This window comes from Triticum aestivum, chromosome 6D, assembly GCF_018294505.1.
Source record: "Triticum aestivum cultivar Chinese Spring chromosome 6D, IWGSC CS RefSeq v2.1, whole genome shotgun sequence".
NCBI lineage: Eukaryota > Viridiplantae > Streptophyta > Magnoliopsida > Poales > Poaceae > Triticum > Triticum aestivum.
In genome coordinates, this window is record NC_057811.1 from 202,519,856 (window position 1) to 202,591,944 (window position 72,089).

Consider the following 72,089-nt stretch of genomic DNA (forward strand, 5'->3'; position numbering starts at 1 on the left):
TCACTCCTTGACAGTAACTCTGAGCGATCTGCTTATTCCCGGGGGACTTGATGATCATAGATTTTTCCAAGGGAAGTATCGGAAAACCATGTTGCAAAACAAAACTCTTCGAAATGAACGAGTGAGAAGCTCCAGAATCAAACAAAACCGTGGCAGGTACTGTGTTGACAGGGAACGTACCGAGCACGATGTCTGGGGCATTCTGCGCTTCTTCCCTGGTCACATGGTTCAGGTGACCCTTCCTGTGATTGTTGTTGGGATTGAAATTGTTGCGCATGGGGCCTGGATTGTTTCCACCATTGTTCGGCTTGGGGGCCGAGTTCCTTGGCTTTGGGCACTGTTTGGCATAGTGCCCTTCTTCACCACATGTATAGCAAGTGACCCCTGGACGGTAGGTGAAGTCCTTGTCCCTGGAATGAAACTTTCTGGTTGGCCTTAGATCAGTAGTCGTGGATTTTCTCGCTTCATTCCTCGGAACCTCAGTCTTGCTTCGACTATTGCGAGCAAGAGTCGTCTTGACCCTCTTTCGCTTACGGATATCTTCCAGACTGTGGCGCTCATTCTCCAAGGTAATGGCCTTGTCAACCAGAGTTTTAAAATCCGGGAACGTGTGTACGACCAGTTGGCATCTTAATGCTGGCGCCAGGCCGTCCAGAAATTTCTCCATCCTTTTGTTCTCAGTCATATGTTCATCGTAGGCATAACGAGATAGCTGGGTAAACTGACCGTTGTATTCTGTCACTGACATGCCTCTTTGCTTGAGGTCATCAAATTCTCTTTTCTTGATTTTTATGATCCTCCTGGGGATGTGTGCCCCACGAAAGCCTTCCTTAAACTCCTCCCAGGTGATGTTGTGTTCACTGGGATGCATGTGTAGGAAGTTCTCCCACCATGCTGCAGCTGCTCCAGTGAGGTAGTGGGGTGCATAAAGCACCTTCTCATGATCAGAACATTGAGCAATAATCAACTTTCTTTCGATGTCACGAAGCCAGTCATCGGCTTCAAGTGGCCTATCAGTGTGAGCAAACATTGAAGGGCGAGTCTTCTGTAATTCAGACAACTTGGAGTGTGGTTGATATGGCTCACGGTGGTTTCCCATATTGATGACGTGATTCATCATCTCTTGGTGCTGTTGCTGGCTTTGTTCGAAGAGGCGGCACACTTGGGATCAGGCTGCTTCGCTGTCCTGTTGACTAGACTATCCCTGAGTGAAGTTGTTGCTGGTCTGTGTTCCATAAACTTCTTCTGGTTGATTGGGCATGGAACGAGTCCACGGATGAGACATTTTCCACTCTGGGGTATTATTTTGCAAAACTCATGAGAAGAACTGTGTGGCACAAGGAAAATCTTGCAAAGACAAAATTTTAAAAGACCTCAAGATTTTTCAAGAACATAAACGATTTCGCACGGAGAAGGACTGCTTAGCACACATCTTACACGCGAAACGGAAACATACGATACAGCACTCAGGACGTGCGTACACATTCCTGACATGTTATTTAGACTAGGATACTCCTCCGAAATGCAGCGCACACAACTACTACAAACTTAAGTACATAAAACATAACATACATGCAGGCGCAACGCGCGGCTACTAAGCGCACTCAGTCGGAGATGGTGAAGATGTCCTTTCCCTTGCCGAGGGTAAGACCCAGCGGTGCAGGAGACTCAACCTCGACCTCCTCCCTAGTAGGCTCCAGGCGCATAGCACTGCGCTGAGGTGATGGCGCGGGAGCGACAGACGGCCGTGCGGGTGCGGCAGGCGGTGCAACTCTGACTGGAGTAGGAGCGATGACTCGGTCGAACTCCTCAGTGGTAGGCAGACGGCGAGTAGTGGCCAAAATGGCCGGTGAATAAGATGCCGAGGACGAGACGAATGTCAGTGGCGGTGCCATGTGGAGAAGCTCCTTCCTGCTGGCAGGACCGCCCCGAACTAGGTCCATGCGGGCAGCCACAAGATCGTCCACGAGGTTGTCGAAAGATTCCTCCAGAGCTTTGAGGTACTCGACAAGCATCTCGATAGCTTCGTCCCGCTCTCCCCTATGGCAGGCGAATGCATAGTGACAAGTATATGCCACATGGCATGGGAGGTAGCAGTAGCGACGAGTCTTCATCATAGGAAGGATGTCCCGAAGGCGAGCTATCGCCTCACGGGCGGCCATCTGCATGGCATGCCTCTCCGTAGGCATGGCTCTTCCCACAAAACGGAAGTGGCGAGACGCAGAACGTCCTCCCTTGAATTGCACGACGGCTTGGTGCATAGACACGTCGTCGTTGAGCTTGTGCTGGTAAAGCGTGAACTCCGGACGAGTCGCTGGCCTGATCGCGAGCTTGGTGATGGAGACGAGGAGTTTGACAAACCCCTCGGGCACATTAGTGAACACCCGAGTCTCGCAGTCGTTGCCAGCCATCTACAAAAGTAGGCAAAAATTCTGAGTAGTCAATCATAAATTTATGATGACCAACAGAAAATAGCTACGTTTGCAAAATGCTGAAAAAGCACCAAAGACGCTAATAACCGATTAGCGATCGCACCTAGTGGCTTCCTACAGTCAGCCTGGCTCTGATACCAAGCTTGTCATGACCGGTTTTCCAATAAAAATATTTATTGAGAAATCGATCCCTTTTACGGACCAGTAGAGAATAATCCCTCTTACTGGTAGACAAAATCTTGATCACAGAAGAAAAATACCAGGAGTACTAGATATAATACAAGGTTGAGCGGAGACTGCTCAACAATTTATTACAAACATGCCAATAATACATAAAGGCGGATAGGGTGGCATAATTGCTATCTCACGATAAAGGCGGTGGTGGAAAAAAATATCACAGCGAAGTGGGTGACATGACTCCTGAGTCTAACAACTCTTCGAGCGTCGGAGTGAGGTTCGAGGATACTTATTGTGGGTGGCAGAAGCGTATATAAAACAAGGGACCAATATCCAGGATCGCACGGGACTGACTGGGAATCCTCTAGGCGTCGGACTCACTATCAAACTCTTCATCCATGAGATCGCCTTCGTCAACATCTGGCCGAATCAACAAGCCAGGTGAGTACTATGAAAGTACTCGCAAGACAGTTCGGACTTAAGATATAACAAATGTAAACAAGATGCATATGAACAGATTAACAAGTGCACTCAGACAATGACATAATAATGCATGGGAAATAAAAGAGAAGTCGGGCGGTAGTCCTCCCGAAATCACAAAGAAATACTAAGGGCCAATCGAGTGTCTGAAAGACTCCTCGGAAGGGTAAAAATGCACTAACATTGCCGCAGTCGGGCGTCAAGGCGACACCACACAAAGGGCTTATAATAGAATATACGGGACAGTGCGTGCCACAGTCGGACGTCTGAAGCGACATCGCATAAAGGGCTTATATTGAAAGTAAAAGACAAGAGTGCCACAGTCGGACGTCTGAGCGACATCACATAAAGGGCTTATATTAAAAGTAAATAACGGACATGCCACAGTCGGACGTCTGAGCGACATCACATAAAGAGCTTATATTCAAAATTAAATAACAACAGTGCCACAGTCGGACGTCTGAGCGACATCACATAAAGGGCTTATATTTCACAACTTAATAATTTAGCAGCTCATGAATTTAATACCACAACAAGGAAATATTCAGATATGTGATAAAGGTTAGTCCATCCACAGGAATAACAATTCAAACGATTATACCACTCAAGCTTGTTCACCAGGGATTTACCACGAGGACTGACATAGATATGGATATACTGACCATGGTCCTTGATCACGGACACGATGACTCGGAAGGATTTGACTCTGCAGAGTTTGTACTTTAACCACAGCCAACGGATTTCAGTAGTCACGAGGACTAGTTCCGTTTACGGTGTTTTAGGAGAAACACATCAATCCAATACACACCCATTCAACATTCCGATGCCAGGAATCACCCTCGGCAACGTTCAAGAAAAACCGTGAGACGGGGAGGCTACAACCTCGCGTAGCATGGGATCAAATTTATATACGCGCGCTCTAAGGGGTGCCCCCTCTCGGTCCCAACCGGAAACACCCATGCCCCCTGACCGGATGACTGGCTTTAATCCAGGGCCATGGAACCCTCATCCCGGCCCCTCTATTTGGTGTGTACACGGAAAGAGGTTAACAACTTACTAAACCGTATTCTTGGCAGAAAACATGTGGCAGCACGAAAGGGGAAGAACGGTAACGTGACTCAGTCCACGTTAACGTCGGAGTTTAACGGATGACGTAAGGCTGGCATGCTACAACAATACCACCTTACTGCCTTTCATGTCACCACATGACTAGGCCATCTCTCATCAGAGATCACAGTAACTAGGCATGCAACGAGATACTCACCGATGCTCATATGCCATGCACAAACCATTCAAGCAAACATGCAAAACACCTATCATATCAAAGGTTCAAACATGCTTGCCTGGTTCGGAGAAGTCGGAGTCTAGCTCGGCGAAGTTCGCGGCTCCGTCACCTCTCCCGGAACCTACGGTATAGCGAAAACGTACACTAACGTGAAAATCAACGCGTGCATAAAAATTGTTCCAAAATTTTTCCAAATAAATACTATAAAAAACTAGACAAAAATACAAGACTGACAGAAAAAGAATCAATCAAAAATCATCTTTTATTAAAAAGTTATAAGGGTTTTAGTCCAGGGACTAATCTATGATGAAACAGAAAAGATCCAGGGACTTAACTGAGAAAACAGAAAATGGTTCGGAAAGAAATGCGCCAGCCCGAAGGGAAAGCGCATTTGCCTGAAGGCGCCAACAGAAAACGGTTCGAGGGGGAGAGAGAAGAGTGGCTGACGGGTGGGTCCACACGTCAGGTTTAAAAACGGCCAACGGAGCTCACCGGCGCCCGAAGGCTGCGGTGGTCGCCGGCGTCGAACCATGGCGAGACAGAGAGATCGGAGGGTACCAAGAGGTTCAGCGTGTTCTTCCGCGTCGGTGGGTGGTGGACTTGGTCGTCGGAGAGCACCACGTCAACGGCGACACTTTCTCCGGCGGACGGTGGTTCGGGCGGTGGTGGAGAACTCCGGTGGGTGCTGCAAACTCCAAATTGAAGCGCGGGTTAGGAGAGTGGATGCACTAGAAGGCTACTGGCAAGAGTTGAGGGGTAGAGGTGCACGCACGGGAGCGAATCGAGCTGGGCCCCGTGGCAGGTCGAGGCGGCCGGAGTTGGGGAAGAAGGCTCCCTCGTGGCTCTACCAGTGGCTTCGCGTGGTATTGGTGGTGCCTAGGGGTGGTGTGAGTTCGAGTTCGAGCTCGGGGCCTCTATTTATAGACGATCCGAGGGGGTAGCCGTGAACGGGATTTCGCCGGCGAGCAATTACGGCGAGGCAGAGGTTGGATAGGGAGTTTAAGTGGCCAGGCAGCATCAGGGAGGTTCACTGGTGCCGTTCCACCACTAAACATCGGTCGGGCAAGGCGTAATGCGCCGAGCCTCGACGGGGCAGCCGTACGGGCACGACGGCGGCAGAGAGTGCGCTCTGCTCCTAGCAGTTCACGACGAAGGATGGCAGCGCGCACGGGTAAGTGGAGGGTCACGCGGCGGCCTCGGGTGGCTTGGGCGGCGCTGGGCGGCGCCGTCCACGCTGCGCCTCTCTCTCGCTGCCGCAAAGCCGCCGCTGCCGTCGCTCACGGGGTGGCGCACCCCCGCCTGCTCGTCGCCGACGCCCGCTAGCCTCCAGACGATCGTGCGGCGCAGGGGATAAGAAGGAGAGAACAGGGAGCAAGGCGCCACCGTGGTACTGGCGAGATTGAGAACAGTTTCTGAAGAAAACGACAGTGTTCCTGAAACTGTTAACTGAACTTGACTGAACATTATAGAAACAGTGCCGGTCAGGTGTTCGACGAAATGATTTGGCATGAAGAAATTTTTTTCTAGAGCTGGGACTTGGTGAGGTGACCTCTCATTGCACCCAGAGGCTGCTTGAATTTTCTCAGATTTTCAGGAGAAGAATTCAAATGAATTTCATCAAATTTGGCAAATCTGGTCCAAACTTGCAGCAAGCACAATTTGAAATATTTGAACTGGAGACCAGTGGATCTTCATGGATCCTGGTTGAGGGCTCTAAGGACTAGCTAGGGAGACTTGTTTGGAGGCCAAACTCAAAGTAGAAATGGTAGTTCCTTTGAAAACCTCCAAGAGCTAGAGTAGAGGGCAGAAATTATTTTTGAGAGGAAATAAATGGAAACAAATATAAGGAGAGGTCCAACTTGCTGGATTTGAAGAATAACTTGACACAAAGATGGGGAATGGCTATGGGAGGGGATTTCCACTTGGGTCATGGAAAGAGGGATTTTGAAAAGAGGGAGAAGATCACTCCAAATGCCATAGGATTATTTAAAAGGTTTTCAAAAATATTTTTCCAAATGAAAAACCCTTGAGCCCACATGGGATGAAAAACCTCCAAGACCAACAATCAAGTCTAGGGTGAATCCAAAACAAAACACTTGTCATAAGAGGAAATATTTTGAGAGGGAAAGTTCTTTTGGAAGAAAAATTTAAATACCCTCAAATCAAATAAAAGATTTTGATAAAACCAAAAATAAAAATTTTGGGTGTCACATATTCCGAAGTGGAGAGCGTGATGAATCACCGTCGATTAAAAGAGGCTATGCGTGCTCCGGCCTTTTCTGAACAAGAGTTTGCCGCACTGAGTTCGGTGGATGCATATAGTCGAGCCGCTCGATATGGACCTGCCGGAGTCATTCAGCTGTTCTCCATGGATATACGGGTTAAATTTGATGCAATTTTTATGGTCATAAGCTAGTAGCCCCCGAGACTTGAAACGGTGAAGCAAACCGATTTAAGGATCGATAATTTTTGCATGTTCTGAAAGAAAAGAAGACTATGCTAGCCCAGGAGCTTAACACAAACCAGACGCAACTGAATGCCGTCACCGCCGAACTAGCGGAATTGAAAAAGATCGCAACATGCGCATCTGGGGAGAAAAAACTTGAGGAGGAAAAGGACAAACAGTCCGAAGAGATAGAGAGCTTGAAGGCTCAGCTATCGGCCATTCAGAAGGAAAATGAAAAACTGAAGGGCGGCATGTTCGGTATGTCTTTCCCTCTTATTTAGAACCACCATAGGTGATCATGTTTTGTCCGTAATGTGGAATATCATGACTTTGTTGCTGCAGTTCTGTTAGCTGGTCGGCAGTAAGAGGAAGTATCCGGATTCCAAGGAGACATGCTAACGGAGTTGTCCGCCATGCATGCTCGGGCCCGGAAAGCCATGAGGAGTATGGTGAAGGCGTTATGGCCATCTTATACCCCTCCAGGAAGTATGGAGGGCCTGGCAAACCTGTTCAAAGGTGCCCGGCGCCGATCCGAGCTATGGAAGACGTCTGCCTACCGTGAAGGCACACGAGAAGCCTGGGCCATGGTGAAGACACGCTTCACTAAACTGGACCCGAATCATATGGCCCGAGTAGGACCACAGGGACCAGATGGAAAGGAAATCCCTTTAAATTTGGTCTATGATCAAGTAATGATCGCTGCAAAATATTCGCAGGAAGACTGCAGATTAGAAAGCCATATAGACGGAATAGAGAAGGAATAGGTTTTTGACTTAATGTATCAATTTACATTTATGATCAACCTTTGGTTTGACCCGAACATGTGAAATAATTTTGTCATCGCACGCTTTTGGCTTTAACCTCCGGACCAAAATGGTGGAGTGTTTCCGGATACTTAAGACAAAAGGAAGTATTTATCCCGAAACCAGGCAACCCAGTCATTGTGCTCGAAGAGACAAAAAAATCGAGTTCGGGATGTGTGTTATATTATGTATGTAAGAAACATCTTCCAAGGAAAATAGTTTCGTTAAGGGTTCCTTTCCTTGGGTCGGCATATTATGATTATACGTGCCAGGGTGTGTGGTCCGTAATACGGAAAAACTATCTCGCAGTGCTTGAAATAGTTGCAATACGGCAACAATCTGTCGTTTTAGTGCCGGCCAATTATTTCCTTAAGAACGCTAGCTTTCGGCTTCACCCGTCTGAGGTACATGTCCAGATAACCCGGTTGTAACAATCGCAGAGGTGCTCCCTTTATGCCCTAGCCGAGCAATCGGGAACGTAGGGCATAAGCACAGGAGCAAGGCAACTCAGCTTGGCAAAAACTTAAGTCATAGAGGTGCATATAATGGAAAAAGGATGTATATCCGCAAACGACCCATATATTGTGAGCTCTAGGCTTGGTATAATAATGAGCTTCTACTCACAGAAGCCCCCAGTCATGGTGGGGTGTGTACATTTAAGGATGTGTACCCATCAAGTGTTCGGCTTATCCGAGCAGACCAAGGGAAACGAATAAAAAGGAAAAAAATGAAAAAATTGAAGAGGAGACAAAAGACCGAATAAGAAGCATGGCCGAACTTATGCGTAGAATCTTCGGAGCCGGGTAGTGTTCCAAGGATTCGGCTCTAAGAGATTATCCGATGCATTGCGAAGGCGGTAGGCTCCTCCAGTGACAAATTCATCTATAATGAAGGGACCTTCCAATTTTGGTTTGAGTTTGTTCTTTTTCTTCCCTTGGAGGCGTAAAATGAGCTCACCGATGTTATAAGTCTTTGCCCGCACTTCTATGATTTGGTATCTCTGAGCTTGTTGTTGATAGAATGCGGAACGGGCTTTTGCGACATCATGCTCCTCCTCCAGGCAATCTAAATCATCCTGCCAATCGAGCTCGGCCTCTCTCTCTTCATACATGCACACTCGAGGTGAGTCATGCATAATGTCGCAGGGCAAGACAGCCTCTGCGCCGTACTCCATGAAGAACGGTGTGTATCTGGTCGTGCGATTAGGCATGGTCCGCAACCCCCAGAGTACGGAATCGAGTTTCTCGACCCAGTGTTTATCCGACTCCTTTAGAGATCGCACTAGTCTGGGTTTGAAGCCGCTCATTATCAGGCCATTAGCCCGTTTGACCTGACCGTTTGTTTGAGGGTGATATACGAAGGCGTAATCGAGCTTGATGCCCAAGTTAGAACACCAATTTTTCACCTCATTGGCTATGAAGTTAGAGCCGTTTTTAGTAATAATGATGTGCGGGACACCATAACGGTGTACGACACCGGATATAAAGTCTCTCACCGGTCCGGCCTCAGCCGTTTTTACTGGTTTGGCCTCTATCCACTTAGTGAATTTATACACTATAACCAGTAAATATTTCTTCTTATGGCTTCCCCCTTTAAGGGGTCCGACCATGTCTAGCCCCCAGACCATGAAGGACCAGGTAATGGGGATTGTTCTTAGGGTGATTGGCAAAGAGCTGGCATCCGACACTGCGCCGTACAAGGGCCTGTGCATCTGCTCGGGCCGTGGGCCAGAAGAAACCTGTATGGAAGGCTCTGCTTACGAGGGCCCAAGCTGAAGCGTGATGCCCGCCGAGGCCGGCATGTATTTCGGCCAAGAGTTGTCGCCCCTCCTCTTCAGAGATACATATTTGAAGAACTCCAGTAGTGCTTTTCCTATAGAGTTCCCTTCGTGAACTTTGTAGGCTTTGGAACGTCGAACTATGCGACGGTCCTTGTTCTGGTCATCAGGGAGCTCCTGCCTATTAAGGTAGGCTAAGAAGGACTCGGTCCATGGAGCGATTACCGCCATGATTATATGGGTAGAAGGCGTTGGTTCGGTGCGTGAGCCCCCGATGATATTTGAATTGTGTTCGGCATCCGGGGGTGTGATCGGCGCCAGACTAGTAGGGCCGCTCTCGTCCTGCCATACCACGGATGGCTTGAAAAGCTGTTCCACAAAGGTGTAGGTAGGACGGGGTCGCGTTTAGCGCCCATTCGAGCAAGGATGTTTACTGTCTCGAGCCACATGATGAAACTCGAGCCCCTCAAACCGAGCTGATATTTTGAGTACGGCGTTGCGGCAGGCCGCCATCTTTGGATCTTTTGCATCGAATTCTCCATTTACTTGAGATATCACAAGGTTCGAAACCCCACACATCTCGAGTCATTGTATGCCCATATAAACGGCCATCCAGAGACCATGCAGTGGTGCCTCATATTCGGATGCGTTATTGGAGTCCGTATACATGATTTGTAATACATAAAGGACCGTGTCCCCTGTTGGGGATGTTAGGATGACACCAGCCGCCAATCCGGCTAACATTTTCGAGCCGTCGAAGTACATCACCCAGTTGGAGTATGTTCTGTACTCTTTAGGGACTTTGCCTTCTGTCCATTCGGTGACAAAGTCGGCCAACACCTGAGTTTTAATAGCTCGGCGTGGCTTGTATGTTATTTCAAATGGTAAGAGCTCGATAGCCCATTTGGCAATGCGGCCGATGGCGGCTCGATAGTTTGTGATGTCGTTGAGTGGTGCTTTGGAAGCCACTGTGATCGAGCACTCTTGAAAGTAGTGGCGCAACTTCTGAGATGCCATGAAGACTGCATACGCTATCTTTTGATAGTGCGGGTATCGGGATTTGCATGGTGTAAGGACCGCCGATACATAGTATTCTGGTTTTTGGAGTGTGAATTTGTGTCCCTCTTCCTCTTGTTCGACGACGAGCACAGCGCTCACCACCTTGTGAGTTGCAGATAGGTACAACAGCATAGGTTCGCCGATGTTTGGTGTGGCAAGGATTGGGTTGTTTGCTAAAAAAGTTTTTATTTCTTCCAACCCAGCTGTTGCCGAATCCATCCACTCAAAGTGGTCGTTACGTTAGAGCAGGCGATAAAGTGGCAGTGCCTTTTCTCCCAATCTAGAGATGAAGCGGCTCAAGGCTGCCATGCACCCAGCTAGTTTTTGGACCTGCTTTAGGTCTGTTGGCGTTGCTAATTGTGACAGAGCTCGGATTTTGGCTGGATTTGCTTCGATTCCCCTATTGGAAACAATGAACCCGAGGACCTTTTCGGTCGGAACGCCGAAAACACATTTTTCCAGATTGAGCCGTATGTCATATGTTCGGAGGTTGTCGAATGTGAGGCGCAAGTCGTCCACCAATGATTCGACATGTTTAGTTTTGATGACTACATCATCTACATATGCCTCCAACGTCTTTCCAATTTGTTTTTCCAGGATGTTTAAATCATGCGTTCATAAGTGGCGCCGGTGTTTTTTAGTCTAAAAGGCATAGTGTTGAAGCAGAAAGGCCCGTACGGAGTAATGAATCCCGTTGTGGCCTGATCGGATTCCTTCATCTTAATTTGATGGTATCCGGAGTATGCGTCGAGGAAGCAAAGTGAATCGTGTCCTGCAGTTGCGTCAATGATTTGGTCAATGCGGGGCAGCGAGAAGGGGTCATTAGGGCAGACCCTATTGAGGTCTTTGAAACCGGCACAAAGGCACCAGGATTTGTCCTTCTTTGGCAGCATGACCAGGTTTGCTAGCCAGTCCGGGTATTTGATCTCTCTGATGAACCCGGCTTTGAGTAGTTTGGCTAGCTCCTTCCCCATAGCTTGTCGCTTGGGTTCGGAAAATCGCCGCAGCGTTTGCTTGACTGGTTTGAACCCCTTTGTCATATTGAGGCAATGTTCGGCTAGTTTGCGTGGGATTCCTGGCATATCCGAAGGATGCCAGGCAAAGATATCCCAATTCTCGCGCAGGAACGCTCTTAGAGCTGCGTCGATCGTTGGATCCAACTGTGCTCCAATGGCTGATGTTTTATTAGGATCCGTTGGGTGTACTTGAAATTTGACTATTTTGTCTACTGGCTTGAAGGAAGTGGATTTGGGCCTCTTGTCGAGGAATACATCGTCCTTGTCCACTTTAGAGCACAGAGTGGTTAGTTCCTCGGCCGCGAGGGCCTTGGATAGCGCCTCGAGGGCCAGGGATGCAGTTTTGTTTTTGGCGCAGAGTGCTATATCTGGATCACTAGTGATAGTGATAACTCCGTTGGGCCCTGGCATTTTGAGCTTCATGTACCCGTAATGGGGTATGGCTTGAAAGCGTGTGAATGCATCTCGCCCTAACAAGGTGTGATTGTCGGGACTCCGATCCTAAGTCACACCGATCTAGCATGTAACACATCATATCACTTTGCGGCCTCACGCACGGTATTCCCACGGGTGCCACCTTACCTAGCCCGGGACCGTTTGCGCCTTTTGGCTCACGTATATTATAGTGTCGCTAGCATCCATATGACAGAGAACCCGGGCCAACATGACTAGTCGTAAACCGAAAGTGGCACTAACCTTACAGGGACAGGCATACATGACCCAGCAACGAACGTGTCGGTCATCAGCGAGTGAATCCGGGCTGCAGCAACTGGGCTAACAGGACTCCGGGAACCCGGGCTGTAGTAGGCTAGCAGGACTCCGGTAGACACCGAGTGACATTTCCCCGACGGGACAGACACAGGAACAAAGAAGGACACATGCCAGCCAGTCTAAGTGTTCCGGAGCAGTAGCAACTGGGCTAATAGGACTCCGGTAATCCGGGCTGTAGCAGACTACCAAGGGTAAACAACTAGGTTGTCGGATCGCACACATAGCAATACACATTACACGTATGCATAACATGCAAGTATGTGTTGTACAACATGGCATCACAACATAACTCAAACGCATATAGATAAAGGCCCAGAAGAGCCACATAGCATTCAATACAAATAGGGGTCTCATGACCCATCATTCAGAGCATACAAGCAACGGAAGCATTACATGTCTGAGTACGGACAACTACCAAAGAAAAAGGCTGAGAAGCCTGACTATCTACAAGACCCTTCCAAGGGTAGATCGTAGCTGAGGTAACAAGCTAGTCGTCGAAGTCCATGCAGAACTACTACTGAGACAGAAGTCTCATCTGCAAAAACGTAAATTAAGCAACGTGAGTACAAAGGTACTCGGCAAGACTTACATCAGATCCTATCATACATGCATTAGTATCATGGAGGCAATGTGGGGTTCAGTTGCAGCAAGCCAGCTTTGACTCAGTGGCTAACCTATTCTACTACTACGAGTAACTTCTTTGAGGAAAGAAAGCGCACACGAGTCCACTAATCACCACATCAATACACCACTATGGATTTGTTCCCGTCTCCCGACGAGAAGGCCATCCATAGCACTCACACTTGTCTTGAGCATTTTAGAGTATCCACTTCAAGTTGTCTACTTACCACATAAGCATCCAAGAGGTCCATATCCGCGGACGCGGCTATTCGAATAGATCATTGTTAACCCTGCAGGGGTGTACTTCTTCACACACGCTCTCGCCACTTACCGCCATGTACACGTCATGTATCTCGGCAACCTTCAAGCGGAAGCCTGGCGAGGGTGTCGGCCACGACTTAACTAACCACAAAAACTCTAGTCCAGGTTTATCGCCTATTCAGGTTCCATCCGCAAGGAGATCCGGCCGGGGTGTCGCTCACGGCCCCAAACGATGTGAGCAGGATTCCCAAGCCCACCATCCGGGTGCCACTTGGTACACCGTGCCACCTGTGCCTAGTCTGTCCCAAGCCCACCCTGCCGGGTGCCACTCGGTAGAAAAATAGCACTACCTACAAACACCAGAAACTAGTTGCAACTCCTGGACAGAGATCGAGGTGGTTAATAAGCCGAGAGGGGCTGAGTTACCGGAACCCAATGTGTGGTAGTATCTAGTCATTGGACAACATACACAGAACTCAGTGCTTAAGGACGGTTCCAGTGAGACAACCCACCATGTACTCCTACATGGCCTCTCACCGCTACCTTTACCAAATCGTATTCACACACTTAACTCTCAGCATCAGAACATAGCACTGCACTTCAATTCATTCGCAATGAATCAGACCTTGCACAACTCTAAGCAATAGCAGGCATGGCATGGTAGGAACACAACATGGCTCAATCAACTCCTACACATTCTAGTGGGTTTTAACTATTTACTGTGGCAATGACAGGTCATGCAGAGGAATGGGTTCAACTACCGCAGCATAAAGTAGCAGTTGAATCATTGTTGTCCTAACGCAATAAATGAGAGCAGGAGTGAGAGAGTGGGATTGTATCAGAATGAACAAGGGGGTTTTGCTTGCCTGGTAGATCAACAGAGGGGCACTGCTTCACAGACAGGTACTCTGGAACACTCTCCGGAGCAAGACCTATCGAGAAGGAACGATGTCGGCAATCAATACACAAGCATATGCAACAATATGATGCATGAACATGGCATGAATATGTGATGTTGTTTGAGCTAATGCAACTAGCATTCATTTGGTTGAAGTCCATTTGAACGAAAGGTTCAAATGCATCTCCAAAATAAGCTCTTATAAATGACATTTATATGTTTTCACTTATACAGTAGGTATAAGTTGGTTTGTCATGCATGAAACTAGTACAGATGGATAGATTGGATTTTTCTGATCATTTTTCATATATAAATTATTTGAATCTGAGCTACGGTTGAATTTCTATGAATTTTTGAAGTTTATATCTGAGCTACGGTTGAATTTCTGGAATTTCCTGATTTATTTTAAAACCAGAAAAGAATAACTGCGTCAGCATTGCGACATGCTTGCGTCAGCAAGTCAACGGTGCTGACCAGGTCAAACCTGACGTGTGGGGTCCACACGTCAGTGACTCAGTTAGTTAACATGGGGTTAGTTTATATTAACTAAAAGATTAGAGCGCCGGGGCCCACTACCAGTATCATGGGGTGGGGGTTAATTAGCGCGAGTTGACCGATTTGACTGCTGGTTAGTCGCCGGCGAGGCCGAACGCGGCGGAGCGCGTCGGGTTCGTCGCTCCGGCGACCATTTGGGCGGTGGAGGCCATGGGCGAGGAGCCAGGGCCTGTCCGCGTCGTCTGGAGCAAGCGGGATAGGCGGGGGTGGCCTGAGCTCGCCGGAGCGGAGCTCGCGGCGGCGGCCGGAGCTCGGCTCGAGCGGCAGAGGGGCTAGAGGGTGCCGGAAGAACAGGGGAGAGGGGGGTTCGACGACAGGGCTCACAGCGGATCCGGCGGAGGCGTCAGCGTGCTCGGGGGGAGGCCCGGAGCGTGTAGGGCGGCGAAGGCGATCTTCGGTGGCCAGAGATGAAGATGACGACGACGGCGACTCTCCAGGGCTTCCTGCGTCACGTGGCTCGACGGAGAGGTAGCAGGCGACAGTGCGGAGCTCGTGGACTCGACGGAGGGGCGAGGGGACGGCGGGGAGCGCATCGGTGGTGAGCTGCGACGACTGCAGCGCTTCGGCTATCGTGCAAGAGAGTGAGGGAGAGGGAGAGGGGATCAACATGGGGGGGAGTGAGAGGGGCCCGGGGAGTGCGTGGCGCTTCCAGAGAGCCGCGGAAGGGAGCAGGGAGGCAGGAGGTGGCCGGGCGCGTGGCCGCGTGCATCTAGCACACGCCCCTGTCCTCTTGGCGAGAGGAGAGGGACGACTGGCACTGGCCAGTCGGCTGGGCCGGCACAGTGCCAGGCCTCAGGTGAGCACAGGTAAGTTTTTCCATTTCTGTTCCCTTTTCTATTTTTCTGACATTTGTTTGATTTAAAAGCAATACCAAACTAATTTATCTTCTTATGCCAATTTTTTAGGAGCTAGTGGTATTATTCCAGAGCTCCTCATCAACTAGCATAATTTTTGGACAATATTATATATATACCCAAAGCAAATATATATCCAAAGCAAATAATTTTTGGACAATATATATAACACTATATATCCAAAGCAAATAATTACTGCATTAATTCCAAATGCCCAAAATAAATATCTATGAGCTCATAAGAATATTGGTTTGAAATTTAACTCTAACCAATATTTTCAGAGAGTAACATGAAAATTTTCTTGGACCTTTTTGGAGCAATTTTTATCTTGGTCATTTCCAGAAATGATTTCTGAGGGTTTCACAAATCCCCATTTCAAATTTAAATGAAATTTAAACATGATGCACACATGACTAGCTAGTCTAGGTCATACCAGAACTAGGGATGTGACAGTGATATCCGATGTTGAAAGGTGCCTCCAGGAAGAGCAACTCTTGAGACCTGTAGTTCTTCGGCGTGCCGAATACGACGTCGAGTTTGATCTTCCCCGAGCTTCGTGCTTCTCGACTGGGGATGATGCCTTGGAAATTGGTGCCCCTTTGTTCAATGCGACTTTTGTCCATCTGCATTTTTTGGAGCGTATCTTCGTAGACGAGGTTCAGTCCGCTGATGCCATCCATGAGCACTTTGGTGAGCCGAAATCCATCCACTATTGGGTTTAAGACCAAGGCGGCTGGTGCTCGGACTGATCTGGCCCTTGGCTCGTCATCAGCGGTTAAAGTTATCGCCATGTCATTCCGAGAATTTATTGCGGCTACCTGGTTGACTTCGGCAAGGTCACGTAATGCCCTTTTCCGTCGGTTGTTGGAAGAAAAGGTCTCGAAGACCATAAAAATATTGAGATCGGCTCCTCCGAAGTGCCTCTCTGGAGTGATTTTGGTGAGGATGGCCTCGCCGCTCTTAGCCACCTGTCGGAGTACCCAACATTCCCGAAGGCTGTGTGTTGGTTCGGTATTCGGCGTCGTATGTATCTGACAGGGTTTGTCGAGCAGATCGTCAAGGACAATTATGTGTCCCGTGAAGGGCTTGATCTTTTTGTCCATGAGATGATGATTGGGTGCCCCGTAAGGGTGCATCCTTTTTGGTCGTCCGGTGGGCTGCTTAAAGGCAGGCGGTTCCCACCGGGTTGTCTGGGCTTTCCAAGCGCTTTCCGTTGCACAGTACGCCTATACGATATGTGACAAATCTGCAAAGTGCAGTCTGCGGCGGTGGTTGAGGTCATTGAGGGTTCCCTCGTCCGTACAGTTGCGACAAAATACTGAAACCACGTCGGCGTCACAACAATCTTTAATCTTGTTTTTAACAAGGAGGAATCGAGCCCAGAAGTGATGGACTGTTTCCTCAGGTTGCTTCCGCACATACATTAGGTCGCATACGTCTGGAGGGCCTGAATTGCTTGGGGAATATTGATTGTGGTGGGTGGGCGGGTTGAAATCCGAACCCTGACCCACTATCACATCCGGAGTTTGAAGAGTTTGCAAGGTCACCGACCCTAGGATCCAGAGTGTCCTGGCGGCCTTTGGGCTCAACGCCCGGTTCTATGTTTGGAGGACATGACGTCTCTTCCCGAAGATGGGTATCTGGCTCGCAGGACTCAAAAATCCGAACATAGCTTGTTCTTAACATAGGGGGAGAAGTATTCTCGGCTTGTTCCTCCACGACCGGTACCAGATGGGTGATCGGCGGGGCCCTGATTTCCCTCTGATCGGGTTTAAGCCCAATCCGATCATAGTTTGGTGCAACTCCAAAGGAGGCGATGTGATCTAGTAGCTCGTTTAAGGACGAGACATCTGCTGGATCCATCTTTTCGGGGTGTTCAAGGCCGATGTGAAGACGATGTTTCCCAATTTCGAGGGCTGCCTTTGGCTTAACAGCCGCGAGGGCGCCCACGGCAAAACCGCCGAGATGGAGGACCTGTCCCGGAACTAGGGCCATCGATCCCGCCGTCGATGACATAGTGGAACTCTCAATGAAATCACCAATGTCGGTGTCAAAACCGACCCGTCTCGGGTAGGGGGTCCCAAACTGTGCATCTGAAGATCGAAGGTAACTGGAGACATGGGGGCACGATGTTTACCCAGGTTCGGGCCCTCTTAATGGAGGTAATACCCTACTTCCTGCTTGATTGACTTTGATGAGTATAGGGGTTAAAAGAGTTGATCTACCTCGAGATTGTAATGGCTAAACCCTAGATGTCTAGCCCATATAAAATCCTATAGCCTCTACGGAGTAAACCCTCCGCTTTATATAGACATCGGAGGGGCCTAGGGTTGTACAGAGTCGGTTTACAGAGAAAGGAAACTACACATCTGGACCTCAAGCTTGCCATCCACGCAAAGGAGAGTCCCATCCGGACACAGGGGAAGGCCTTCTATCTTGTATCTTCATGGCCCATCAGTCCAGCCCATGCTACACAGCCCGGACACCCGGGGAGCCCATAATCCAGGACTCCCTCAGATACCAAATGCCAAAATTTGGTGTATGAATTAAGTATCTCACTATCCTTTTCACAGCCTTAAGATGACATTCATTGGGGGCCACTTGATATCGTGCACACATGCACACACTTAGCATAATATCGGGACGAGAGACACATAGATATAACAATGAACCAATCATAGAGCAGTAACCTTTTGGTCAACCGATTTGCCATCCTTAGTCAAGTCAAGATGTCCACTAGTAGGCATGGGTGTTTTCATACCTTTTCTTTCTTGCATGTTGAACTTCTTGAATAAGTCCTTGGTATACTTTGTTTGAGAAACAAAGGTACCCTATTTAGTTTGCTTGATTTGCAACCCAAGAAAGAACTTGAGTTCGTTCATCATAGACATCTCAAACTTCTCCGACATTAGCTTTTCAAACTTTTCACTAAAATGGGGGTTAGTCGAACAAAATATGATATCATCAACATAAATTTGGCACACAAATAATTCACCATTAACCTTGTTAGTAAAAAGAGTAGAATCAATTTTTCCAATCTCAAACCCCTTTTCAATTAGGAACTTGGTCAAGCATTTATACCATGCTCTAGGAGCTTGTTTAAGACCATAAAGAGCTTTGTGAAGTTTGTGAATATGGTCGGGTTTCTTAGGAAAGCCGGGAGGTTGTTTAACATAAAATTCCTCCTCAATTTCACCATTTAGAAAAGCACTTTTAATGTCCATCTGGTACAAGGTAATATCATGGCGATTAGCATAGGCAAGTAAGATGCGGATGGAGTCAAGTCTAGCAACGGGGGCATATGTCTCACCATGGTCCATACCTTCGACTTGAGTGTATCCTTGGGCGACGAGACATGCTTTGTTGCGAATGACTTGTCCATCTTCGTCTTGCTTGTTCCGAAACACTCATTTGGTACCGATGATGTTGTGGTTGTTGTCGGGCTTCTCGAACAATGTCCACACTTGGTTCCTCTCAAAGTTGTGTAGCTCTTCATGCATGGCATTTATCCAATCCGGATCTTCCAATGCTTCTTCAACCTTCATAGGTTCAACGCTAGAGATGAATGAATAATGTTCACAGAAATTAGCCAAACGAGTTTTAGAGCGAGTAATTCTCCCGGTTTGGATATCACTGAAGATTTGTTCGATGGGATGGTCTCTTGAGACTCTTGCTCTAACTCGTGAGAGCTTTTGTTTGGGTCGGGGTGGAACATCTTCTTCATCATCTTGTTCTTCCTCTTGGCCTTCTTCGTAGTTGACATTGACGTTCTCTTGTCGAGGTGGAGAAGGGGTTTCATGAGGTTCATCTTGGTGTACTTCCTTGTTTTCTTCATCTTGGCGTGTCCCACTTGTGGATTCCTCCATGTCAACTCTTGGTTCACCTTGTCGTGAGGTAGAAGCTTCCACTTGGACGGACGAGGTACTCTCCTTCACCTCTGTTGGACGAATCTTGCCGATAGACAAGTCTTGGGTTGCTTCCAAAGGATCTTTGTCTCCTACATCAATTGGCAATTGCTGTACTTGCGAGCCGTTAGATTCATCAAACTTCACATCTACCGTCTCTTCAACCTTTCGGGTGAAATTGTTGTAGACACGGTAAGTGTGGGAGTTTATCCAATAACCGAGTAGGAAACCCTCATGAGATTTAGGAGCAAATTTAGAACCACAATGCTTATCAAGAATGTAACACTTTGAGCCGATTACTCAAAAATATCCAACTTGGGGTTTGTTAACGGTGAGAAGCTCGTATGCCGTCTTGCCGAGTAGCTTGTTAAGATATAAGCGATTTGGTGCATGGCAAGCTGTCTCAACCGCTTCTGCCAAAAAGTGTTTTGGCGTCTTGTACTCATCAAGCATCGTTCTTGCCATGTCAATAAGAGTCCGGTTCTTCCTCTCAACAACTCCATTTTGTTTAGGCGTGTACGTAGGTGAGAACTCGTGTGAAATCCCTTCTTCGTCCATACAGGTATCCACATTTGCGTTCTTGAACTCCATTCCATTGTCGATGCGAACCTTCTTGATCTTCACTTCAGATTGATTTTGGGCCTTCCTAGCAAAGTTCTTGAAGATCTTTTGGACCTGCGATTTATCGTCAAGAAAGAACACCCACGTAAATCTTGAAAAATCATCGACTATGAGTAGACCAAATGAGTTTCCACCGAGATTTTTATAGGCGCTGGTGAGGGAGTCCTGGACTAAGGGGTCCTCTGGCGTCCGACCTGTTAGCCATGGGCCGGACTGATGGGCTGTGAAGATACGAAGACCGAAGGTTGCACCCGTGTCCGGATGGGGCTCTCCTTGGCGTGGAAGGAAAGCTTGGCGGCCAAATATGTAGATTCCTTTCTTTGTAAACGACCTTGTATAACCCTAGATGCTCCCGGTATCTATATAAACCGGAGGACTTAGTCCGGGGGGGGGGAGATACTCATTACCATTGTCATACAGGCTAGACTTCTAGGGTTTTAGCCATTACGATCTCGTGGTAGATCAACTCTTGTAATACTCATATTCATCAAGATCAATCAAGCAGGAAGTAGGGTATTACCTCCATAGAGAGGACCCGAACCTGGGTAAACATTGTGTCCCTTGTCTCCTGTTACCATCGACCTTAGATGCATAGTTCGGGACCCCCTACCCGAGATCCTTCGGTTTTGACACCGACATTGGTGCTTTCATTGAGAGTTCCACTGTGCCGTCCCCAAAAGGTTTTGATGGCCCCTTCAATCGTCAACAATGACATTGTCCAAGGAGAAACCTTTCTCCCCGGATAGATCTTCGTATTCGGCGGCTTCGTATTGCGGGCCAACTAGTTTGGCCATCTGGGGCAGATCGATAGCTACGCCCCTGGCCATCAGGTCAGTTTTGGGAGCTTGAACTACATCGCGGACGTCCGTGGAGATTTGATCTTCGCCGGATTCGAGACCGCGGCAGCCACTCCTAGTCACCTTGATGAACATGACTTAAATCTGTCATCAAACCGTATCTAGGAGATAGCTCCTGCAACAGCTCTGGCCTTAGATCGGGAGCATACAGCGCCATCCAAGGATTGGAGGCTCAACCCCACTGCGGAGGCCACAGATTCCCCGGTGTTGGAGCCGCACATGGACTTAACCTCACACAATATTTGTGTCTCCGTAACTCCGGACTCATCTCCGGACGTAAGTTCTGAACCATGTGAGCCCGCGGATGCTTAACTTGATCGTTTATTGATCTTCGAGTTTAGTGCCGCATACATCTTCCAGCACTCGCCCTTGGGCGATGTGCTAAACTCATTAAAGAGCCTATCCTTGGCGGGGGACTCATAGCCGAACTATGTTCGGTTCGAACTAGGGGCTGATGAAGGAGAATCTTGCTTCCCTCCCGCCACACACTTCATAGCCACAGCCGAGGATTTAACCGACACGCTTGATTACAACTCCGAAGATATCGACGGTATGGACGACGATGCCGACGAGGAGCAAAATCAAAGTACGCCATTCACCGGACGTTGGACGGCCACCTCTTCGTACGATGTGTACATGGTGGACACACCCAAAACAACCAACGACGATGACAAAGAAAATCCAGTCGAGAATAAACCTCCGGAGACACAGCAAAAACGCCGGCGTCCTCGGCGCCGCTCTAAGTCACGTCGTTCAAAAGACAACAATGCTGGCACCGGAGAAAATAATACTCCGGACGATGCCGAAAACAATGAAGACCTTGCCGAGGTAACATCCGAACAGGAGGGGCAAGAAAACGGGCAAGCTAGCCCCGACAAACAGGCCAGGCCCAACGACTCGGAGGATGGTAGTTATCGTCCGCTCTCTGAGGATGAGGAAAGCCTCGGCAACGAAGATTTCATCGTGCCTGAGGAACCTCTCGAGCAGGAGCGCTTCAAGCGCCAGCTAATAGCCACCGCAAGGAGCCTGAAAAATAAGCAGCAACAGCTTCAAGCTGACCAATATCTGCTCGTCGACAGATGGACTGATGTCCTGGCAGCCGAAGAACACGGCCTCAGACGCCCAGCCAAGAGTTACCTGAAGCGAAGGTTGCTCCCTCAGTTTGATGAAGAGGCGCCGGAGCCCATACCTCCCTCGCGTAATGCGGCCGACCGAACACTACGCGGTCGGGACAGTGCGGTGGACCGGCCACCTCATGGTCGGGATAGAGCGGCAGCTCAAGCCGAACAGTAGCCCGCCCAGCCGCCATGAAAAAACAGAGACAAAATAGTTCGGGGTCATACAAACGACCTCCGGCAGACCCTGGATAGCAGGGCAGGATACACCCGATCGATTTACGGATCGCGGGGACGTTCTTTGACACGTGATACTAGCTACCTATTCGGACGTGACAAACCTAGTCACACCCGGGCCAACAACCATAGACGGACTCCATCAGAACTACGTCGCGACGCGACCCGATATAGAGGTGCCGCACACCCTCTTTGCTTCACCGATGAAGTAATGGATCACGAATTCCCCGAAGGGTTTAAACCCGTGAATATTGAATCATACGATGGGACAACTAGTCCCGCGGTATGGATCGAGGACTTTATACTCCACATCCACATGGCCCGGGGAAATGACCTCCACGCTATCAAATACCTCCCGCTAAAGCTTAAAGAAGCAGCTCGGCACTGGTTAAACAGCCTGCCTGAAAATTCTATCGGCAGCTGGGAGGACTTGGAAGAGGCCTTCCTCGACAACTTCCAAGGTACATATGTCCGGCCACCAGACGCTGATGACTTAAGCCACATAGTTCAACTACCTGGGGAGTTAGCCAGGAAGTTCTGGACTAGGTTCCTAACTAAAAAGAACCAGATCGTCGACTGTCTGGATGCCGAAGCCCTAGCGGCCTTTAAACGTAGCATCCGCGACGAATGGCTCGCCCGCCACCTCGGCCAAGAAAAGCCAAAATCTATGGCAGCTTTCACGGCACTCATGACCCGCTTTTGCGCGGGTGAGGATAGTTGGTTGGCTCGTAACAAAAACACAGCCAGCAAGGCAGGACCCACTGAGGTTAAGAATAGCAATGGCAAAGCAATGGGGATAATACCAACGACACTACAGTCAACACCGGATTTAGCGGCTCCAAGTCCAGCCAGCGGAAGAAACCATACAAGAGAAACAATCAGGGACCATTCAGTCTGGACCGCATAGTCGATCGCCAGTGCCAGATACATGGCACCCCAGATAAACCAGCCAATCATACCAACAGAGATTGTTGTGTTTTTAAACAGGCTGGCAAATTAAACACTGAGAACAGGGAAAAGGGATCACAAAGCGAGGACGACGACGAGGAGCCCCGACAACCGAACACAGGGGGACAGAAAAAATTTCCCCCTCAAGTGAAAACAGTGAACATGATATATGTTACACACATCCTCAAAAGGGAGCGCAAACGCGCAATGAGGGACGTCTACGCGATAGAGCCAGTCGCCCCAAAATTCAATCCATGGTCATCATTCCCGATCACCTTTGATCGTCGGGATCATCCGACCAGCATCCGTCATGGCGGTTCGGCCGCGCTAGTCCTCGATCCAATCATCAACGGATTTCACCTGACGCGCGTCCTTATGGACGGAGGTAGCAGCCTCAATCTGCTCTATCAGGATACAGTGCCAAAATTGGGCATCAATCCATCACGGATCAAGCCCACAAAAACTACCTTCAAGGGAGTCATACCAGGTGTGGAGGCCCATTGTACGGGCTCAATCACGCTAGAAGTTGTCTTCGGGTCCCCGGACAATTTCCGAAGTGAAGAGTTAATCTTCAACATCGTCCCCTTTCGCAGCGGCTATGACACACTGCTCGGACGAACCGCATTCGCACAATTCAATGCTGTGCCACAATATGCCTATCTCAAGCTCAAGATGCCCGGTCCACGCGCCGCCATCATGGTCAACGGAAATATGGAATGCTCCCTCCGTACAGAAGAGCACACAGCTGCCTTAGCAGCCGAAGTACACGGTGGCCTTCTCAAGCAGAACCCTAATTCGGTTGCCGAGCCCATGGACACCGTTAAGAGGGTCTGAACTACCCTGCAGAAGGATAGCTCGGCTCACCAGGAGCTCGACTAGCAATCCGACCTCCGTCTCAGTCCCTATCAAGTGGTGGCAATCATGCCGCGCGTACATAACTACGCACTCAAAATCCCATGGGCATCGACGGAGGCATAGCTAACTTGTGATCCACAGGGCAGCTCGACCGCCCCGGACACTCATACTTTCACTATTTCCCTTTCTTCTTTTATTTTTTCTTTTTTCAGGCCTTTCCTGGCGGCCTGATCATTGGTCCTCTTGAAGGACAAAAACACCAAGACAAGAAGAAGCATGGACGTACTAGAAAACTCTTAGGTGGTCTCTTTAACGATCCCTTTACCTATATTCAGGACCCATACGCAGCTCTCTCTTGGTGAAGGCATAGTAAATAGCCTTTCAGCTTATCGCACTACTTGTATAAATGCGCTTTAACGCACCAATGAAATTATAGTAGAAACAGTTTGCGGCCCAAGTTTCCACGGCTTTAGCTTACCACTGCTTCTTCCTTTTTCTTCCTTTTTTTCTCCTTTCTGGTAATTCTATCAGATAGCACCTGTACACTCGGTGCGTTCCAACTTGCCAGGGGCTCCATAGCACCCCACAACATGGCAAAAAAAGTACGAACACTTTTACAGTATAGTTCGGCACCCCGAATTTAGCATTATATGCATTGGCTCCGAATCATGTCTTTGGTCAATAGTTTGGTTGCCCGGCTCCTGTGCTTGCTACCTTACGTTCCCCTATATCGGCTAAGGTAGTAAAGGGAGAACTACTGCGATTGTGCCCTGGTTTATCCAAAGGAGCACCTCAGTAGAGAAAGCCGAAAACTGACTGTCATGATACGGCGAGAGCCGGTCAGCTGTTCGGAGGTTGCAAATCATTGAAGATTTCTCCCGCATTATGCGAAGGATCGGTACTTCCCGATCAGACGCTCATAGCACTCTGGTTCGAATACTTGGGGCTGTGCACATGTTTTATTGTAAAACTCCTATGGCTAAGTGAGGGCATTTAAGCCGCATAGTCTGATTGCCTGGTTCGTTGCACTAAACAACTCCTTCAAGGACCATATAATTGGATCAAGATTGTTTAGATTCCATTCCGAACACCTCCGTACTACCTACGTGGGTGCAGAAGCCAACGACTGGCCAACCCTCAGATTCCATACAACACGGCCGCACAGGGATAAAAATTGAAACATAACAAGCATTATATTACAAACCGACTTTGTTTCATCATACAAAGTAAAGACAACACGAATGTATTCATTCGAAAATAATGTCCTGCCCACACTGCGTTGCCACAATGCGAGACCACTCTAGGACATCAGCAAAATAGCGCTCGGGTGTGCGGTGCTTCTTGACCTCGGGCGGCCCCCTGGCCAGCTCGACGGCGTTCATCTTCGCCCACCACATCTTGCAACAGGCGAAGGCCATGCGCGCACCTTCAATACAGGCCGATCTCTTGACGACGTCCTGCCGAGGACAGGCATTCACCAGCCGCTTCAGGAGTCGGAAGTAGCTACCAGGCATAGCTTCGGCTGGCCATAGCCGGATTATCAAATCCTTCATGGCTAGTTCGGCCACCCTATGCAGCTCCACCAGCTGTTTCAGCTGATCGGTGAAGGGCACGGGATGCTTTGCCGCAAGATACTGTGACCAGAACAATTTCTCCATGGAGCTCCCTTCCTCGGCTCGAAAGAACTCCGTGGCGTTGGACACACTGCGTGGTAGATCTGCGTAGGCTCCTGGAGAACTCCGAATCCGGGTTGGTATGAAATACTTCTTCCTCATATACTTGCTTTGCATACTAAATGCCTTACCCGCCGCAATATTCCTGGCTTCCTTGATCTCTCGGAGGGTGCCCTGGGCCTCATTCCGGACCATCTCCGCGCTTTGACGAGCCTTGGCGAGTTCGGTCTCTCGAGCCGACGCGTCGCGCTCCAAGGTCTCGCACTTCCTCACCGCGTCCTGGAGCTCTTGTTGAACCTCGCTGACCCGGGCCTTGAGCTTCTTACGGGCGGCCTACTCCTTGACAGCCTTCCCGTCGGCTTCGGCCAGGGCCTCCTTCAGGGCCTCGACCTCGGTCGTCGCTTCTATATATATCTTGACACTTCAGTCAATGCATATCATTTTACTTTCTTAATATAAAACGGTTATTACATACCTTGTTTTTCTTGGAGCTGCCTCCTCACCCGACCGAGCTCTTCCTCGGCCTGCTCAAGTCTCTGCTTTAGTTCGGAGACTTCGGCAGTATGTGAGGCTGCGGGCAACAGCGACACCTGCGTATTCATTTCAGACAAGTTTAGTTAGTTTCCTGCCATCAGGGATTGATCCTCTGTCCGGTTTCTTCTTTCCGGACACCGGACAGTGTCTCAGTGGCTACTGTCTATATTGGGATTTTCTTCTTTTGCGTCGCTTACCTCAAAACCTGTTAGCAGGCTACTGCAGGCTTTGGTTAGTCCGCTCTTGACGGACTGAACCCATAAGAACACGGTGCTCGTCCGCAACGGAAGCGCCTCGCAGCGCTTCCAGCAGATTATTTGGTGCCCCTGGTTGGACAGGGGTCACCGGCGGAATAGGCACACACCCTTCTTTCGAAGGAGGCTGCGTGCCGGACCTGGAGCCGTATCGGTCTCCGGAATCGAGTCCGGTTGAGGGCCGAATTGAAAACGGCCCTCATCCCCAGTCTCCATGGGAATTGGCTCCCCCTGGTGTTCGACGACGGGGGCTTTGCCTTCTGGCGCCTCCTGAGCCTCTCCCCGGCCTGGGAAGGTCCGTTGGGAGAGCACCTCGTCGTCTCCTTTGGCCTCGGGAGAGTAAGCGGCCGGTGGTGTCTCGCTGGCCATCTCCTTTGAGTCCAACGAACCTCTTGATGAGGATCGCCGGGAGCCGTCGTGGGCCGGACTGCAATAGCATAATTAACCACGTCAATACATTGAAGAGGAGAGGCTGGACATATGGGTATGCTGGAGTCATAACACTTACGATGCAACTTGAGGCTTGGTGCGGGGGTGTCACTCTAGACTGCTGTCGACGTCCCACGTGGGGTTATCCGCGAAGGAGCCCTTCCCCTTCTTGGACGTCCCCACCGCCAGGTTCGTGGAGGCCGCCCTCTTCTTCCTTCCCTCATCAAGGGAAGGGTTGTTCTCCTCCTCCTCCCCTTCATCGTCGTCATCTTCGGCAACGGAGGAGCGGGTCTTGTCTTCGGACGTCGCGTCCGAAGCGCTCTTGCGACGGGGGCCACTCGGGACCCCTTGGCCTTCCCCTTGGCCATCTTCACCGGCGCTGTATAGGGTGCCTGCACCAGCATCTTCGCTAAACGCGGAATGACTGGTTCTTCAGGTAGCGGAGCCGGACACTGGATCCACTTCGCCCTCTCCATCCATTCCTGAAGAAGCAATGACAGCAAAAGTTCAGATATCATCCTTGAAGCAAACAAGTAAAGGACGCGTCGGAAACTCACCTCGCTAGCGGGGTGGTTAATGTCGTGCCCACGATCTGAATTCATGGCTGGCGGTGTCTCGTTGCCCTTGAAGAGCAATTTCCAGGCATCTTTGTGAGTGGTCTTGAAGAGCCTCTTCAGGGTATGGTGCTTCTTCAGATTGAACTTCCATAATGGGAGGCTTCGGCTTTGGCACGGGAGAATCCGGCGAACTAGCATCACCTGGATTATATCGGCAAGTTTGACATCCTTGTCCACCATACTTTGAACCCGTGTCTGTAGCGCTTTCAGCTCTTCTGGCGAACACCAGTTCGGGCTCTTCTCGACCCAGGAGGTGAGCCGCATTGGAGCACCAGGTTTGAATTCGGCAGCTGCAGCCCAGTTGGTGCCGCGGGGTTCTATAATGTAGAACCATTTGTTTCTGCCATTCCTTGATAGTCTCCACGAAGGTGCCTTTCGGCCAGGAGACATTGGACAGCTTACTCACAATGGCCCCTCCTCACTCCGCGTGCTGGCCATCCACCTGCTTCGGCTTCACGCCGAAGACTTTAAGCCACAACCCGAAGTGGGGTTGGATGCGGAGGAAGGCCTCACACACGACGATGAACGCCGAGATGTTGAGAAAAGAGTTTGGGGATAGATCATGGAAATCTATCCCGTAATAGTACGTCAGCCAGCGGACGAAAGTGTGGAGTGGAAACCCTAGCCCGCGAAGGAAATGAGGGATGAATACCACCTCTCGTTGGGCTTCGGCGTGGCGACGATTTGCCCCTGGCTGGAAGACGGTGTGCGATTTCCTTCGCCGAGTACCCGGCCGCCCGAAGCTCAGTAATGTCCTTCTCCCTGACATAAGAGAAGGGGGATCCTTATCCCCTTATAAGTGAATATTGAATGCCTCCCCATTTGCCTCGAAACTCGCCTATTCCCAAGGACTGTGTGAATGGTATGGTTGGGTTACCCACGCCCGTATTGATGAGAATCCCGCAATAAGGGGACACGATCTCTGCTTCGACAAGACGTGCCAATGGCAACCGCGTCTCGAAACGTGGAGCGGCAGACGAAAAATGGTTCGAAATTATGACCGGACAGATATGATGTCGTGTTAGAAAAAGTTGTCAGCGGATTGAACTCGTGTAAAATTATATTCTCTCCACGGTTGTGTGTGGTGTGTGTGTTACAGGTCCGGACATGTCGATACGTCCGAAGACAATTTTGGAGTTCGGAAGGTGGAACCCGCCTTGCAATGCCGAAGACAGATCTACGCGTCGGATACCTTGTCATTGAAGCCAGGTTCAGGGGCTACTAAGGGAGTCATGGACTAAGGGGTCCTCGGGCGTCCGGCCTGTTAGCCATAGGCCGGACTGATGGGCTGTGAAGATACGAAGACCAAAGGTTGCACCCGTGTCCGGATGGGACTCTCCTTGGCGTGGAAGGCAAGCTTGGCAGCCAAATATGTAGATTCCCTTCTTTGTAACCGACCTTGTATAACCCTAGATCCTCCCGGTATCTATATAAACCGGAGGACTTAGTCCGGAGAGGGAGATACTCATTACCATAGTCATATAGGCTAGACTTCTAGGGTTTTAGCCATTACGATCTCGTGGTAGATCAACTCTTGTAATACTCATATTCATCAAGATCAGTCAAGCAGGAAGTAGGGTATTACCTCCATAGAGAGGGCCCGAACCTGGGTAAACATTGTGTCCCCTGTCTCCTGTTACCATCGACCTTAGACGCATAGTTCGGGACCCCCTGCCCGAGATCCTCCGGTTTTGACACCGACAACTGGGACCAAAGAGATCCATATGAAGTAGCTCGAGCGGTCTTCTCGTGGTCATGATGTTCTTCACGGGGTGGCTTCCTCCAACCTGTTTTCCTTGTAAAATATAACATATTTTACTGCAAGGATATGATCACCTTTAATGAGGTTATTGGGGGAGTCCTGGACTAAGGGGTCATCAGGCGTCCGGCTTGTTATCCATGGGCCGGACTGATGGGCTATGAAGACATGAAGGTCGAAGACTGTACCCGTGTCCGGATTCGACTCTCCTTGGCGTGGAAGGGAAGCTTGGTGACCGACTATGAAGATTCCTTCTTATGTAACCGACTCTATGTAACCCTAGATCCCTCCGGTGTCTATACAAACCGGAGGGAGTAGTCCGGATAGGATATTCATTACCATAGTCATACAGGCTAGACTTCTAGGGTTTAGCCACTACGATCTCGTGGTAGATCAACTCTTGTAATACTCATATTCATCAAGATCAATCAATCAGGAAGTAGGGTATTACCTCCATAGAGAAGGCCCGAACCTGGGTAAACATCATGTCCCCCGTCTCCTGTTACCATCGACCATAGACGCACAGTTCAGGACGAGATCCGCCGGTTTTGACACCGACATTGGTGCTTTCATTGAGAATTCCATTGTGCCGTTGACGAAAGGTTCGATGGCCCCTTCGATCGTCTATAGCGACACTGTCCAAGGAGAAATCTTCCTCCCCGGACAGATTTTCGTATCCGGTGGCTTCGTACTGTGGGACAACTCGCTTGGCCATCTGGAGCAGATCGATAGCTACGCCCCTGGCCACCAGGTCAGATTTGGAAACTTGAACTATGTCGCGGATATCCGTGGAGACTTGATCTTCAATGGATTTGAGACCGCGGCGATCGCCCCCCTCGCTTCGATGGACATGACTTAAATCTGTCATCGGACAAGATTCAGGAGATGGTTCCTTCAACTGCTACGGCCCTAGATCTGGAGCAAATTGAACCATCCGAAGCCACAGAGTCCGCGGCATTGGAGCCGCGCACAGACTCAATACCAGGCAATATCAGCATCAATTGAATTCCGGACTCGTCTCCGGCTATAAGTTCCGAACCGCGCACGCCCCCGGACACCAAGTTAGATCGGTTATCAATCTTCGAGTTCAGCGCCGCAGATATCTTCCAACACTCGCCCTTCGGTGATGTGCTAAATTCATTAAAAAAACTGTCGCTGAAGGAGGACTCGCGGCCGAACTGTGCCCGGTTCGAGCTAGAGGCTGATAATGGAGAATTTCGCTTCCCACCCGCCACCCACTTCATAGCCACTGTCGGGGACTTAACCGACATGCCTGCTTATGGCTCCAAAGACATTGACGGTATAGACGAAAATGCCGACAAGGAGCAAGGCCAAGACCCGCCAGTCAACAGGCATGGGACGGCCACCCCTTCATACGACGTATACATGGTTGGTACACTTAAAAAAGCTCGCGACAATCACAAAGGAGATCCAATTGAGAATAAACCTCCTGAGACACAGTCTAAGTACTGGCGCCCTAAACGCCGCTCGAAGTCACATCGCAGCAATGATGGCATCGGAGAAAAAAGTACTCTGGACGACGCCAAAAACAATGAAGACCCTGCTGGAGCAAGATCCGAACAGGAGGAACAGGAAAACGGGCAAGCCAGCCCTGATGAACAGGCCCTGCCCAGCGACGATTCGGAGGACGATAACTACCTTCCGCTCTCTGAAGATGAGGTAAGCCTCGGCGACGAAGACTTCATCGTACCCAAAGAACCCCTCGAGCAGGAGCGCTTCAAGCGCAGGCTCATAGCTACTGCAAGGAGCCTGAAAAAGAAGCAGCAGCAGCTTCAAGCTGACCAAGACCTACTCAACGATAGATGGACCCAAGTCCTCGTTGCCGAAGAATATGGCCTTAGTGGCCTAGCCAAAAGCTACCCGAAGCATAGATTGCTACATCAGTTCAATGACGAGGCGGTGGAGCCCGTACCATCATCACGCAATGCGGCTGGTCGCTGACAACTCTATCCAGATAAAGAAGCAACTCAAGCCGAACACCAGACCGCAAGAATAACGTAGCTCACGATTGTCCAGACGACCTGCAGCGGGACTTGGACAGTAGTGCAGGACATGCAAGACCGATCTACGGATCGCGAAGGCATGCCTCGACACGCGACGACAGCTACATATTCGGACGTGACAAACTGAGCTACGCCCGAGCCGAAAACCGCAAATGGACTCCTTCAGAGTTACGTCGCAGTGTAGCCCAACATAGAGGCGCCGCACACCCGCTTTGCTTCACCGATGAAGTAATGGATCATGAATTCCCCGAAGGATTCAAACACGTCAACATTGAATCATACGATGGAACAACCGATCCCGCAGTATGGATAGAAGATTTTATCCTGCACATCCATATGGCTCGTGGGGACGTCTTCCACGCCATCAAATACCTCCCACTAAAGCTAAAAGGGCCAGCTCGGCACTGGTTAAACAGCCTGCCTGAAAATTCCATAGGCAGCTCGGAGGACTTGGAGGAGGCCTTCCTCGGCAACTTCCGAGGAACATATGTCCGGCCATCGGATACCAATGACCTAAGTCACATTGTCCAGCAGCCCGGAGAGACAGCCAGGAGGCTCTGGACTTGGTTCTTAGTCAAAAAGAACCAAATCGCCGACTGTCCGGATGCGGAAGCCCTTGCGACTTTTACACACAGTGTCCGGGACGAATGGCTTGCACACCACCTCGGTCAAGAAGGACCTAAATCCATGACAGCCCTCACTGCTCTGATGACCCGCTTTTGTGTGGGAGAAGACAACTGGCTCGCTCGTAGAAGCAGCAGCGCCAGCGACCCGGGCACTTCTGAAATCCGAGATGGCAACGGCAAGCCACGATGAAGCAAATACAATAGTCGCAATGATAATGAAAGATCAAGCGACACGGCGGTCAACGTCGGATTCAGCAATCCCAAGCCCGGTCAACGGAAGAAGCCATTCAAGAAAAAACGAGACGAACCATCCAACTTGGATAGCATATTGGACCGACCTTGCCAGATTCACGGCCACCCCGACAAACCAGCTAATCATACTAACAGAAACTACTGGGTCTTTAAACAGGCCGGCAAGCTCAACGCCGAACACAAAGGGAAGAGGCCGCCAGGCGACAGGGACGACGTAGAGGTTCACCAACGAAATATCGGGGGCCTGAAGCAATTTCCACCCAAGGGTCAACTACTCCCGGAGCGGAAATAGCACTCCGGCTTCCGCCGCCCACCTCGTACACATACAAAATTTGTGCCGCGCATACACCATTACGCACTCAAGATACCATGGGCACTGGCGGAGGCACACTACGGACAAGCCTGCAAGCATCCCAGTAACATTTTTTATCCATTTTATTTTTATTTCTTTGTAACGCCCACGATGCAGCTATATCTCCCACGTGTCGAGGCACGACTTAGACGCATAACCGCATTGTGGTTTTGTCGCAAGAAGGGTCATCTTCACACAATCCCATGTAATGAACAAGAATGGGATAACGAGAGTTGGCTTACAATCGCCACTTCACACAATACATAAATATAATTCATACATCATCCAAAATCCACACATAGACCGACTACGGTCAATCCAAATGAAAATAAGATAACCCCAAATGCTAGATCCCCGATCGTCCCAACTGGGCTCCACTACTGACCATCAGGAAAAGAAACATAGTAACGACCACGTTCCTCGTCGAACTCCCACTTGAGGTCGGTTGCATCATCTACACTGGCATCGTCGGCACCTGCAACTGTTTTGGTAGAATCCGTGAGTCACGGGGACTTAGCAATCTCACACCCGTGAGATCAAGACTATTTAAGCTTATAGGAAAGAATGGTGTAATGAGGTGGAGCTGCAGCAGGCACTAAGCATATATGGTGGCTAACATACGCAAAAGAGAGTGAGAAGAGAAGCAACGCAATGGTCGCGACGCTAGAAATGTTCAAGAAGTGGTCCTGAAACTATTTACGTTCATGCATAACCCAAACCGTGTTCACTTCTCGGACTCCGCCGAGAAGAGACCATCACGGCTACACACACGGTTGATGTATTTTAATTAAGTCAAGTGACAAGTTCTCTACAATCGGACATTAACAAATTCCCATCTGCCTCATAACCGCGGGCACGGCTTTCGAAAGATAATACCCTGCAGGGGTGTCCCAACTTAGCCCATTAGAAGCTCTCACAGTTAACGAAGGATAAACCTTCTCCCGGGAAGACCCGATCAGTCTCGGAATCCCGGTTTACAAGATATTTCGACAATGGTAAAACAAAACCAACAAAGCCGCCCGATGTGCCGACAAATCCCGATAGGAGCTGCACATATCTCGTTCTCAGGGCACACCGGATAAGTCAAACTACGAGTAAAACTAGGCCTCGAGTTTCCCCGTGGTGGCCCCGCAGGCTGCTCGGTTCGGACCAACACTTGAAGGAGCACTGGCCCAGGGGGGGAGGGGGTTAAAATAAAGATGACCCTCGGGCTCGCGAAAACCCAAGGGAAAAAGGCTTAGGTGGAAAATGGTAAAACCAAGGTTGGGCCTTGCTGGAGGAGTTTTATTCAAGGCGAACTGTCAAGGGGGTCCCATAAATCACCCAACCGCGTAAGGAACGCAAACTCAAGGAACATAATACCGGTATGACGGAAACTAGGGCGGCAAGAGTGGAACAAAACACCAGGCATAAGGCCGAGCCTTCCACCCTTTACCAAATATATAGATGCATTAATTAAATAAGAGATATTGTGATATTCCAAAATATCCATGTTCCAACATGGAACCAACTTCAACTTCACCTGCAACTAGCAACGCTATAAGAAGGGCTGAGCAAAAGCGGTAACATAGCCAAACAACGGTTTGCTAGGAAGGGTGGTTAGAGGCTTGGCATGGCAATATGGGAGGCATGATATAGCAAGTGGTAGGTAGCGCAGCATGGCAATAGAACGAACAACTAGCAAAGCAAAGATAGAAGTGATTTCGAGGGTATGGTCATCTTGCCTGCAAGGTTCTCAGAGTTGTCGAAAACTTGATCCTCGTAAGCGTACTCAACAGGTTCCTCATTCATGAACTCGTCTCCCGGCTCTAACCAAAACAAGAACACAAGCAATGGAACCACAATCAATCACGGGAAATGCACAAGCAACATGATGCAAAACATGAATGATATGCGAGATGTGGTATGCGGTGCAATATGCGTGCTCCGGAAGAAAAATGATGAACAAAGCCGTAACTTGGCAAACCAAGCATGCCACTGGAAAGATGAGATTATTTCGGTTGAAATCGATATAAAGATCACCGGAAACGGATGCACGGTTTGCAAATGGCAAGCAAAACAAGAATGACACGATTCTGCGATTAACAACATGATAGCACTTAGAATACACCAAGTAACTATGCTACAGCACTCCAACATAGCAACAAAGCATATGGCAGTAATCTACAGAATATGCTTGACAAAAGAAGAACATTGAGCTACGGCTAGATCACACCACAGCAGGCTCAAACAAGCATGGCAACAGTGCAAAAGATATTAGGTTCACCGACTTGGTGAAATTACTGACATGGCTGAAACAGCATCAGGTAGCAATGTTCAGAGCAAGCAAACAACATGCTACAGGAACTTAACATAGCAAAACAAGGCATGGCTTGAATCTACTAAATGCATATGACAAAAATCCCTTACTGAACATAAGCCAAAAAGGACCAGAAGATATGATGGCACCCATGTAAACATAGCAAGTTCCGTTCACAGATTTCAGACTTTGCAGAAAACAGAGCATGGCAGAAGTAGTTTCATGTTGGCATGTTAACAAGCTTGATTAACTCACTACATAGCATATCATGGCATGAAATAAATCTAGCATGTAGTAGGCATGAAAATGAAGCTATCCATGTGCAAAACAACCACATAGCATATTTCCATGAATATACGCATACTAGACAAAACAGCAACATGATGCAAAATGGCATGTTCATGAACTTGCTCAAATGCAGAAACTAATGCCCCACTGGATTGGTGGAATTTTTCTACCCCAAAAACGTATATAATATGCTAGGGTTGGTGTAGAAAAATCATCACAAGTGCAATAAGTTAGAAACTGCCCTAAATGGAATATGACAGAAATGACATTTTCCTTATTTGGAAACGTCCAGAAATGGACTTGCCCGAAATGGAAAACGGGGACTTGCCATAAATGGAAAACGCGGGGGTAAGGAAAAAAATAGAAGGAGGAGGGCGCTGAGAGGCTGACTGGTGGGACCCTTCTGTCATAGAGACACCGATCCCAGAAGAGAGAAAAAAGGGGGCTTTAAACTGCCCTTGGGGGGATTCGATCCCTGCACTGCGGGGTGGATGAGACGGGTCGATACCACTGGGCTAGGGTCGGTATGCTGGTTGGCAAGGGGCTCAGCTCTACTTGAGGTAATCTGAAGCTGGTACGGGTCTCTTCTCATCTGCAGCAGAGAAGACGCCGACGGTGCCTGCGAGCAACGACGACGACCACCGGAGCCAAGGGGCACCGGCGGGGGTGCGGGATAGGCCAGGGAGTGCGGGTGGAGTGGCGCGCTCGCAAAATCTCGAGCACAAGCTCGTGCAGCGGCGACATGAAGGGGTGCAGAGCGCGAGCGCGTGCAAGCCGAGGAAACAGGACAGCGCGGGGCAAGCGGGCTGCACTGGCGTGGGTGATGCGAGGGGTGGTGTGGTGCGGACAGAAGTGGTGTAGCTAGGTGAACCAGAGCGGGGCGGAGCGCGAGCAACAACGGCGTCTACTGCAACTGCACACCAAAAAAATTCAGAGATCGCCAGAGCATCGAGATCATGGCGAAGGCGCGATCCTAGCATTTCCTACGGGGATCATCCAGCGTTGAGAAGGAGGAGGGAGGAAGCCGGGAATACCTCCTTACCCTAGGACAAGAAGACGGCGACGGAGATGAGCCTGCGGCGATGCGGACGAGCTCTGAACCTGGTGGGGCTGCTGTCCGCGAAGCAGGGGAGGAAGAGGACGACGGGGAGGTAGCCGGATTGGCGTCTCCGGCCTTGGTTCACAGCGGGAAGAAGACGACCTCGATCACCCGGGGCGTCTGGAGGAAGGCGGGGCACTGCTGGCGGTTCCTACACCGGCGACGAGCTCCTGCTCGCCTCGGCCATGGTGCAGGCGACGCCTATGGGGGCGCGAGCGAGGACCTACCGTGGCGGCGGCGAGAGAGGGGGGAAAGGGAAACCCTGGGATGGCGCGGGGGCTTAAAAAGGAGGGGAAGAGATGGCGCGGCCTCGATGTCCGTGAAGCTCACGGCGCGGGCGTGTGCGCTCTCTCTTAGAAACAGAGACGGCGGCAGCACGGAGCAGGTAGGCGTGAGGTCGTGGGTCGCTGATAAGCGGGCCCGACGAGGGAGAAAGAGGGGAGAAAAAAAGGGCGCTGGCGGGCTGGATGGCCGCAGCTAAAGCTGCTGCTGCGCTCTGCTGGGGAAAGAGAGGCCCAGAAAGCCTTTTCTTTTATTTGCATTTCCTCAACAGAAAACAAAATGAAAGAGGCCAGGTACAAAGAAGAGGGATTTGGGAAATATGAAAATATTCCCATGCTCCTGATATATTATTATATTTGAAATAATTGCCTTGGACATTTTTAGAGGTAGAAAAATAAAACAAGTTTGAATATAATTTAAACTTGAGGTATTTTAGAACCTAACTAAAACAACTTCAAAAGATCTGACATTTTGCAGAGAGGTTTAGGGCAAGATGCTTGAATATTGGGGAAAAGATGAACATTAATGGAGTAGGTAAAAGGTGCACTTGCAAAAGAAATGAAGGAAAGGAAGGAGAAGTGGTGATTACGCAAGACTTATGCATGGAACATGCAACAACACGAAATGTATGAAATCACACCATGCACATGATGAGGATTAGACTGCAAGATGACACGAAGCACAACTGCAAAACGAAAGACAAAACCCGACCACGGAGGGAATATCATAACGCATAGCCGAAAATAGCAAGAGTTGGAGTTAGAAATATGGGAAGTTACATACGGGGTGTTACAACACTCCACCACTACGAGAGGATCTCGTCCCGAGATCTAGGACTGAAAGAACTCCGGATATTCGGAACGGAGGTGGTCCTCGCGTTCCCAGGTGGCTTCTCGGTCGGAATGGTGCGACCACTTCACTTTCAGGAATTTGATTGACTTGTTGCGAGTCTTGCGCTCAGTTTCTTCAAGAATAGCAATGGGGTGCTCATGATAAGACAGATCTTCTTGGAGGTCAATCTCTTCGAAGTTGATGGTGCGCTCAGGAGTCTTGAAGCACTTACGAAGCTGTGACACGTGGAACACATCGTGCACGTTCGCGAAGTTGGAAGGAAGCTCAAGTTGATAGGCGAGGTCACCTCTTTTGCCAATGATCTTGAAAGGACCCACGTATCTAGGGGCAAGCTTCCCTTTGATACCGAAGCGACGAGTGCCTTTCATTGGAGAGACGCGGAGGTAGACATGGTCTCCGATCTCGAAAGCCACATCACGGTGCTTGCTATCATAGTAACTTTTCTAGCGCGATTGCGCGGCTTTGAGATTTTCACAGATGACTTTACACATTTTCTTCAGCCTCTGTGATTAAGTCATTGCCAAGAAGTTGGCGTTCACCAGTCTCTGACCAATTGAGAGGAGTACGGCACTTTCTGCCATATAGAATCTCGAATGGGGCCTTGCCCGAACTCGCTTGGAAGCTGTTGTTGTAGGAGAATTCGGCATATGGAAGACAATCTTCCCATTTCATGCCAAAGGAAATGACACAAGCCCTGAGCATATCTTCAAGGATTTGATTGACTCGCTCGACTTGGCCACTAGTTTGAGGACGGAAAGCTGTGCTGAAGCGAATGTTGGTGCCCATGGCCTTCTGGAAGGTGTCGCAGAACTTAGAAGTGAAGATGCTTCCACGATCTGAACAAATCAATTGTGGAATGCCATGCAAGGATACAATCCTGGAGGTGTATAGCTCTGCCAACTGAGCTGCTGTGATAGATTCTTTGATTGGAAGGAAATGAGCCACTTTAGTGAGCTTGTTGATGACAACGAAGATAGCATCATTTCCGCGCTTGGACTTTGGAAAACCAGTCACGAAGTCCATTTCGATATGATCAAACTTCCATTATGGGATAGCAAGAGGTTGGAGGAGACCAGCTGGTCGTTGGTGTTCTGCTCTCACCCTTCGACAGACATCACATTCATTCACGAATTGAGCGATTTCTTGCTTCATTCGAGTCCACCAATATGACTGTTTGAGGTCATGGTACATCTTCGTACTTCCAGGATGAATGGAAAGAAGAGAATTGCGTGCCTCGTTCATTATGACTTTCCTTAGATCACCTTTAGGAACCACAATCCGGTCCTCGAAGAATAAAGTGTCTCTGTCATCAATGCGATAGCACTTGTATTTGGAAACACCCTTATCAATACCACGTTTCACCTTCTTCACCATGGCATCAAGAAATTGTGCCTCACGAATCTGATCTTCCAAAGTAGGAGAGACTATGAGGTTGGCAAGAAAGCCTTGAGGAACAACTTGGAGATTTAGCTTGCGGAAAGCTTCACAAAGATCCGGTTGGAATGGCTTGAGAATTAAGCTGTTGCAATAATCCTTACTGCTCAAGGCATCTGCAATGACATTGGCCTTGCCTGGAGTATACTCAATACTCGGATTGTACTCTTAAATCATTTCGACCCTTCGAGTTTGCCTGAGGATGAGGTTGGGCTGAGTGAAGATGTACTTGAGACTCTTGTGATCGGTGAATATGTCCACTTTTCTTCCCAACAAGAGATGTATCCATGTTATTAATGCATGGACAACTGCCGCCAACTCAAGATCGTGAGTGGGGTAGTTCTTTTCGTTGGGCTTCAACTGACAAGAGGTATAGGCCACAACTTTCTTCTCTTGCATTAACACGGCACCGAGACCTTGAAGAGAAGCATCATAGAAAACTTCGAAAGGCTTGGATTCGTCAGGAGGAGTCAAGACAGGAGCTGTGACGAGTTTCTCTTTGAGAGTGTTGAAAGCAACGTCACACTCAGGCCACCAGACATACTTCACATGCTTCTGGAGGAGGTTGGAAAGAGGCTTTGCAATCTTAGAGAAATTCTCAACGAATCTTCGGCAATAGCTTGCAAGACCAAGAAAACCGCGAAGCTGCTTGACATTCTGAGGAGGTTCCCAATTCACAATTGCAGACACCTTCTCGGGATTAACAGCGATGCCCTTGGCAGAGATGATATGACCAAGGTAAAGAACTTCATCGAGCCAAAGCTCACATTTGGAAAACTTCGCATAAAATTGATACTCTCTGAGCTTGTCGAGCACCAATCGCAAATGTTTGGCATGATCCTTCTTATTCTTGGAGAAGACCAAGATATCATCGAGATACACCAGGACGAATTCATTGGTATAGGGGTTGAAGATGAAATTCATCATCCGAGAGAATGTTGGAGGAGCATTGACAAGGCCAAAAGACATGACAGTATATTCATAAGAACCAAAGCTTGTTCTGAATGCTGTCTTGGGAATATCTTCTTCACAAATGTGAATCTGATGATAACCCATACGAAGCTCAAGCTTGGAGAATGCTTTAGCACCTTTGAGTTGCTCGAATAGCTCATTGATGTTGGGAAGTGTATACTTGTTCTTGATTGTCTTCTTGTTCAATGGACGGTAGTCGACACAAAGTCGGTCCATGCCATCCTTCTTCTGGACAAAAAGAACACCACAACCCCATGGAGATGAACTCGGTCTGATCAAACCCAGACGCTCTTGTTCATCGAGCTGTTTCTTCAATTCCTTCAGCTCCTTGGGTCCAAGTTTGTAAGGACGCTTGCAAACAGGTTCAGTGCTAGGCTCATGATCGATAACGAACTCAACTGGCCGGTGTGGAGGCATACCCGGAAGCTCTTCTGGAAAGACATCTTGGTACTCACAAACGACTAGAATTTGAGAAATAGCATCCAACTCACCCTTCTCATTGAGAGAAAACAACCGAATGGTTTCATCACGAGCAGCATAGATGATAACATCCTCAGAAGAGTGTGTCAATTGAATTTTCCTCGCAGCACAATCAAGTTGAGCCTTGTGCTTAGAAAGCCAGTCCATCCCGAGAATTAGATCAATATCCGAGTCACCAAGAACAATTGGAGAAGAAATAAATTTATAGTTTCCCATCTTGATGGAAACATCCGGAACCACCAAACTAGAACTCAAACGTTTACCCGGAAAAACGACATTCATGGGTTTACCCAGATGTGAACAAGTGAATTCATGCTTGGCAAAAAACGGTCTTGACATGAAACAAAGCGAAGCACCCGTATCAAATAAGACTTTTGCAGGAATATCATTAACTGAGAGATTACCCATTATCACATCAGTAGATTCCTTCGCTTGAGCTGCATTCATCATGTTCGTCTTTGCAGACTTGGGATTATGCTTGACCACTACATTGCTGGAAGATCTCACAGGAGGAGGAGGCGGAAGGCGCCTTTGGTTGAAGCACTTGTTAGCATAGTGACCTTTCTGCTGACACTTGTTGTAAGTCACCTCTGAGAGTGGACGATGATAAGGAGCATTCGACTTTGGAGCTTGATTCTGAGACTTGTTCTGATAGCCAGGGTTGGGTGGGTGGGAAGATCCATGGCCACCTTTGCTCTTCTGCTGGAAAGGCTGACGAAACGGAGGAGGAGGCAACCACAACTTCTGTTGCTTAGCAGCCACTAGTGAGGAAGAAGAAGACTGAACTGCGTCCCCGACTCTCTTCTTAGAAGCCTCACACTTGAGCTGAGCAGCCTCTTGCTTCAGAGCCATATTGTAGAAATCATCATACTTGGTCGGCTCAAAAAGCACGAGAGACAATTGCAAATCTTCTCTAAGGCCACCTCTGAATTGATAGATCATGCTCTTTTCATTAGGAATGTCTTGCTTAGCGAAGCGAGCGAGTTTCTGAAACTGAGTATTGTATTAATACACGGACATGCTGCCTTGCTTAGATTGCGGAACTCCTCACGCTTACTCTCAACAACACTTTGTGGAATGTGGTGAGCTTTGAAGTCTCGGCGGAAATCATCCCAGGTAATCACACGACCTCCTCTGGAATCTTTGTATTGTTGATACCACTCGGCAGCTTGATCCTTGAGTTGAAAAGAAGCGAACTTGACAAAGTCCTCAGGCCTGACATTGCTACATTCAAAATGCTTGTTGATGTCCACGAGCCAATCATCGGCCTCTGTAGCCTCGGCACAGTAGCTGAAAGGCTTGGGCTGATTTGCGAGGAACTGATTGAGGGTAGCGAAGTGAGGCTGATTGTTGCCTTGGCCTTGATTTCCTTGGTTGCCTTGCCCTTGGGTGCGTTCTTGCAAGAGTTGCAAAATCATCTGAGCATTGGCGTTGGTGGCTACCATGATAGCTTGCCATGCCTCCGGAGGCGAAGGTGGTGGCGGAGGGTTCGCCTGACTCCCTTCATTGCGTTCCGGATTCTGACGCGTTGGCGGAGCCATCCTGAAGAGGGTGACATCCGTTAGCATCTTGATAGACAAATAGACAAGTTGAATCAACGTATAGAAATTGCAACATATAGTCTTCACAATAAACATTCAAACGAGGATGAACGAATGAATCCCATAGTAAATCATCACACTTCCATTAAGTTGAGAAGCCACTTAGAAAAAGGTATGGAATCAACATTTGACTTCGAAGCAACTCGAATACCACAATTAGAAAAAACAAAGTATTGGCTTGCAGAATAAGCCGGAACAAACATATGATAGAGATTTCGTCCGAAGTTTTTGTGGTGGGGCCCACACGGGTCGATCGTACAGCACCATCACGTACAAGGCAGTGCACATGACATACGAAGCGTCCCCGAGTCGGCATAGCCAAGGACTCTTTAAGACACTACGAGACCACTGTAAAACCAACCATGGAAAGGCGGACCACTAGACGTCGAACCCCAATCTCATATCATGCGTCTGTTGGAAAGATATCCTAGGAGCTACTTGAATTCCCACTTATAAACTCCCGAAACTTTCTGGTTATGCAATCTGGTGTTGGGGATATAGGGCACACAACATATATCACCCAAACTAGCAATCCCTAGATCCAATTGTATCCATCCGTCAACACATAACCAAGAAACCTTCGGAAATCGTGTACCTCAACCTTCTAAAAGCATCCGTTATACGAGTTATGGCAATACTCTCGAACTCTCGCCCCAGTACTGGGTGGCGTCGAGATGATCTCACCAACAACTGCATAAAAGAGATTTTCGATGCCGGCGAAACTCAGGTATTCCAGAACTGCAGCGATAAAATTGTGACGACAACACCTCGGAGCTCAACTCCCCGGAACACTGCCACAACCCCTAAATGTCAGGAGGCACCAAGAACAATGTTCTCATCACAAAACCATCAGAACGATTCTAAGATACCTGCATGATCCTAAATTTTTTTAGTGAAATTTGAGGAGAGAAGAGTCAAAACTTCTACGTCAGGAGGCCTCACCAGATTGACGAAGGGACTGAGGAGTAAAAAGAATCCTACTCTCCGATATATATAATCCTAATACTCAAAACAATTTTGTTCTAGACTCAACAACGCCAGCGATTCGATCAAGCAGGGGGCTCCTAAGTCGGGGATGGCTCTGATTACCAACTTGTAACGCCCACGATGCGGCTATATCTCCCACGTGTCGAGGCACGATTTAGAGGCATAACCGCATTGTGGTTTTGTCGCAAGAAGGGTCATCTTCACACAATCCCATGTAATGAACAAGAATGGGATAACGAGAGTTGGCTTACAATCGCCACTTCACACAATACATAAATATAATTCATACATCATCCAAAATCCACACATAGACCGACTACGGTCAAATCCAAATGAAAATAAGATAACCCCAAATGCTAGATCCCCGATCGTCCCAACTGGGCTCCACTACTGATCATCAGTAAAAGAAACATAGTAACGACCACGTTCCTCGTCGAACTCCCACTTGAGGTCGGTTGCATCATCTGCACTGGCATCGTCGGCACCTGCAACTGTTTTGGTAGAATCTGTGAGTCACGGGGACTCAACAATCTCACACCCGCGAGATCAAGACTATTTAAGCTTATAGGAAAGAATGGTGTAATGAGGTGGAGCTGCAGCAGGCACTAAGCATATATGGTGGCTAACATACGCACAAGAGAACGAGAAGAGAAGCAACGCAACGGTCGCGAAGCTAGAAATGATCAAGAAGTGATCCTGAAACTACTTACGTTCATGCATAACCTAAACCGTGTTCACTTCCTGGACTACGCCGAGAAGAGACCATCACGGCTACACACACGGTTGATGTATTTTAATTAAGTCAAGTGACAAGTTCTCTACAACCGGACATTAACAAATTCCCATCTGCCTCATAACCGCGGGCACGGCTTTTGAAAGATAATACCCTGCAGGGGTGTCCCAACTTAGCCCATTATAAGCTCTCACGGTCAAAGAAGGATAAACCTTCTCCCGGGAAGACCCGATCAGTCTCGGAATCCCGGTTTACAAGACATTTCGACAATGGTAAAACAAGACCAGCAAAGCCGCCCGATGTGCCGACAAATCCCGATAGGAGCTGCACATATCTCGTTCTCAGGGCACATCGGAGAAGTCAAGCTACGAGAAAAACCAGGCCTCGAGTTTCCCCGTGGTGGCCCCGCAGGCTGCTCGGTTCGGACCAACACTCGAAGGAGCACTGGCCCGGGGGGGTTAAAATATAGATGACCCTCGGGCTCGCGAAAACCCAAGGGAAAAAGGCTTAGGTGGCAACTGGTAAAACCAAGGTTGGGCCTTGCTGGAGGAGATTTATTCAAGGCGAACTGTCAAGGGGGTCCCGTAAATCACCCAACCGCGTAAGGAACGCAAACTCAAGGAACATAATACCGGTATGACGGAAACTAGGGCGGCAAGAGTGGAACAAAACACCAGGCATAAGGCCGAGCCTTCCACCCTTTACCTAATATATAGATGCATTAATTAAATAAGAGATATTGTGATATTCCAAAATATCCATGTTTCAACATGGAACCAGCTTCAACTTCACCCGCAACTAGCAACGCTATAAGAAGGGCTGAGCAAAAGCGGTAACATAGCCAAACAATGGTTTGCTAGGAAGGGTGGTTAGAGGCTTGGCATGGCAATATGGGAGGCATTATATAGCAAGTGGTAGGTAGCGCAGCATGGCAATAGAACGAACAACTAGCAAAGCAAAGAGAGAAGTGATTTCGAGGGTATGGTCATCTTGCCTGCAAGGTTCTCAGAGTTGTCGAAAGCTTGATCCTCGTAAGCGTACTCAACAGGTTCCTCGTTCATGAACTCATCTCCCGGCTCTACCCAAAACAAGAACACAAGCAACGGAACCACAATCAATCACGGGAAATGCACAAGCAACATGATGCAAAACATGAATGATATGGGAGATGTGGTATGCGGTGCAATATGCGTGCTCCAGAAGAAAAATGATGAACAAGGCCGTAACTGGGCAAACCAAGAAGCCACTGGAAAGTTAAGATGATTTCGGTCGAAATCGATATAAAGGTCATCGGAAACGGATGCACGGTTTGCAAATGGCAAGCAAAACAAGAATGGCACGATTCTGCGATTAACAACATGATAGCACTTAGAATACACCAAGTAACTACGCTGCATCACTCCAACATAGCAACAAAGCATATGGCAGTAATCTACAGAAGATGCTTGACAAAATATGAACACTGAGCTATGGCTAGATCACACCACAGCAGGTTCAAACAAGCATGGCAAAAGTGCAAAAGATACCAGGTTCATAGATTTGGTGAAATTACTGGACATGGCTGAAACAGCACCAGGTAGCAATGTTCAGAGCAAGCAAACAACATGCTACATGAACTTAACATGGCAAAACAAGGCATGCCTTGAATCTACTAAATGCATATGACAAAAATCCCCTACTGACCATAAGCCAAAAAGGACCAGAAGATATGATAGCACCCATGTAAACATAGCAAGTTTCGTTAACAGGTTTCAGACTTGGCAGAAAACAGAGCATGGCAGAAGCAGTTTCATGTTGGCATGTTAACAAGCTTGATTAACTCACTACATAGCATATCATGGCATGAAATAAATCTAGCATGTGGTAGGCATGAAAATGAAGCTATCCATGTGCAAAACAACCACATAGCATATTTCCATGAATATAGGCATACTAGACCAAACAGCAACATGATGCAAAATGGCATGTTCATGAACTTGCTCAAATGCAGAAACTAATGCCCCCACTGGATTGGTGGGATTTTTCTACCCGAAAAACATATATAATATGTTAGGGTTGCTGTAGAAAAAATCATCACAAGTGCAATAAGTTAGAAACTGCCCTAAATGGAATATGACAGAAATGACATTTTCCTTATTTGGAAACGTCCAGAAATGGACTTGCCCGAAATGGAAAACGGGGACTTGCCATAAATGGAAAACGTAGGGGTAAGGAAAAAAATAGAAGGAGAAGGGCGCTGAGAGGCTGACTGGTGGGACCCTTCTGTCATAGAGACAACGATCCCAGAAGAGAGAAAAATGGGGGCTTTAAACTGCCCTTGGGGGGATTCGATCCCTGCACTGCGGGGTGGATGAGACGGGTCGCTACCACTGGGCTAGGGTTGGTATGCTGGTTGGCAAGGGGCTCAGCTCTACTTGAGGTAATCTGAAGCTGGTACGGGTCTCTTCACATCTGCAGCAGAGAAGACGCCGACGGCGCCTGCGAGCAACGACGACGACCACCGGAGCCAAGGGGCACCGGCGGGGGTGTGGGATAGGCCAGGGAGTGCGGGTGGAGTTGCGCGCTCGCAAAATCTCGAGCACGAGCTCGTGCAGCGCCGACATGAAGGGGTGCAGAGCGCGAGCGCGTGCAAGCCGAGGAAACAGGACAATGCGGGGCAAGCGGGCTACGCTGGCGTGGGTGATGCGAGGGGTGGTGTGGTGCGGACAGAAGTGGTGCAGCTAGGTGAACCAGAGCGGGGCGGAGCGCGAGCAACAACGGCTTCTACTGCAACTTCACACCAAAAAAATTCAGAGATCGCCAGAGCATCGAGATCATGGCGAAGGCGCGATCCTAGCATCTCCTACGGGGATCATCCAGCGTTGAGAAGGAGGAGGGAGGAAGCCGGGAATACCTCCTTACCCTAGGACAAGAAGACGGCGACGGAGATGAGCCTGCGGCAATGCGGACGAGCTCTGAACCTGGCAGGGCTGCTGTCCGCGAAGCAGGGGAGGAAGTGGACGACGCGGAGCTAGCCGGATTGGCGTCTCCGGCCTTGGTTCACAGCGGGAAGAAGACGACGTCGATCACCCGGGGCGTCTGGAGGAAGGCGGGGCGCTGCTGGCGGTTCCTACGCCGGCGACGAGCTCCTGCTCGCCTCGGCCATGGTGCGGGCGACGGCTATGGGGGCGCGAGCGAGGACCTACCATGGCGGCGGCGAGAGAGGGGGGAAAGGGAAACCCTAGGAGGGCGCGGGGGCTTAAAAAGGAGGGGAAGAGATGGCGTGGCCTGGACGTCCGTGAAGCTCACGGCGCGGGCGTGTGCGCTCTCTCTCAGAAATAGAGACGGCGGCAGCACGGAGCAGGTAGGCGTGAGGTCGTGGGTCGCTGATAAGCGGGCCCGACGAGGGAGAAAGAGGGGAGAAAAAAAAGGGCGCTGGCAGGCTGGATGGCCGCAGCTAGAGCTGCTGCTGCGCTCTACTGGGGAAAGAGAGGCCCAGAAAGCCTTTTCTTTTATTTCCATTTCCTCAACAGAAAACAAAATGAAAAAGGCCAGGTACAAATAAGAGGGATTTGGGAAATATGAAAATATTCCCATGCTCCTGATATATTGTTATATTTGAAATAATTGCCTTGGATATTTTTAGAGGTAGAAAAATAAAACAAGTTTGAATATAATTCAAACTTGAGGTATTTTAGAACATAACCAAAACAACTTCAAAAGATCTGACATTTTGCAGAGAGGTTTAGGGCGAGATGCTTGAATATTGGGGAAAAGATGAACATTAATGGAGTAGGTAAAAGGTGCACTTGCAAAAGAAATAAAGGAAAGGAAGGAGAAGTGGTGATGACGCAAGACTCATGCATGGAACATGCAACAACACAAAATGGATGAAATCACACCATGCACATGATGAGGATGAGAATGCAAGATGACACCAAGCACAACTGCAAAACGAAAGACAAAACCCGACCACGGAGGGAATATCATAACGCATAGCCGAAAATGGCAAGAGTTGGAGTTACAAATATGGGAAGTTACATCCGGGGTGTTACATTCTTCCTTCACTATCCCTTAGAAACAGGTGACGAATAGGACAGACATCTGAAACTGGCCCTATCGGAGTTCGGATCCGTACGCTCACCTGAGGGGCTATCTCCGTCAAGGATTCCCCCCACCGAGGACTGGCGGCGCAGACGTGCGACAGGAGGTCCAAAATAACTTTTTGCAGACCGCACTCTCTATTTCGAGCCTGTACTATGCCTGTTCCTCCGCCTCCGACCCCGAGCATGTCAAATAAGCCGGGAGGATGGCTTTTATATATATAATAAATAAATCATTGGCATATCGCTCAGCTCCCAGTATCCGAATTAATCATCCATGTTGCTTCACCACTAAATACGGCTTCCATGGTTGTTTCACAGACATACCTTGGCATAACCTGCCAGGGGCTCGGTATGGGAATAAATGAGTTGCTAGCAAAAGCTCGAACAGCTCTACAGCGTACTTCGGCGTTGCAAGTTTGGCCTTATATGCATCAGCTCCAAATCATTGTCTTGGGTCAATAGTTGGGTTGCCCGGCTCCTGTGCTTGCTACCCTACGTTCCGCTCTATCGGCTAGGGTAGTAAAGGGAGAACTACTGCGATTGTGCTTCCGGTTCATTTGGTCAAGTACCTCGGTAGAGAAAGCCAAAAACTGACTGTCATGATGCGGCGAGAGCTGGTCAACCACTTGGCGATTTCTTGGAATCTTTAGGGATTCTCCGTGTCACACGAAGGATCTTTTTCAGATCAAATATGTGAGGCACCATATGCCGCATACATATTAGGGGCTATGTCGTAGTCCCACCATAAAACTCCTATGGCTAAGTGAAAGTGTTAATGCCCTATAGTCTGATTGCCTGGTTCGCTGCATTATCACCTCCTTTATGGACCAAGACGTTGGATAAAGAGTGATTAAATGCTTTTCCGAACACCCCCGTACTCCTATGAGGGGGCTGAAGCCGACGACTGGAAAACTTTCAGATTATATTAAAACGGCCGCACAGGAGGATTCAAGCTTTCAAAACAAGACATAAAAATAGATTAACTATAAAATTGTCTTTTACAATTATCATACACCTTACTCGAACATTATGTCTTTCGAGCGTTGACCCTCTATTAAGCGGGCGGCCTCTAGGACGTCTTCAAAATAACGCTCCGGTTCAGGACGGTCCTTGCCCTTGGGTGGACCCTTAGCCGCGACATCGATGGCCTTCATCTTTCCCCAGAATGTCTTGACTTGGGCAAAAGCCATCCGTGCACCCTCAATGCACGTTGACCGCTTTACAGCGTCGATACGCGGCACCGCGTCAACAAGCCTCTGCACCAAACCGAAATAGCTATTAGTTACAGGCTCGGTTGGCCACAACCGGATTATGACATCCTTCATGGCAGCGAAGTTCGGCCCATTGGGACATCTGTTCATTGAGCAACAGAGGGCGCTTCGATGCGTCAACTGTGACCAAAAAAGCTTCTCCGTTGCATACCCGCGCCACATCGGAAGAACTCTTCGGCAAGTCCAAGAACTCGTCCGGAGAACTCCACACTTGGTTAAGCTGAGTAGGTTCGGGTCACCGAACTTAGTTTGCAGTAGAAAGGGCTTTCTAGCCGCAATCTCCCTAGCCTGCCGAACCTCCTCACGGGTTGCTCTGGGTTCCGATCGCGCTTCCTTCGCCTCTTGTAAGGCCTTATCTAGCTCAGACGTTAAGGCTTTATTCTCCTCTCCAGAAATTCGCAGCGGCCAGTGGCATTTTCCAGTTCGAGCGCCACCATGGACATCTTCTCCTCATCTTGGCGCCGTGCAACTTGTTCGGCTTTTAGCTCAGCCGATGCCTTTTTGACAGCAGCATTGCTACGGCGGGCCTGCTCCTTGGCCCGGGCCAGCTGCGCTCGAAGAATTTCAACGACGGCAGCACCATCTGCAGCCACGCATATTCCAGCATACAGATTTTAGCATCATGCTTATACCACAAAAATGTAGGGGGGTTGCCCCGAATACATACCTTGCGACTCGTCAAGACGCATATTGATTAATGAAAGATCATCCGCTGCCACATCAAGCTTCCGCTGCAGCTCGGCAATATCCATAGTCTGGGAAGTAGCCAAGGGGGAAACAGTCTTCGTTCAAATTCATCAGGTCAGTCCTTGAGTAATCCTTTTTGACCCTCCAATTCACTTCCCAGTGGAAGCCAACCCGAGTCTCAGGGGCTACTACCGATAGACAGGTGCATCTTTGCAAATAAAACATAGCTGAAAATATTACATCACAAACCTCGAAGCCTTTTAGCAGGCTCATGAAGGCTTCATCCAATCCGCTCTTCACGGACAAAATCTTCTCAACCACTGTACCCATCAAGGTTTGATGTTCCCCCGTGACAGATGCTTTTCGCAACATGTCCCGCAAAATATCCGGAGCCTCTGGGTCTCCGGAAGCCGCTCTAGGAGGACCGCCATCCTTTGAAGGAATCTGTTCACCCGTCTCCAGAATCACTGTCGGCTGCGAGCCAGACAGTCCGAGGCCTTTGTTATCATCAGCCCCAGAATCCCGGATGGTCGGTGATCCACCTTCGGGTGCTGCCTCTTTTGTCCCCTGCGTAACTTGTTGATCCAGAGGGACCCTCCGTGATGACACTTCAGAGTCATCCGCATTATTGGGCGAAGAAGTTGGAGGAGGCGTCTCGCTATCCATCATCTCTAGGAGGAGACTTCCTGCAGAAGAGGATTGCACAGAAAAACTCTGTGTCGACCTGTAAAAATGCATGAATGCGTTACATATATCTTCGGTAAACAGCAACAGAGCGGGACGCTATCAAAGTACTCGGGATTCACTTACGGTTTGGCCGAGGGCTTGTCCCCTTGTTGGAGCTGTTCAACGGCGTCGCTTTCCAAACCCAAGCCGCTGGACGGTGGCATCTTGCCCCTCTTGGAAGACCGCCCCTCCCAATATTCGGAGGCGGCCCTTTTCCTCCTGCTTGGAGAAGGGATACTGGGTCCTTTTCCGCCTCTGTCTTCAGGAGAGGAAAGGTCGATTTCTCCGGACTCAGTGTCCGACTTACCTCTGGAACCAAGGTCATCTTGGGTCTTCTCACTCTCCTCTTTACCCTCCCTTGCCGGCGCCTCGTATGGTGGCAAGGCCAGCATCCTTGTTAGCACAGGGTTAGCTGAGTCTTCGGGAAGGGTAGCCGGACACCTAATCCATTCCACCTTCTTTATCCAACCCTGAAAAAGGATGATTCTGTCAGTATCTTGCCACTGGGTATCTAATTATGAGGTATTCGGCAAACGGCTACATGCCGGGGTATCCGGACGGTTACAGTCCAGGAAGACATCTTCGGTGGTGTCCGGCCATTGCCTTCATTTTCCGAAGAATAATCTCCACATTCCTTCATGCTTAATGCCGATGAAGTGTCGAAGAGTCCGCGGCCTTTCTGGATTCAACTCCCATAGACGGAGAGGCCGTCGCTGGCACAGCAGGGTCTGACGAACTAACATTACTTGAATTACACTGGCGATATTGATGTTCCTCTCAGTGAGGCTTCGGATGCGACTTTGCAGAGTTCGCACTTCGTCCGCTGATCCCCAGTCCAGCCCCTTATTAATCCACGATGCAAGATGAATTGGGGGGCTGGATCGAAATGCAGGCGCAGCTGCCCACTTGGGGCCACGGGGCTCGGTGACATAGAACCACCCCTGCTGCCATAAATCGGAAGATTTGGCGAAGGATCCTTTCAGCCAAACGGCGCTAGCAAGCTTGCTCACTGCAGCACCGCCGCACTCAGCCTGCTCCCCCTCTATCACTTGCGGCTTCACATCAAAGGTCTTGAGCCACAAGCCGAAGTGCAGAGGAGTCTGGAGGAAGCCTTCGCACGTGACGATAAACGCCGAGATAAGAATAATAGAGTCTGGGGCCAGATCGTGAAAATCTGGCCCGTAATAGAACATGAGCCCTCGGACGAAGGGGTTAAGTGCAAACCCTAACCCGCGGAGGAAGTGGGACACGAACACGACCCTCTTGCCTGATCTGGGGGTGGGAATAACCTGCCCCTCAGCAGACAGCCGATGGTGGATTTCTGCGGTCAGATACCTCGCCGCCCGAAGCTTTGCAATATCTCCCTCTGTGACAGAAGAAGCTACCCACCGGCCTTGACAGCTGGACCCGGACATGATTGGGAGTTGTGGCAACTGAAACCCGGGTGTTGGAACTCGGGGGAGTAAGGGTTGAGGGGGAAGCAAGCGTGAAAGAAAAAGACGGGTTTGTACCCCTATATAAAGACTGCGAATATCAAACGTCTCCTCCTAGGCCTCAAAACTTGCCTATTCCCAAGGAGTTGTACCCCAAACGAAGGTTGGGTTACCCACATCCGGGTTGACAAGAATCCCTTAAAAAAGGGAGACACGATCTCCGCTTGGATAAGACAGGCCAATAAAACCACGTCTTGAGACGTGGGACGACGGGCCAGCTAACGGTTCGAAAATAATGGCCGAGTAGGCGTGATGTTATTTTACCGAAAGATGTCAGCGGGTTGGCTTGTGAAATATTATATCCTTTGCAGTTGTGTATACAAGTCTGGATACAATCATTACTTCTGAAGACTACCTTGGAGTTCGGAAGGGGGAACCCGCCTTGCAATGCCGAAGATAATCTGCGCGCCGGACTCCTCGTCATTGAAGCCAGGTTCAGGGGCTACTGAGGGAGTCCTGGACTAAGGGGTCCTCGGGCGTCCAGCCTGTTATCCATGGGCCGGACTGGTGGGCTGTGAAGACATGAAGGCCGAAGACTGTACTCGTGTCCAGATTGGACTCTCCTTGGCGTGGAAGGCAAGCTTGGTGACCGACTATGAAGATTCCTTCTTATGTAACCGTCTCTATGTAACCCTAGATCCCTCCGGTGTCTATATAAATCGGAGGGAGTAGTCCGGATAGGATAATCATTACCATAGTCATACAGGCTAGACTTCTAGGGTTTAGCCACTACGATCTCGTGGTAGATCAACTCTTGTAATACTCATATTCATCAAGATCAATCAAGCAGGAAGTAGGGTATTACCTCCATAGAGAGGGCCCGAACCTGGGTAAACATCGTGTCCCCCGTCTCCTGTTACCATCGACCCTAGACGCACAGTTCGGGACCCCCTACCCGAGATCCGCCGGTTTTGACACCGACAGTTATCAAGATTTCGCATGCCCACATGACCTAACCTTTTATGCCACAACCAGCCTTTAGAAGATTTAGCAATTAAGCAAGTTCTAGGTTGATCCTTTTTAGTGAAATCAACAATATGTAGATCACCTCTACGTATACCCGTAAACACCATTTTATGATTATCTCTATGAAACACATGGCAATCTACTTCAGTAAATAGGACATTGAAGCCAAAGTCAGCAAGTCTAGATACGGAAAGTAAATTGTAGCCAAGAGATTCAACGAGCATAACATTTTGTATGGAGCTATCATGTGAGATGGCCACCTTACCAAGGCCAACCACCTTACCCTTTGAGTTGTCACCAAAGGTGACATACTTCTGAGGGTCGTTGTTTTTAGCAAGTTCATGAAACATATCCTTGTCTCTGGTCATGTGATCGGTATATCCACTATCAAGAACCCATTTCTTTCCTCCAGCCATCTAGCTGCGAAGATTAGCCATAAGACCAAAGTGTCTCATAGACTCATCGAGATCAAAGTCACTATCATCATCCTCATCATAGTATGCATGTTCAACATCATCTTGTGATTGATCAATTCCTAGAGAGAGTGATCCATTAGATAAATAATCATCACAATTCTCATCTTTATGAATTCTAATGGCTTTGGAGATGATATTGCTAATGATTCCAACATCTCCTTTGGCACGCATGACGTTACTAAGCTCAAATGGAAAATCACCAAACTTAGGATCATTGGAATTCATCTTACTCAAAGAAATAGACTTGTGAAGAATCTCATCTAAGTTTTGCAAGGAATAGTTTGGGAATCGTTCCTCAAGAAATCTCCATATAGTATAAGCACAATCAAGAGTACGCAAGCAACCAAACAAATTTCTAGGCAAACCTCTAGTAATAAGATTGGCAGTTCTAAGGATGCAGATCATGTCAATAGACACATCGAGGGTAGGATGCAAAGGATCAACAAGGGGTGCACAAGGGCTTGTAATGTACTTGTTCAAGTGATATTCATTGAAAATCTCAAGCATCTCATTTTTTTCATTCATGAAAGAACTCTCCATCAAGTATAGGCACTCTATGTCTAAGACTCCCCAATGTAGACTCATCCATCTTCCTCCAATGGTGATTAAACCAAAGCAATCTAGACCAATGCTCTGATACAAATTGAAAGGATCGAGAAGAGGTGTCTAGAGGGGGGGTGATTAGACCCTCAACAAAGAAAAGTAGCAGTTTTTAAGTTCTTCAAGGTTAGGTGGAGTTTTAGCACAAGTTTAAACATTCACAATACATTTCAAGCAAGCATGACAAAAGTATATGAGCAGCGGAAAGTAAAGCATGCAAGTTGCAAGAATGTAAAGGGATGGGATTGGAGTGTGCAAACGCAATTGGAGACACGGAGATTTTTGGCATTGTTCCGATAGGTGGTGCTATCGTACATTCACGTTGATGGAGACTTCAACCCATGAAGGGTAATGGTTGCGCAAGTCCACGAAGGGATCCACCCACGAAGGGTCCACGAAGAAGCAACCTTGTCTATCCCACCATGCTCGTCGCCCACGAAGGACTTGCCTCACTTGGGTAGATCTTCATGAAGTAGGGGATCTCCTTGCCCTTACAAACTCCTAGGTTCAACCCCACAATCTTAACGGAGGCGCCCAAGTGACACCTAACCAATGTAGGATACACCACTCTCCAATAGGTAATAGATGGTGTGTTAATGATGATCTCCTTGTTCTTGTTCTTCAAATGATTGTCTCCCCAACACTCAACTCACTCTCACAGATTTGGATTTAGTGGAAAGATGATTTGAGTGGAAAGCAACTTGGGGAAGGCTAGAGATCAAGATTCTTGTGGTTGGATTGGAATATCTTGGTCTCAACACATGAGTAGGTGGTTCTCTCTCAGAAAATGAATGCCGGAAGTGTAGGCATGTTCTGATGGCTCTCTCTCCTAATAGAGGATGGGTGGGGGGTATATATAGCCTCCACACAAAATCTAAGCGTTACACACAATCTACCAAACTCGATGGGACCGAATTGAGAAACTCGGTCAGACCGATTTGATTCAAAATGTGAATGTTAGAGTTTTCGGTGGGACCGATATGATCAACTCAGTGGGACCAATGTGCTAGGGTTAGGGTAAAACCTCAACTCGGTTTGACCGACTACACAAACTCGGTGAGACCGATTTTGCTAATAAGCCAAACAGACAGTTAGTCAAGCAAACTTGGTGGAACTGATTGCAAATCTCGGTGAGACCGAAATAATTGCAACAGGCAACAGAGAGTTTGCATGCCCATCTCGGTGAGACCGAGATCCCATCAGTGAGACCGAACTGATTAGTGTTTCTGGAAGTGGCTATGTCAAGTGAAGTCGGTGGCGCTGGATATATCAAATTGGTGGGGCCGAGTATGACTTTAGGTTTGGGACATATGTGGAAATGAGAAAGTGGTTGAGGGCTTTGGAGCATATCACTAAGCACTTTGAGCAAGCAAGCCATTAAGCAACACCTCATCCCCTTTTAATAGTATTTACTTTTCCTATGGACTCAATGTGATCTTGGATCACTAAAATGAAAATGAAGAGTCTTGAGCTTGAGCCAATATGTGTCCTTAGTGTTTTGAAGGGGTTCCACATCCTCTTGTCCATGCCACTCCATTGTTGAACTCAACTGGTATGTACTAGATGAATATATTAGTCCAACAAGAGATATGTTGACATTAATTACCAAAATCACCCAGGGAGCACTTGTGCTTTCATTATAACAACACATTCGATGGGCCACGTCTGCAAAAGCACGACCGAATGATTACTCATCAACCTCCATCACAACTGGAAGTTAGTCTGCGCACGCAACAGCTGCTGCTTAAGCATATTGCTGAAGATCGACGAGAAAAAAAGCACCTTGCTATTGAGCTGAATACCATTAAGAACCGAACAAGAATCACGCATCTCATAGCTACCGAGAATAAGAAAAGGCTCTGGAAATTGCTTCGGAAGTTCTTCTCCAAGAAGCAACTCAAGGATGCAGATCTCAAAGAGCTATATGAGTATATTGACAAAAGCATTAGTGTGCGGACATGAAGAGGTATGTCTGGTCTGCTAGGCTCCTAGGCTCCTCCTAGGCGACCCCAAGGCGATCTGCACCGGTGGCCACACCGGTCCCGGCGGCCACCCCCTCTCCTCCTGCCGGTGGCCACTCCGGCCCCGGCAGCCACCCCTCTTGTTGGTTGCCACACCGGCCCTGACAGACACAAGATGGCCCCCTTTGCTCTCAACTTTGATTGTGGCAAGAAATTCCAAGCGGATATGAAATCAAGGTTTGGGCATCCGGTGGTCTATTCACCTGGATTTCGCCAATGGGAGTTCACTTTGGTGGTCTCATTCTGCAGAGCATGTTTCAAGCTTGATCCCCATACGGTTAGTGTTTCTCTGCATGCTTTGTTTCGAGGTTATGCCCAAGGTTTTAGGGTTCATCACGTAAAGGGCAGATCATTCAAGTTTTCGGTAGCCTCCAAGTCTGTGGGTTTTGAGATTTACAATGCGGGCAAGACTGTTGAAAAAGAGTTTGACATGGTTTTTAGTCTTTGGAATTTTGGTGGCCCAAACTGGCATTCGAGAAGAACTTGCGTTCTATGCAGAGCAAGACAAAGAATGGACAATGGTTGGTAGGAACAGTAAAGCCGTGATTCCCAACTCCGGCGATCGCCGGAATGATACGCTAGGTAGTCGGTGAAACAGGTCGGTCTTCGAGCGGTTATCGGGGGAAATTCAAGTTAGGAGTGATCATAGGGGTCAGTTGATTGCATCTAATGCGGTTGATTCAAACATGCCACTTATTGAGCCCCAAGTCGTTACGCAGAGTCAACATGCCCGCACGTACTTGATTTGCTTTGCATGCGGGGAGCAGGGACATTACGTGTGAAACTGCCCAGTTCGAAATCTTCCTGGGCTTTGGCCTTTTATCCCATTTGCCACTTTCCAAAGCCCGCCCGAGCAGGCCTGGGCCGAGGGTGAGGTGGAGTCCTGGTTCCGTTGTGCTGGGCCAGCGCCCCCGGTATGGCAAGTCTCGTTATTTACAGAGCTGGTCAAGGATTTTCCCAAATTTCCTGCCGAGACCCCTGCTTGCCTCCTCGCATTCCACTTAACCTACCAACTCTGCTCCACCTCCGTCGTGCTCGCCAACTTCGTCGTTGTCGCTGGTAAGAGCGGTGGTGCTCTGCTCATCGGAAGGGCCTGCAATGGCCAACATTCCCATCGACCCCCTCCCGTTCGTCCCCAATGGTTTGTAGATACAGCAAGTCGAGGGGAGAAATGGGGTTTCTAGAGTCATCCTGCTGCATCGCCCCCGCAGACATGAAGACTGGGCAATTGCAACCATCAATCCGCATCCCAATTAGGTATTCTTTCCCAAAGTTCGAGAAGTTCTAGAAGAGTTTTTGCAAGGGGTTGAGGATGTAGGGATTAGAGAGATTCAACCATGTCCGTTTGGAGAAGCTTACATTTAGTTCATGCATGTGAGAGATAGAGACAGACTAATCAGGCAAAGCCCTCAGACATTTGGTGATGTGTTCATTTCTTTCACTAAGCATAATGAGGGAAGAAATTGCGTAGAATTCATGATAACAGAACCTGCTAGCTGTTGTTTGTTGGAGTACCATTTGACTATTGCAATACTAAAGATATTGCTACTGCTATCTCAAAATGGGGCAGAATCATTAGTTGGGAAAGAGAAGATGCCCTGAGTGGGAAGATTCTGGTTGAGGCTCGTGTCACTGATCTCATTGATGTGCCAAAGAGTATCAGATGGTCTGTAGGAGAATGTTTTGAGGAAGAATCATGGACTTGTTCTGTTGAGGTTCTGTGGGAGGAGCTGCTGGGTGGGGGCCCTGCTGATGAGGACCCATTCCCTCCTCCTGGGGTGGACCCACATCCTGTGCCACAGCATGCAAATGAATTTCCTGGATTTCAGCCTGTTCCAATGAACCATGATCAAGATAACAGTGATCAAGCCAACAATGATGACTGGGATGAGTCGGATGAACAGGAGGACATTGAACACTGGGCTTTCCCACAGCAAAATCCTACATCACCTGTGCAGCAGCAGATTGAGATTCTAGTAATTCCAGAAGATGGTGCTCCCAACAGTAGCATCACCACCACTATCTCTCTCTCTCTCTCTCTCTGATGGCCTCCATTCTTTCATACTGCTTGTGAGGAGGTAAATCAGGGTGCTCCAGCCCTACCCATGGGGCTGAGACTGCATAACCTTGCTCTGGCTTACCAGACTGAATCAGAGGATATAGAACAGACTGTTGCAGCAAACTCTTAAGGTTCTCGGGTTCCGGCAAAACCCTTCATGTTCGAACTCTGGGGTGCGCGCGAAGATCTCTCCCTCACAGATCACAACCCTAACATGCTTCGCAATCTCTAGGCTAGCTCGACGAACACACAACACAAGGGACGCAAGATTTATACTAGTTCGGGCCACCATTGTGGTGTAATACCCTACTCCAGTGTGGTGGTGGTGGATTGCCTCCTGGGCTGAGGATGAACAGTGCAAGGGGAAGAACATCCTCCTGAGGAGAGGTGTTCTTGTGCTTGGTGAACTTGTGTGGACGAGGATTACTCAAGATGAGATGCCTCCTACTATGGTGACTAGTCCTATTTATAGAGGCCCAGGTCCTCTTCCCAAATATTGAGCGGGAAGGGATCCCACAACGGCCAATTTGAAAGGGGACAGCTAGTATAGCTTATCTTGACAAAAGTAGTCTTCGCCTGCTAAAGGCTCTGGTGGTGACGCCGTCTTGGGCTCCACGATGACCTCCGTCCTTCCGTCCTACTGGTCTTGGTCTCGTTGCACCGATAGGGAAACCTTTTCTTGACGCCTTGGTACTCCTCGCCTGCACTTGCCTCGTTAGCACCAAAGAGGAAATAAGGACACTGTGCACGCTGGCGCCCGCCTGGTCTCGATCGTCATGGCCCAAGTCACTGGAACCTTGCGAGGTTTGCCTTGCCTTGATCTCTCCGCCCCTCGCGAGCCAGCCTGGCGAGGCCGCTCCCGAGGAGGTCTTGTGTCATCCGCCTCGCGGGGGTCTTGAAAGCTTGTTGGTGAAGATGGGCCATACGGGCCCGCTCGCAGAGCCACGCCGTGGGCCGCAGGCAGGCAAGTCTTGGGACCCCCGTTCCCAAAGCGCCGACAGTAGCCCCCGGGCCCAAGGCGCGCTCAGGCTTGGCTTTGAGGCGAAGCCAAAGGGCAAGTGCGGAGCTCCGTGGGCCCCAATAGCCTGCGGCCTTGGTCGACACGTGGGTGTCTCCGCTTCCCCACGCTACCTCAGCAACTGCCCGACTTGACAAGTCCCTGCGACATGCAAGGAAAAACCATCATTACCTATGATCATGGGGGGCGCTGGTTGGCCTTCTCCTGCTATAAATGGCGAGGGGGGCAAAGCCCCCGTCGCCCATCTCTTCCCATTCCGCTTGCTTCTCCCCCTTTGCTCCATTGCCGCCACCAATAGCGCCCATCCGAAGGTTCTCTGCTGCGGAGAAAGGAAAGACTCCCATCGACGGGTCAGGGCCGCTCCCGCCGAAGAAGAGGCCGATTCACCACCACGACACGGCGGCGATGCAGGTGGTGATGAGGCCTTGGTGCGAGCGGCCTCCTCCTGGGTATCTGTTACCCTTTTACGCCCAAGCCGTGGGCTCAGGGGGAAGAGGCGACGAGCGTCGGCGCCCGCGCGGTGGCTATGGTCGTCGTACCACGGTGGCGCGTGTCGCCGCCCCTGGAGTCCACGCCACGGACTCTGCGCGCGAGCTTGTGCTGTGGGCGGCGATGCCCCCGAGCACTTGGATCTCCTTCCCTTCCTTCTTTCCTGCCGAGATGCCGCCGAGGGGACCTCTCGAGCTTTGGCTGCAGCACGCCGACTGCGACACGCCGGCGACTGGAGCGGAGGTTGAAGCCGTCTCCTCGGGCAAGATCTTCATGACCCGAGGCTGGGGCATGGTCGCTCGGGTGTGCCGTGCGGAGGGCGGCCTCGCGATCCATTTTGAGTTCGATGGCGCCTCCATGCTCTTCTTAAAGGTCTTCGACGCAGAAGGCCGCCGCCTGGAGTGCTGCTCCGGGAGGGGCCATCAGGCGGGTGCCGCGGCAGGGGCAGGGCTCGTTGTCTGCGTCGCCAGCGGCTCCTCCAAAAGCAACGGTGGTGCTTGGGAGTCCAGCGATTCTCCCGAGCTCTACGAGACTCCGGAGACGAGCGACGACAGCTACGTGCCCCCGAGCTCTCGCCGAGCCCAGAGCAGGCCTGCAGCGTCCGGCCGCCGCCGCCGCTGATCTGGATGAGGTTGGCGGCGGCCTCTGGTGGCCCACTGTTGATGATGGCGTCAGCTGCAGGGGCGCGTATAGATAGGACTCCCTGAAGCTTTTCCCTTTTGTTTCCTGCGGAGAATCGAGAAGTACCCCATGGGGGCGTGTAAAGGGTCTGTAATGTCTTTTGTCAATATTATCCTTATTATGAACTTGCGCGGGCGCAAGTCCTGCTTCAGCTCGGTCTCCCCTTTCCATCCTCCTGACGACTTGGTGCTCTATGCTGACAGGTCCCGGTCCCCAGGCATGTTGCAGCCGTCGCTGGTATGCCAGGTCGCGTGCCGTGGTCAAGGCCAGGAGGTGAGCGGCCCGGGGTTCAATAAGATTTCCTGAGGCGCGATGCTCAGGAGGTCCCCTTTAGCGCTCAAGCAGCCGTCAGGAGGTAAGAAAGGGGGTGACGTTGCCGCGACAGGGCTACGGCTAGTGTTGTTCCTAGGCCTTAGCGGTTTTAGCCAACCCGGGCGCGAGACTTATCTTGACGGCCTAGAGCCGATTCCTCGTGATGCGCCAGATCCGTACGTGGGTTCCTTAGCATAGCTAGGCCAGGCCCATACGAGAATTCCCCTCTTCTCCATGTTCTCCTTTGTGCTATACGTCCTCAGGTCCCGGCTCTCGAGCGAGCTCAGCCGCCGCTGGTATGCCAGGTCGCATGCCGTGGTCAAGGCCAGGGGGTGAGGGCTGGAGAGCCAGTAAGAGCTCCTGAGTCACGATGCTTAGGAGCCCCCTTTTAACACGCAAGCGGATTGCATGGGAGAAGAGGGAGCTTGCGGTGCCGCCTGCCGTCATCCACAGAGGATTCCTGCAAGCCAGCACAAGGAGAAACACAGCTTGCCATTATGGTTGCCGGTGTGCCACCGGTTGCTCCGCGAGGAGATGAAGGCACTGAGGGCCTGGTGAGGTGACGTGCGCGGGGCGTGCCGCGAGCCAGAGCTCGACCGCTCAGGCTTGTCGATGTTGCAGGGACGGACTAGAGCACAAGCGCCGTGCCAGCGTGAGCAGCTCCCGTGGTAGGTGACAATCAAGCGGGTGATAGTCATAGATAGATTAGGCATGAAAAGCAAACTAGCTCAAGCAAATGCAGGGAAGATACACGCCACTGGGCCAGGCCCGAGCGGCTTGGGGATGATGCAGCCCGAGGGGCGCCCCCAGCAGGGTAAGCTAAAGACATAAAAAAGGGATACATGCCACAGGGACGGACCCACGTGACCTGGGAACGATGCAGCCCTCAGGGTGCTCCCAGCTAAATAAACTTGGAAAATATCACCAGGTTCTGTTGATGAAGGCATGTTGGGGCAGCTGAAGGTACGCGGCGGAGGGGTTTATCCTCATGAGCACCGGGGCCATGAGCCTCGGGAGGCTCTGGTGGTCCAGGCGGTTCCTTGAAGACCGTCTCCATCTCCGCCAGGACCGCGTGGTGCCTGGCCTCCTGAGCCGCCAGGACTCGCCGCAAGTTGCGCTGATAGGCGGATGCCACGCTCGGCAGGCAAAGGGCATGCGAACATAGCTGTGTGGTGGGCCCTCACAACGTCCCACGCGCGAAGGCCAGAAGAGCTCCTGAGACGCGGCCCGGTTGAGCCCTAGGACGTCGACGCAGACGCGCAGCCCGGCATCCTCGCCTAGATGGGGAGCTGCGCCCGGTGAGCGGCGGTCACTGCGCATGGCTCTCGCGTCCTGCATTTCCTGAGTAGTCTTGGTAATGAACTCCTGAGCGGTGGGCGCTCCTCGCCTTGCACCCTCCTGGGGGAAACGTGCCACAAAGCACGCCTCCAGAAGGTGCCCGAGCGCCTCCCTCGTGATGTTGGCAAGGTCTGAGGCCCTCCAGAAGAGAGCCCCCGAGCCCTCCCCAAGGAGGGCGCCGGGCGCACCTTCCTATGCGAGGGAGGGAGGCGCCCCATGTGCGGGCGCTGATCCTGATGAGGTAACTTCCACGATGCCACCCTCCTGAGGTCCTGCGCGGAGTAACTGCTTCTTCTTCTCGGGGACAACCTCAGGAGGGTATCGAGCTGCACTGTTGTCGGGGTCTTCGATTGACGCTGCTTGGAAGGCATGCTCGAGGGAGCACACCGCATCTCTTTCTTCATAGGGGACTGTGATGATCCCGCCGCTCCCTGGCATCTTGAGGACGTTGTAGCCATGGTGCGTCACCGCCATGAACTTGGCCAGAGCTGGGTACCCGAGGATGGCATTGTACGGCAGACGGATGTGAGCGACGTCGAAGTCGATGAGCTCGGTGCGGTAGTTGTTGCGTTCCCCGAAGGTGACAGGGAGGCGGACCTGCCCTATCGGTGTGGTGGAACCGTCGGTCACTCCTGAGAAAGGCTTGGTAGGCTGAAGCTGGTCGTATGGCACTTGAAGGTTGTCGAACGTGCCGACGGACAAGACGTTGAGTCCTGCGCCACCATCGATGAGGGTCTTGGTGACTTGTACGTTGCTGATGACGGGTGAACAGAGCATCGAGAGAGCGCCAGCAGTGGCCGCACACTTGAGCTGATCTGCCGAACTAAAAGTGATGGCGCACTTGGACGACTCGAGCGGGCGAGTGGCCTTGAGATTGGGGAGCACTGCGTTCACCTCGCGGGAAAACTGCTTGAAGATGCACTGTGAGGTTGGGGCTTGAGCTCCGCCCAAGATGCAAGCGATAGCACGCGGCTCCTGGAAGCCCCCAGCCCCCTCATCCTGATGGTGGTCGTCGTTCCTTCTTGGTGGTGGCGGCAGCGGAGGAAGCCCAGCATTGCCCTGAGGACGATCCTCGCGAGGCTGATCCTGCCAGCGGTCCTCACGAGGCCGGTCATGCCACTACTGGCGTGGGCCATGGTCGTCCCAGCGTCCTCCGCCACGTCCTCCTCCTCGGCCGTAGCCCCGATCGTTGCACTCGGAGCATCAACCGAAGTGTCCATCGCGAATGGCCCTGAACTCTTGACAATCGTTGGTGTTGTCACTGTGCACGTTGTGGAAGGCGCAGAACGGTCGGCTGCTCTTGGTTGACTCGGGCTGGTCCCTGCCGCGCTTCGTGTCTAGCTCTGCCGCGAGTATGACTGCTCCCTTGCGCTTCACGTCCTTGGCCTTGGCTTTCTTCTCCTGCGGGTCCGCAGCTGGGAGCTCGAGGAGGGAGAGGCTCCCTTCCTCAGCTCTTGCGCACTTGGTTGCCACATTGAACAGCCCTAGAGATGTGCACAACTCCTCGTGGATGGCGAGCTCCTCCTTCATCTTGACGTCGCGGACGCCATCGGAGAACGCAGAGATGATGGCCTCGTCCGTCACATTGGGGATCTTGAGACGAACGTTGTTGAAGCACTGGATGTACTTCTTGAGGGTCTCTCCTGGTTGTTGCTTGACATGGCGCAGATCACCCGCGGCCGGGAAGGAGTCGCGAGTGCCCTGGAAGTTGGCGACGAAGCGGTCGCGCATCTGGTTCAGGAGCCACGAACGAGCGCCGTCTTTGAGTGCCATGGGGAACCAGTTTGCCATGACTTTCTCATCTCTGTTGGCCACCTCGATGCTCAGCTTGTAGAGCTGCAGGAACTCCGTGGGGTCGGGGGTGCCATCGTAGCACGGAGGCAGGTCCGGCTTGAACTTGCCCGGCCAGGCGACGCTACGCAGCTCAGGGGTGAAGGCGCGGCAACCGGCCATGGTCACCGGGGCCCGTCTTGGAGGTGGAGCATGGTCTTGGCGCCCGCGCACCGCCACGGCAAGCAGCGTGGGGCCCTGCCGCAGCAAGCGATCCTGACGCGGCGGTGCGGGGAGCGGTGGAGCGTTCTCTTCCAGGTGAGGGACTTCTTGGTAGCTTCCTTCTTCGCGCACGGGTGCCGGACGCGGTGGGTCGCGCCGCGGAGAAGCGCGCCTTGGCGGCAGGGCGCCGTCTTGGGGCAGAGGTGGTGGAGGTGCTCCGTGAGCTACGTCGCCTGTAGCTGGCGGTGGACGAGGTAGCGAGAGGGATGGTGCGGGGGAGCCCCCTGCGGCGCTGACAAGCTCGGCGATGCGGTCCAGCCAATCCTCGTAAAGGTCGTCAATGGGGCGGTAGCGTAGGAGCTCGCGTGCCATGCACAGCGCGGCCTCCGCGTCCACGGGAGCGCGACGAGCATGGGATGACGAACCGGCCGGGGTCAGCGACGGAGTGGCGGTGCGGCTGTCCGGCCGCACCTAGGGGTGCAGCAAGAAGGCTTGCTGCTCGTTCCCCACCTGGCCGGTGGCAGCGTTGGCTGTAGGCAATGAAGAACGACGAGGTGGGCCGCCGACGGGAGCCGTCTGGGCGACGCGGGTGGCGAGGGCAGCCCTGCGCTCAGGGCGGGCTCGGCGGCCATCCGCCACCGATGCGATGAAGCGATGGGACGCGGATCAACGAAAGGAAACTCCGGCGCACCCCTACCTGGCACGCCAATTGTCGGATCTCGGGTTCCGGAAAAACCCTTAAGGTTCGAACTCTGGGGTGCGCGTGAAGGTCTCTCCCTCATAGATCACGCCCTCACACGCTTCGCGATCTCTAGGGTAGCTCGACGAACTCACAACACAAGGGACGCAAGATTTATAATAGTTCGGGCCACCGTTGTGGTGGTGGTGGATTGCCTCTTGGGCTAAGGATGAACAGTACAAGGGGAAGAACAGCGTCCTGAGGAGAGGTGTTCTTGTGCTTGGTGAACTTGTGTGGACGAGGATTACTCAAGATGAGATGCCTCCTACTATGGTGGCTAGTCCTATTTATAGAGGCGCTGGTCCTCTTCCCAAATATTGAGCGGGAAGGGATCCCACAACGGCAAATTTGAAAGGGGACAACTAGTACAGCTTATCCTGACAAAAGTAGTCCTCGCCTACTAAAGGCTCTGGTGGTGACTGAGGGAGTCCTGGACTACGGGGTCCTCGGGCGTCCGGCCTGCTATCCATGGGCCGGACTGATGGGCTGTGAAGACATGAAGACCGAAGACCATACTCGTGTCCGGATTGGATTTTCTTGGCATGGAAGGCAAGCTAGGCGATCAACTATGAGGATTCCTTCTTATGTAACCGACCCCATGTAACCCTAGATCTCTCCGGTGTCTATATAAACCGGAGAGCATAGTCCGGATAGGACATATTCATTACAATATACACGTAGGCTAGACTTCTAGGGTTTAGCCATTATGATCTCGTGGTAGATCAACTCTTGTAATACTCATATTCATCAAGATCAATCAAGCAGGAAGTAGGGTATTACCTCCATAGAGAGGGCCCGAACCTGGGTAAACATCATGTCCCCCGTCTCCTGGTACCATCGATCCTAGACGCACAGTTCGGGACCCCCCACCCGAGATCCGCCGGTTTTGACACCAACATTGGTGCTTTCATTGAGAGTTCCACTCTGCCGTCGTCGAAAGGTTTGATGGCCCCTTCAATCGTCGATGATGACACTGTCCAGGGAGAAATCTTTCTCCCCGGATAGATCTTCGTGTTCGGCGGCTTCGTACTGCGGGCCAACTCGCCTGGCCATCTAGAGAAGATCGACAGCTACGTCCCTGGCCATCATGTCAGATTCGGAAGCTTGAACTACGTTGCGGACATCCGTGGAGACTTGATCTTTGACGGATTCGAGACCGCGGCAATCGCTCCCCGCCGCCCAGATGGACATTGCTTAAACCTGTCATCGGGCCGCATCCAGGAGAGAGCTCCTGCAACAACTCAGGCCTTAGATCCGGAGCAGATCAAGTCCCCCGAAGATGGGAAGCTCAACCCCATCGCAGGGGCTACCGATTCTGCGGCGTTGGAGCCACTCACAGATTCCGCTGCATACGGTATCTGCATTAACGGAACCCCGGACTCTTCTCCGGTGTCGAGTTCTGAAACCTGCGAGCCCGCGAATACCGAACTCGATTGGTTATTGATCTTCAAGTTCAGCGCCGCAGATGTCTTCCAACACTCGCCCAATGGCGACCTACTAAACTCATTAAAAACCTATCCCTGGCAGATGGCTCATCGCCGAACTATGTTCGGTTCGAACTTACGGCGGATGATGGAGAAATTTGTTTCCCACCCGCCACCCGCTTTATAGCCATCGTCGACGACCCAACCAACACGCCTGACCCCCGCTCCGAAGACATCACCGGCATGGACGACGATGAGGAGCAGGGACAGAGCATCCTAGCCGCTATACACGAGATGGCCACTTCCTGGTATGACGCGTGTATGATAGACACACCCGACGACGCTCTCGACAATGAAAAGGAGGATTCAGTCACGAATAAACCTCTTGGTACATAGTCCGAACACCAGCGCCCACGGCGCCGCTCCAAGCCACATATCCTAAGAGAAAACACTGCTAGCACCAGAAAAGATAATACTCCGGACAACGAAGACCCTGTTGAGGAAGAATCCGAACAGGAGGAACAGGAAAATGGGCAAGACAGCCCAGATTAACAGGCCACATATGGAGACTCGGAGGACAGCAATTATCTCCCACCCTCTGAGGAAGAGGAGATCCTCGACAACAAGGATTTTATCATACCTAAGGAACCTCTCGAGTAGGAGCGTTTCAAAGGCCGGCTTATAGCCACTGCAAGGAGCCTAAGGAAGAAGCAGCTGCAACTTCAAGCAAGCCAAGATTTGCTCAATGATAGATTGACCGAGGTCTTGGCCGCCGAGGAATACAGCCTTAGTAGCCCAAAAAAAGCCACCCAAAAGGTAGGTGGCTCCCTCAATACAATGGCAGGGCGCTGGAGCCCACACCACCATCGAACAATGCGGCGAGCCGGCCACAGTTCGGTCCAGACAAAGCAGCAGCCCAAACAGAGCAACATACCAACCCATCCAGCCATCAAATCAAGAGTAAAACAGCTCGAGGGAACACCCGCGACATCAACCAAAACCCAGAAGATAGAGCAGGGCACACAAGATCAATGTACAGATCACAGAGATACACCGCGACCGACTATGATGGTCACCCATTCGGACACCACAGAGCCAACCACGCCCGGTCCGAACTCCGTAAGCGGAGTCTGACGGAGGTGCTTCATAGTGTAGCCAACATAGACGAGCCGCACACCCCCTTTGCTTCACCGACAAGGTAATGGAGCATGAATTCCCAGACGGGTTCAAACCCATTAACATTGAATCATACGACGGAACAAAAGATCCCGCGGTATGGATCGAGGATTACCTCCTCCATATTCACATGGCTCGCGGAGACGACCTTCATGCCACCAAATACATACCTCTCATGCTTACCGGGCCAGCTCATTATTGGCTAAACAGTTTACCAAAAAATTCTATTGGTAGCCGCGAAGAGTTGGAAGACGCCTTTTGAGACAACTTCCAAGGAACATATGTCCGGCCTCTAGACGCGGATGACTTAAGTCACATTGTCCAGCAGCCCGGTGAGTCAGTCAGGGAGTTCTGGACCAGGTTCTTAGTCAAAAAGAACCAAATTGTCGACTGTCCGGACGCAGAAGCCCTCGCAGCCTTCAAACACGGCGTCCGGGATGAATGGCTAGCGTGTCACCTCGGCCAGGAAGGACCCAGGTCCATGACAGCCTTAACGCTCTAATGAATTGCTTTTGCGCGGGAGAAGACAACTGGCTCGCTCGTAAAAGCAACAACACCAGCGACTCGGGCACTTCCGAAATTCAAGACGGCAACGGCAAGCCACGACAATACGAACACAACAGCCGCAGCACACCGGTGAACGCCGGATTTCACAATCCGAAGCCCGGTCAACGGAAGAAGCCACTAAAGGCAAACCAGGATGGACCATCCACCCTTGAAGGCATATTGGACAGACCTTGTCAGATTCACGGTCACCCTGATAGGCCAGCTAGTCATACCAACAAAAACTATTGGGTCCTTAAGTAGGCAAGCAAACTCAATGCCGATCACAAGGGAAGGAGGCCACCAGGCGATAAAGATGACGGATCGGCTCGCCAGCCGAACACCAGGGACCAGAAACACTTTCCCTCTGAAGTTCGACCACTCCCAGAACGGAAATAACAGTTCGGCTCCCGCCGCCCACCTACTGTGCTGGCAATGTTTACACCACGCGTACATAACTACGCACTCAAGATACCATGGGCATCGGCGGAAGCGCAAAATGGACAACCCTGCAAAGATCACCGTAACGTCTTAGCTGTATTTCTTATTTTTCTGTATAATTTCTTAAAAACAGGTGACCATCAGGACAACATCTACTTCGGACTCTCTCGAAGTTCGGATCCACACACTCACCAATGGGGCCACTCCCGTTAAGGATGCCCATCCCCGAGGACGGGCGACGCAGACGTGCGACAGGAGGTCCAAAAATAAGCTTTTGTAAGACCGCACTCTTCTTTTCGAGCCTGTACCATGCCCGTTTCCTCTGTCCCCAACCCCGAGCATGTCAAATAGCTGGGTTGTGGTTTTTACTCATTATATATTTATTATTGGCATATTGCTCCCAAGTAAACTTTACCCGAACTTATATTTCATGCTCTTTCTCCAACGAGTCCGGTCGTAACGGCTGACTTACAACACGCGCCTCGGCATAACTTGCCAGGGGCCCGGTATGGGAACAAACGAGTCGCTAGTAAAAGTCCGAACAGCTCTATAGCGTACTTCGGCGTCGCAAGTTGGCCTTATATGCATCAGCTCCGAATCATTGTCTTTGGTCAATAGTTGGGTTCCCGGCTCCTGTGCTTGCTACCCTATGTTCCGCTCTATCAGCTAGGGTAGTAAAGGGAGAACTACTGCGATTGTGCCCTGGCCTAGACCGGATGAGCACCTCAGTAGAGAAAGCCGAAAACTGACTGTCATGATGCAGCGAGAGCTGGCCAACCACTTGACGACTTATTCGAATCTTTAGTGATTCTCCGTGTCATATGAGGGATCTTTTTTAGATCAACATATGTAAGGCACTATACGCCGTATACATACCAGGGGCTACCTTGTAGCCCCACCATAAAACTGCTATGGTTAAGTGAAAGTGTTAACGCCCTATAGTCCGATTGCCTGGTTCGCCGCATTATCACCTCCTTTATGTACCAAGACGTTGGATAAATAGTGATTTAATGCTTTTCCGAACACCCCCGTACTTCCTACGAGGGGGCTGAAGCCGACGACTGGAAAACTTTCAGATTATACTAAAACGGCCATAGAGGAGGAATTCAAGCTTTCGAGCAAAATATAAATAGATTAACTATAAAGTTGTCTGTTACATCATTATATAAATCACACAAACATTATATCTTTCGAGCATTGACCCTCTATTAAGCGGGCGGCATCTAAGATGTCATCAAAATAATGCTCCGGCTCGTTATGGTCCTGACCCTCGGGTGGACTCCTCGCCGCAATATCAATGTCCTTCATCTTTCCCCAAAATGTTTTGACTCGGGCAAAGGCCATCCGTGCACCCTCAATGCACGTCGACATGTGGCACTGCGTCAACAAGCCTCCGCACCAGGCCAAAATAACTACTCGGAATAGGCTCAGATGGCCACAGCTGGATTATGACGTTCTTCATGGCGTCGCCAGATATCCTATGAAGTTCGGCCCACTGGGACATCTGTTCATTGAGCAACAGAGGGCGCTTCGACGCGCCGAACTGTGACTAGAAAAGCTTCTCCATTGCATACCCCTCTTGTGCACGGTAATATTGCGCCGCATCAGAAGCACTCTTCGGCAAGTCCAAATATTCAGCCGGAGAACTCCAGACCTGGTTCAGCTGAACATAGTCCGGATCGCCAAACTTGGTCTGAAGTAAAAAAGGGCTTACCGACCACTATTTACTTAGCCTGCCGAATCTCTTCATGAGCTGCCCTAGTGTCACGACTGGTTTTTCAATAAAATAATTATTGAGAGACCAATCCCTTTTATGGACCAGCGAGGAAGAATTCCTTCTCACTGGTAGACAATATCTTGGTCACAGAAGAAAAATACCAGGAGTACTAAATATAATACAAGGTTGAGCAGAGACTGCCCAACAATTTATTACATGCACGCCGATAAAACAAGACGGCGGGTAGGGTGGCAAACTACTAACTCACGATGATAACGGTGGTGGAAATATCACCGCGAAGCGAGTGATATGATTCCAGAAGACTACAACTCTTCGAGCGTCGGAGTGAGGCTCGAGAAGACTTATTGCGGGTGGCAGAAGCGTATACAATACAAGTGACCAATATCCGGGATCGCGCGGGACTGACTGGGACTCCTCTAGGCATCGGACGCGCTATCAAACTCTTCATCCAAGAGATCGCCTTCGCCAACATCTAGCCAAATCAACAAGCCAGGTGAGTACTATGAAAGTACTCGCAAGACAGTTCGGACATAAGGTATAACAAATGTAAACATGAAGCACATGAACAAGTTAACCAGTGCGATCAGACATAGAGATAATAAATACTGGGTGCCAAGCGAGGGTCTGAATGACGCCTCGAGCGGAAACTGCAGAATAGTAATACTGGTGCCAAACGAGTGTCTGAAAGACTCCTCGAGCGGAAAATGCGGAATAATAATACAGGTGCCAAACGAGTGTCTGAAAGACCCCTCGAGCGGAAAATGCGGAATAATAATACAGGTGCCAAACGAGTGTCTGAAAGACTCCTCGAGCGGAAAATGCGGAATAATAATACAGGTGCCAAACGAGTGTCTGAAAGACTCCTCGAGCGGAAAATGCGGAATAATAATACAGGTGCCAAACGAGTGTCTGAAAGACTCCTCAAGAGGAAAATGCAGAATAATAATGCCACAGTCGGGCGTCGAGGCGACACCACATAAAGGGCTTGCAACAGAAAATAAAGACAGTGCATGCCACAGTCGGACGTCTGTGCGACATCACATAAAGGGCTTATATTTAAAGTAAGAAACAAGTACACGCCACAGTCGGACGTCTGCGCGACGTCACATAAAGGGCTTATATCACAGCTCAATAATACAATCGTTCGGGAACATCAATTATCACAAGCATGCGACAAATATAAAGTTAGTCCATCCACAGGAATAACAATAAAACTGGATTTACCACTTGAGCTTGTTCACCGGGGACAAGTTTTTCACACGGATAGATATGGATATAATGTTTACACTACTTGATCATGGATACGATGATTTGGAAAGAATTGACTCTGCAGAGTTTGTACTTAACCACAGCCAACGGATTTCAGTAGTCACGAGGACTAGTTCCGTCTACGGTGTTTTGGAAGAAACACATCTAACCAGTACACACCCAATTCAACCATCCGAAGCCAGGGATCACCCTCGGCAACATTCAAGAAAAACCTTAAGACGGGGAGGCTACAACCTCGCGTAGCATGGGATCAAATTTCTATACGCGCGCTCTAAGGGGGTGCCCCCCCTCTCGATCCCAACCGGAAACACCCATGCCCCCTGACTGGATGACTGGCTTTAATCCTGGGCCAAGGTACCATCATCCCGGCCTCTCTGTTTGGTGTGTACACGGAAAGAGGTTACCAACTTACTAAACCGCATCCTGGCAATGAGACATGTGGTAGCACGGAAAGGGGAAAGAACGGTAACGTGGCTCCAACCACGTTAACGTCGGAGGAAGTCGGATGACGCAAGACTGGTATGCTACAACAGTACCACCTTGTTGCCCTTCATGTCACCACATGATTTGGCCATCTCTCATCAGAGATCATCGCAACTTTGGAACATGCGGGAAAAGAACGATAACGTGGCTCCAACCACGTTAACGTCGGAGAAAGTCGGATGACGCAAGGCTGGTATGCTACAACAGTACCACCTTGCTGCCCTTCATGTCACCACATGATTAGGCCATCTCTCATCAGAGATCATCGCGACTTTGGAACAACTGGGTCGTTGCCTTACAAGCAACGAGGTATTTACCAACACTCATATGCCACGCACAACCTTTCAAGCGAACATGCAAAAACACTCATCATATCAAATGTTCAAACATGCTTGCCTGGTTCGGAGAAGTCGGAGTCTAGCTCGGCGAAGTTCGCGGCTCCTTCACCTCTTCCGGAACCTACGGCAATCACGAAACGGGTACTAACGTGAAAACCAACACATGCACAGGAACTTTTCCAAATATTTTTCAAATAAATCCCA